General features: G+C 39.3%; 2 protein-coding genes across 2 annotated transcripts in view; both read right to left on the reverse strand.

Annotated features, from left to right (window-relative positions):
* Positions 1 to 1608: 1608 nt before the first annotated feature.
* smad3a (SMAD family member 3a) lies at positions 1609 to 37538 on the reverse strand. The gene is made up of 8 exons (XM_061739883.1): positions 37121 to 37538; positions 12837 to 13030; positions 12585 to 12719; positions 11703 to 11828; positions 10570 to 10782; positions 10306 to 10443; positions 8399 to 8543; positions 1609 to 4314 (listed from the first exon to the last, which is right to left on the reverse strand). Exons 1-8 carry the CDS (start codon positions 37321 to 37323, stop codon positions 4191 to 4193), a joined length of 1278 nt encoding a protein of 425 aa, XP_061595867.1. The 5' UTR covers positions 37324 to 37538; the 3' UTR covers positions 1609 to 4190.
* A 33837-nt stretch (positions 37539 to 71375) lies between these two features.
* Positions 71376 to 72089, reverse strand: part of smad6a (SMAD family member 6a) — a 21777-nt gene continuing 21063 nt past the window's right edge. Inside the window, exon 4 of the mRNA XM_061739896.1 lies at positions 71376 to 72089. This exon is cut by the window's right edge and continues 278 nt beyond it. Coding sequence (XP_061595880.1) covers positions 71730 to 72089 — 360 coding nt within the window. The 3' untranslated portion in view covers positions 71376 to 71729.

The raw sequence follows: 72089 nt of genomic DNA on the forward strand, positions 1-72089 counted from the left end.
TAATCCTTTGTCCATATAGTGTTTATCAGTTATTGATAAATGACGGCTCTTGATGCAGTGCCGTCTGAAGGCTTGAGAATAACTATTATCCAGCTTGGACTCACTCCTTGGCATTTACACTTAAAATTCCTCCACATTCCTTCAATTGTTCATTGGCTCTGTAAACAGGGATAACGTTTTTTTTCCTAATCTTTGTTGTTGTATATGGTTTCTAACTTTATCTGTAGATTGTGTCTTATTTGTTTATTAATATTACCCCTGCCACTACGTTAATACGAAATATCTGCGTATAAATAATATTTATTTTGCTTTGACTCGAATGAGACTTGAATCTAATGTTTCCTGTAAGATAATTGTCAGCCAAGAGCATTAAAACCCCTCCGAGTCTGCTCCGTCGTGACCGTCTCCGGTCGACAGATGGCGCTAACAAGCTGCTATTGTTGAGCAATGAACATGACGTTACACTAACTGACAGCAGACGTCTCATCTGATATATCAGGTCAAATAATCATCATTCTCATTCATCTTTGCAAGTGTGCAAGTCTTTCAGAGACGAGTGCTTTCATAATACTAGTTTGGCAACAAAAGCAGGATGAAGTGTGTCATGATTTTTTTTAAGATGATGACCTGGAGCTATTCCCATACATTTCTACACACACTAAATCCACAAATGGCCTGTGTTTGGATGTGTGTGTGTGTAACTGAAGCTTATCTGGCCATAATTGAAAAACAATTTCCTGGGTTTACACAGAAAAACTGATGTCAAGATAAAAGAACAGTTATGAGTAGATGAAATACTATTTTTTTTACAGAGGATTTGGGAAATTGGTTACAAAAATCCACAAAAATTAAAGTTGTCCCATTTATCTTGATGGTGCATGCTTTCATAATCATTAGACTAAAGGACATACAGGCCAGACTGCTTCAAACCAATTCAAACAGATACTTGGTAAATGGTGAAAAATACCTCACCCCTCAGAAAAAAAGTGCTTCCTTTCCATTCTTGTTGAGGCTGCTCTGGATCGCACGCTTGCAGTCTCAGTCAATGATTCATTTTTGCCCTGCGTTTGACTCTCCTGCAGACCAGAGTTAATTATTGAAGGCTTGTCTGGAGCGAAGTTCAGGCAGAAGTTCTCAGGAGGCTGACAGTGCACAGGCTGTTGATCCAGCTTTGGATTAAAGGGATACAAAAGAAAAAAGACACAACTTCTGTTGCTTTTATTTCAGTGCACCCATACTCCTGGACCCCTGCTTTTCCGTGTCTTTCCTCAGCAGCTACTCGTCTCATGAACAGACTGTGTCACCATAGTGATGCTGTGTCTGCTGAGTCTAGCAACATGCTCGGCCTTTTCTAACCTGAAGGGCATCACGACAAAGCCTGCATTTATGTTCAGAGCCATCTTATGTCTCTGTGACAGCAGCAATGTTTAGTTTGATTAGCTTGTACAATAGAGGCGAGTATAGAAACAATAGTGTCTCCTGTGGCCTGTAATTACCGTTTCTGTTTTTGAGCATGAAATTATCCACCAGTCCAGGAAATACTCAAATTCTCAGGAAAAAGGCCTGAATTATCTCCGCAGGCACCGGCAAAAATCTGTTTTCGATTGCATTTATTGCCAAGAAAGAGCTTTATTAACTGTAAAATCAAGTTAACAGTTGCAAATTCTAATGTTGAATCAATTCATATTCAATCTGAGGCTGGAGAAAGCCCCAAAAAATCTGAACACAGACAAAGATAAAGCTTGCCAGCTAAGTTTGGTTCTAAAGTTTTCTCTTTACAAGGCGCGTCGGCTCCCATTTCACCACAAGTTGTGTATTTTATTTGTAGAACAGTAATACACAAAAATATAAAGCATCACATCCACTTTTTATAGGCAGAGAAAAATAAGAGGTATAATTTTAGACAAGAAATCTAAAGAGACAAAATTCGGATCAGAGGAGTGTAAATCACAACTAATGATTACAGTGAACAAATTTAAACAAAGAAAAAAGAAACAGATGCGCTACAACTTGCAGTGTATAAAAATGACAAATTTGCTTTCAAAATAACCCCTACAGGGTAATTACAATAACCACGGGGTTAAAGATCCCATCAGAATCAAGACTGCTGCGTTCAAGGACACCAGAAGCTCTGCAGAGCTAGTTTTGTCTCAGACTGGTAGATGCTACTGTTTCCGAGACAACTCAACATTTTAGTTTGCAAGTTTTAAAGATATAAGCATTTAGAAGAAATCAAAATCCCCCAACTTCAATGCTGAGTTCTTATGACTTTGCTGCATGTTTGAGTCCCTAAAATGTTTCAGCTTAGTGCTGGGGGGCTGGCATCAGCCTCAAGAGCCAGGTTAACGTAAATAAGCATCGATGACATATCCCAAATATTGTTGGAGCTCACCTGCTGAGTCTTTGTCTCACATGGAACCAGAGGGAAGTCAGTCCACTTCCACCACAGCGGGTGGTTGAAAGGAAAAGGAACTGCAGCTGTGACTTTGCTTTTCTATTTCAGAATTAGATACATTTTTTTTCTTTTTGCCTCATTTTTTGTTCTCCTGCTTCCCAAACCATCAACGTTATAAAGGTCAATGGTCACATTAAAACACGTGTATACTATACGTACATAGACCTAAACAAAAGAAGGAAAAATTTAATTTTAAGACACTACTGTTTTTTTTTTTGTTTTTTTTTACACGCCTCTTTCTATCTAAACATTTCCCTTTGTAAAAATCTGTGCTTTGTACCCAAACGGCCTCACAAGTAGAAAAATACAACCCAGACCTGCCAGCAGTGTGCTGCCGTGTCATGCACGGCGTAGGTTTGGGGCGGACGAAGTCAGACAACGTTATAACCTCATTGTCCTACAAAAATACTCAATATTAAAATAGACTTGCGTCAAGTGTCATTTGTCTTTTTCACTGGTTCCTGTTTATATTTCAGAGATTTTTTTCTTTTTCTTTTTTCAGTCCTGAGTGTGTGAAAAGTCAGTATAGCTGAAAGTAAGACCAACGTGTTAGACTGCAGGGACGGTACTTAGAAAAAAAGCCGCCTTCTTCCTGCTGTCTTTTCAGCTTCTCCTTCTGAAGATTATCCACAAAACACGCAAGCGTGCTCAGGCTGTCATTTAACTCAAAGTCTGCTAAAGAGTACAGTATGCGAGACAGTATGCGTTCAAGTCCTGTGCAGATTCAGAATTTCATATACTACAACATAAAATGATGCAAAATGATTTTTGTAAATTGCAAAAGCTTCTGATATTAATACAGGGTGTATTTCACATAAACCTCCCCCACCGGTCAATATACAGGAATATCATATTTGTACAAGAATGCATCCACCTCTTTCTGAAGTACTTGTGTAAAGTGTTACAGAGAATCACCTCCTGTGTGCTCTCCAGATGTCCTCCATCATCAACCCCACCCGTCAGTGACTGACAGTTTAATCTGGTTTCATTCTGAATTTGACTGATGCTTTTAGATATATTTGTTTCTGTTTCTGTTTGAAGCTCCAAAGTGTAACAACGTGCTACATTCCTTGTGTGAACACAACTGCATGAAAACCCCAAATTCCTCCTGCTGGACTTACAGTAACATTTCCTTCACACAATGTATAGATCCATATTGATCAGATCAATGTGGTACATTTGAAAGTGTCTTCATAACTTATCAAAAGTCCAAATACAGAAACAAAATTAAGTGAAACAATTTAAAACATCTGAAGCAATTTGACATGTTTTGGAAATTTGGGACTAATGCGTAAAAAAATTAATTCCTGTTTTTTTTCTTCTTTTTTTAAAAAAGTTTGCTGTTCAATTAAAGATCTGTACAAAAAACAGAACAAAAAAAACAACACACAAATATTAAACAAAAGATTTGAACAAAAGAGAAAACAAATTCCAGCATCTCTGGTCCTGAGATGCCAAAGGAAGTGATTACCAAAAATGACAAATTTTGAATAATATGTTGCGAGCCCACTGACATCACTACCACGTTACTGCATTAATGCATGTGTCCCCTTCCACAACAAACAACATGTATATGAAAAAGTGCAACTGACAGCTGGTCGGGAGGAGGGACTGACAGAGGGGAAGTGGGAGGGTTTTGTCTTCTTTCAGTACTCGTGTTGCTCTTCTTATCTCTGTGTTTTAAGTCTCAGACGGTGGACGTGGTGCACGGGAAACAAGTGGATGACGGATCTCCCTAAGAGACGCTGGAGCAGCGGATGCTTGGCGAGCCCATCTGTGTGAGCACCTTGTCGAGCCACTGCAGCGGGCCGTTCAGGTGCAGCTCGATCCAGCAGGGGGTGCTGGTCACCGTCTGCCGCCTGTCACAAACATAAAGACGGCACAAACAGATGTTAACAATACTAAAACCAGCTGTCTGAAGAGTGAGTAAACTTGCCAAGTCAGTTTTCAGCAGAGTATATTTGTTCTATTTCTATTTTCGTCCCAACATCTGGCAGAAACAAGAAACTGCCTCAAAGAAACAAATGCACAGTACTTTAAGTAACAGTTCAGCGTCTTTAACACACTGACGTTAAAGGGGCTTCAGTCTTTTCCCCATCGCAGCGTAGCGTTCAGCCTCACTGGGATAAGGTGATTATGATAGCAGCGCTGTGTGAAACTGCTGCGAGGCAGGACGTCGCATTTTCGCTGTGTGTACAGGGTCATTACACTGAAGATGTTTAGCAATAGCACCGTTACACAGTTTAATACATTTTGAGGGTAAACATAACTGTCTGCAACAGAACTGACCACAGAAGTCCAGGTGTATAAAACTGTACTCATGATCTACAAACCACACTGCTGGATTTGAAATCCATCCACATGCACAAACCGTCCAAAACACAGTCCAGAAAAATGGAATTGAAACAACAGACCTCTTGTGATTTTGTGTATCATCTTGTTTAAATGATGTAATTCTGTGGTGCAGGAATACAAGATTTCCATAATGTCCATGTGATGGACACATCCTGACTTTAAATAATAAACACAATGCCCATTTAAAGGCATAATACTGCACCTTAGAGCAAAAAAACAAAAACCTTGAGTTGGATGAAGTTGGACTTGAGTTGGAAGTGTCCAGAGGATTTCTGGAGCAGCTCCTGCTTTTTCTCCCTCACTTCTGAAGAGCAGCTGCAGCCTGAGTGCGGCTGTAAGCTGCACATGCAAACTAACTTTTCCAGTCAATTCAAATGACCGTCACCACGAAATCATTAAGAGATAAAACAGCTGGGAGACGCAGCTCAGATATCCCATTAGTATCAAACAGGCTCCCAGATATCCTCTCTGTCTTTCAGATCAGGCTTAAAATGTTTTGGATGAGTCCTGTAGTTGTGCAGATCAGTTGTCCTGAACCATCCCTGTAGTGGTGCTGCTGCTAGTCTGCACCTCCCATGATAGACTGGCTCTTCCCTAACTTATTTTATGTTTATGTCATTATTATTACAATTAACATTTTTTCCCTTTTGTGTCTAACGGGCAGATATCCCCTGACTAATCTCCACCCCCTTCACGAGTCTGGTTCTGACATTCTTTTTTTTTTTTAATCCCTGTTAATTAGTTTTTTTCACCCTCCACTCTTGCCTCATGCTTCTTCCGATTGAAGGATTGCACCAAATTAAAGATCTGTCGCAATCTGTTGGGTTTCATAGTCAGGCTGTTTTTTTCTACTCGAACTTTGAATGTGGACACTATTGGAAGGAACTGGGCTTACAGAATTACAATGAAGGGTATTGAATTAAAATATGACTGGACTGAATTGTCTTTGGCTGCCTGTGCTGAACTTGACTTCTGTGTAAAGCAGGGGTGTCAAATGTGCGGCCCGCGGGCCACATGCGGCCCGAGAGAGGTTTTCATGCGGCCCACGAGAAGTTTCCAACGCAAAAAAACGAAATGTTAATTTACTAAAAAGGAAGGCACAAATAATTGCCATGAATTGCAGCATATCCGATGATATATTTCTTCTACAAATCCATCGTTATTCCACAAATAGAGCACTTTATGACATTTTTTTAGTTTTCTATAATGCATTTGCCGATTTTATTTCTTTGTAGACGGTCGTTTATTTTTATTAACTGACTACTATTATATATTTTCGCAAGAAAAATATCACTGCTAAAAAAGATGATAGAAGATATTTATTCAGAGAATTTCAGTTTTGAATACGAGGATAGTGACAAAGTAAAACAGTTAAAAGAAAAGTGCTGACTTTTTCGGCACACTAGCGTAAATATCCACGCAAATTTTTAAAAATAAATACACTTAATTGTACTGGAAACATCTCTAAATCACAAAGAAACACTCTCAGATGTAATAAGAAAGATTTTGCTTTTAATTAAATTTCCTATAAAAAGGTGAAATATAAAAAAAAACATACTTGTTTCTGTTTATCTTTGTAAAATTATATTAAAAGTATCTTACCTAATTTGAAAAAAAAACTAGAAATTTCAAGAAAAGATCCTGAAGAAATATATTTTACATAATTAGAGTGTAAACAAAGTGCATATTTCCTTTAAAGTAGAGTATGACACCCCTGGTGTAAAGCATTTATTCTCAACAGGTTTGTCTCAGGTAATGTCTTTTTGGAAGTATTTCTCACTTGTCTCACTTTTTTAGGTCATGTTTGCGTGTTAAATAACGATGAATTCTGTAAAATCTGCCCCCTCTTTTCTTTAAATGCAGTTTAGAAGTTAGAGATTGTCCACAGCTTGTAATTAAGGGATGATTATGGGTCCTGAAGCCAGCTCAGTTAAGAACCACTGGTGTGAAGTGTCTTCATATCTTGTTTAATATGAATGTACATTATACAAATAAAGGCAAATGGAACTGAATTAAAGTGTATGACTGACTGTTGCTAAAACAACGTTCATGATGTATCTATGATCCTCGTAAATCTTTCTGCCTGTCAAAACATGCAACACTAAGATGCGTTCAAGTAAACCACATAAAATGGTCACAAGCGATATTTAAAACAGTAAAAAAATGACTTTAATTACTTTGTTTTCTGGAAAATACACACATCTGTTATTCATGTCTTATTCCTTCACTCACAAACACCACATACCTTTTGACATTAATAGGTTTTGACTTATTTACAGTGGAAATTGTTTTGTTTTTCAACAACAGTAAAGTATCCATTTTTTTCTTTTGAAAAAGGTGAGTGGCAAAAGGAGATTTATTTTTTGGCCATGTTGCTCAGTATTAGAAAAGTATTTCCAGGCATCTAAACCTTTCTGTTATTTCCCAAAGTTCTCATAGAAAAAATGTTTTTCTCTTTAAGAGAAAACATGAGGCAAGTATCTAAACTATTAAAGTTGTCAGCCTTCCTTAACATTTAAGTACCTGGTGAAAGTCAAATTTCAGCTGCAGTTACAAAACAGGATATAAAAAATCCACAAGTTGGTTCAAGAAGAGAAAAAAGAAATTAACGTGATATCTGAAAGTGGACATGAGCTTTATTGTCTTCACGCAACTTGAATTTTTCCATTGCATAAAACAAATGTACGTGGAAAGGTTCTGCACCATATCAAACTCTTATTAGTGTGATTATTATCTGTCCTTTCAGCAGCTCTGCTTTAAGCATCGTTTCCTTTTCCTGTTATTTCTATTTTTCCCTGTTAGAGCCTGTGTAAGATTTCTATTTCCTTCTGCTATTTTTATCTTTCTCCAGTTTAATATTCTATTCTTTTGTTATGTTAAACACTTTGCAACTATGTCGAAAAAAGATATGAACCACTGTTTTGTTTTTAATTAAAAATTAGTTTTTTTCTATTTCAAAATAAAAGCAGATTTAGAAGAAACAGACTATTTAAATCCGTGCTGCAAACAAAGAGGTTTAGGTGGAGGTTGAGGGTGAGGAGGCTTGCCAGATCACGTCACCTGCATCCCATTTTTAAGTGTCTGCACATGTCAGCATTTAGTCTGGACATGGGCAACGAGCAGCCGCTCGCAGCGCGAGAAGTCTCTCCCCTGTGGAAACCTCGTGTTCCGAGCCAACTTTCAGCCAATCACCTTCTCTGTTTGAACTCCGTCTCCTCCTTTCCTACTATCAGTGAGTCAGATGGTGTGGAAAACAGAGGAATGGGAGAGGGAAAGTCTGACATCTCACTTTGACACAGCACATGCATCTGTTTAAAAACAGTCTGTCCTGCCAACTGGGGCCTGCCTACTGACGAGAGCTCTCCTACGTCACACACCGGATTCACCAGAGTGCGAGCAGATGCCTGTGAGCGGGGGCTGATTGTGGATTGTGGGATGTGATTCACAGTCTCTTTCCGTTGTCTGCTTTTACTTGCAGACCTGCTGTTTGGGGGACTTGAAGCCCGCACAGCCACACTTACAGTGCTGAAATAAGAAATAAGTGGGTGGTTCTAGACGGATCTAAGAATGGATTATTACTGCAGTTACCTGTATTCTGCTCCCCAGCCCTTAACAAAGCTCATGCGGATGGTGCACATCCTGGTCAGCTGATACACGGCCTCAAACCCCTGGTTGACTGACTGGGCCAGAAGGGCAGCAAACTCCTGGTTGTTGAAGATCTTCAGGTTACATCCTGCAGTGAAAGAAGAGAGTGTTGGAATAAATATGAGAGTTCTCACTTTGTTCAGCTTCTTGAGGATTTGTATAGCTTATTATAGAAAAAAAATCTACCGTCTGATCTAGCTGAATTATAGGCTGTACAAAAGTGACTGAGGAGCTCAATCGAAGGCCAACATGTGAAAATGGCTGTCCTTTGTGAATAACAGTGTAAAAGAGCTTGCTTTTGACGACAGTTAAGAATTGAAATGTAAAAAAAGACCCCAAAAAAAGTATGGTCAAATTAAACGAGCCAGTGTGGAAAGGAAAAACTTTTATTTTTAACCAGAGGACATGTTAATGAGAGCCGAGTTTCCGGGGGTGGTGGTGAGCTAAGCGATGTGATATGTCCTCTCACGGTCACAGTCGTGATGATACAGCCACAGCACATCTGTTTTGAATCATCCATTTTAAATAATCAACTTGCATTAATCACTGTTTGGGGAAAAAGGCTGTTCCGGTGTTAGAAGTTCAGCCACAGATTTTAAAAGTACTCAAAAAGGAGTGGTTTTACCAGCAGAAGCAGGGTTGTCTGTGATAGCCGCTCCTGCAAACTGCATCTAGCTGTTTTCAGAGGGATATTCCCGCTCCAGAAACTACACCCATCCGTTCCAGTCGGGGATGACACAACCCGACTCCTGTATTTCCTCAAGTAAAATCAGAAGCCTTTTTTGACTTCAACTGTTTAATATTCCAAGTTTTTATCTCAGTAATTTATAAGCTTTATAAGAATCATGTCTTTAATTCGAACTCTCATATCTAACAAAACCTGTAACTCAGCTTGTGCCTTGACTCTACTCATCCGTGTTGATTAGAGTCAACCAGAAATCTTTTTTATTTCTCAGTGCTTTGAATAAGTTTTACTTTGTGGTTGAATTTCACAGAAAGACTGTACTGTGTCCCAGGAAACTGGATGAAAAAAAGCAATTAACACGTTAATAAGGTGATCAGCTATTTCAACACACTGGATACTTAATGCATGTAATGCACCATATCTAATTAAAACCCCTTCATAGTTTAACTGGCTCCTATGTTATCAGTAGAGTTTTGTTAAGAAAGTTGTGCATCTATACCAAACACCTAACCCTGCAGGACAATAAATCGCTTTGATAAAGCCTTCTGACTAAATAATGATATAACTCTCTTTGTTTAGAAGCAGAGCAGCATTACAACCACCCACCTTAATATTCCAAATAAGTCTCTTCCGTAAATCTGTTTCCATGTGTTTGACTGGAGGAAGTGTTTATCTAAACTCAACCTGGTCTGTACTGACTCATCTGAAGCCTCGGGCATGTGTTGTAAAGCATCATTGTGTGTTGGGAAATGCAGTGAAAACTCTGGCATGAATCATCAGTGTGTTTGAGGTGTATACATGTTTATATAATGAAACTAAGAGCAACAAATTCAGTTAGTGCCTGTTCGAAAGATGACTCAGTTTGGATTAAGGTGATCAGATGACGTCGTCTGTTAGGTACGGCCTTATTCAGAATAAGTGGGTTAACATCTGAATGTTGCTGTGCATTTAAACTAACTGACTCAAGGACATCTACATATGTAGACAGAAATAGATGGAGATCAAACTGCTAATCATGTGATGAAAAGAATCTAAATCTCTCTCGCTCTCCCCCTCCTCATCCCTTTCACCCCATTCATCACGTCCTTTGGTGTCCTCTCTTTTTCCGTCTACGCCCCTCCTTTCCCCCAGATTTTCTGCAGTCCGTGTCCATCTTGACATGTACCTGGAGGGATCTTGCAGACTGTGGCCGGGTGCCAACCATAACGCTGATTACAGTTGGGGCTCTGGACAAAGATGGCGCTGTCGCTGAGACACTCCGCAAACACCTCTCCTCCGATGTAGTACAGTCGCACACCACGGCCTTAAAGCGAACAAAGACAGAACAGCGCATGCTGTAAATGAAACTGGCACACCAACCCCAGTAGAAGTGATTATATGTCTCATTTAACTTGTAAGACAGAGTTATGATTGGACTAATGAGCCCTACCAATGTGTCTGCGCGTTAACTCCACTGCTGCGTTGCGGTTGACATTGGAGAGCAGTCCGAGGCAGAAACGCTCTGAGTTGGAGGGGTCCGTGAAGCCGTCCACGGTCAGCGACGGCTGTGAGGCGTGGAAGGTCTCTCCAACTCTCTGGTTCAGCTCGTAGTATGAAATAGAGCACCAGAAGGCCGGCTCACAGTACGTCACTGGCTGCAGGTCTGAGACAAAGCGAGATGCAGCTGGTTTACATCAAACCAAAATGGAAAAGAGACAGAAAAAAGCCAGAGAATGGAGCACAGTACTGTGACTTGTTAATTCCCCGAAGAGGCTGAAATGGGCAGCTCTACATTTCAGTGTTTAAAATATGAGAGAAGTTGTTAAAAAACACTAAAGTCAAGACTGGGAGTTTAAGAAGCTGTAATCATCAACTAAATAGCTAGGGGGGTGTACATTGGGGAAAAAAAAGCAGTGTGAACCCTGTGAAGGCGAAACTAACAAAGAAATTGGCAGAAAGGAGGCTGAAACGACTGCGGAGGAGGAAGAAAAAACACTCCCCAAAGAACACGTCACAAAATGTTCAACCCATACACTTTTTCCCAGAAGCTTTCACCAGACAAAATGTGGAAACTTAACTCTCACTGAAGGAGCGACAGACTCAAAGCGGTCAAATTATAAAGCCATCCGTGGTTGTTTTCAGTAATTTCAACTGGTTCTGGTAATTTGCTCTTTTCCCGCTCGACTTGGAACGCTGTCTAACAACTTCAACAGTTTGTCTTTGAAGTTCAGGGAAGAAGTGGAGGCTGCCAAATGAAACTGGTGTCATTTTTGTTATTTCATCAGTAGCGCTGCAGCTGATCCCCCCCGGCGTCTTCCCTTCCTGATATAATAAACATAGGATATTGTTATTGATGTTAGTGTGGGCTGAATGGTGTCTTGGCCGGTTTAACAACTCACAGGGTGAGCGGGGAGGACAAAGACTTCTTTCATCACTTCGTTTCCTCTTACAAAAATGGAGTTAAACCAAACAGAGAATTCCCTTTGGGAAGATACACTACAGAAACATTTGCCTGGAAGTGAAGGCAGACAGACAAGCACACGAACAGACACTTAAACACACTCGCAGACACACAGTTCTTACCTAAATTACTGTGTGTGGGTGATACTGGGTTTGGTGATAGATTTGGGGAACTTGTGTCCATGCTGTTGGTCATCTGGTGATCGCTGGTCTCTCCATCCTCACTGAGGTACCCCGGCGGTGGCGTTTCTGATAGACACACAAACGCAAATGGCATCAAGACCCACAAACGCAAAGATGAGAACTTATCACATCTCAGCTCTGTATCAAGTTTTTGCAGGGACCTAATTTAAAATTAACTTTGGTCTTGAGTGAGATGTGTGTTTAACCCTGGAAGGTCTGTCTTTCGCCCATATCTGACAGCTCAAATGATACAAAATCGGATTTTTTCACATCAAACCTGGGTCAGTTTCACATGGTGCTAAATCGGATATGTATCTGATGTTGTCCAATGCGACTTCAGTCTGAAATGTCGGGCTGCAGCTCATCTGTCTTTGACGTCATGGTTGTACGATTAATGTCACAATTCTGCGCTGGCAGGATTCTTTTGGATGAAATCTGATTCAGTGAAGCCGGTCATGTCACTGTCCACCAGTTCTGGCTCCGATCCCTCATTCACACAGTACAGATGTTGAAGCCAATGCTTCATATTTTGCTCTTCTTTTCCTCAGGCTTCTTCTGATAAGAAGTTTATGAATTTGTCAACTTCCACTCCAAAACAACTTCATAATGAAATCAAACATTCTCACTACTGCTCCATCTTTGTTTACATCCGTGCACCTGATGTACTGTGTTTGACATCACTTCATCTTACTGAGCATGCAGGAGACTTTAAAACAGAAGCCTACTCACAATGAAATCTGATATAAAATACAATTAAAACACTAACGAGAACAACCACCAAATGTCAAAGAGTCTTGGCAAAAACTCCGATCATGCTTGTACCTGGTATGTAATTGCTTTGGGGCTCAATGCCAGCGGGGAAGTTGGTGTTTTCAGGGATTGAGTGGCTGTAGTCATCCAGAGGTGGGAACTCACTGGGGATTTCCGTGTGTCGTGGCACCAGCACCGGTGGGAGAACTATGACATGGACATGAAGACAGACTCATGTAACAAACAAGCGTAGCTCCTCAGGATATAGAGGCAGGATCAAGGCTTTGTAAGAAGAAATGATGAACTGTCTCCAAACGATCATACCTGGTGTTTCTACTCTCTGGTAGTGGTATGGGTTGACGCACACTTCATCTTTCTTTGTGTGGAAGGCATACTCGCACAGCTCCACCGCTCGCAGCTCATGGTGAGACTGCAGGTCGGGCCAGCGCCACAGCCGGCAGTAGATGACGTGGGGCAGACCCTTTCTGTGGGAGACCTGCAGGCGGCCATCCAATGACCTGCAAAGATGAGAAGAAGAACAAGGAAAAGTTGATTCATAATTTATATTTTGTCTAAATCCGTGACCTGACGTTGTCAACAACTCTCAATCCTTAAAATCCTGATATAATACATATACATAAGAACATAAGAACATGGGAATTTTTGCATTTATCACCAAGGTGCGTCACCAGTGACAAGTTTAAGACACGTTGGTGCACATTCAGCACAAGTTTGTACTAACATAAAAATTCCAGTGGCTCCTGAAAGCTGAAGAATTGCACTTCAGGGGTTACCAACATGTGGTTATTGTGACCATTCACACCCACTGTGCAGGGAGCTGCCTAATCAGCCTTTTTGCCCCCCCATGCCACACACAGGTGTGAAAGGGTTCATTTTAGTTTTGCTGTTCCCACTTTTTTTTAACCTCAATGGTACTTCTTCCAAACCTTTACCAACTAGTTTTGGTGTCAAGCATGAGTTTGACACTAAAATTGCTTCAAAAAGTTGCAATGCCAATCTTAACTAAAGAGTAACTGAGGCAGTAAGTTAAAAATCTGTGAATGAAAATGCTGTTAAAAACCAGTCCCAACCTCAGTGGTGAATTTAAAGCTTCTGTAAATGTCTCCCGTCACCCTGCAGCCCCATACAGAGTTTAGCTTGATCATAACTAAGCACTTCTGAACAGAGCTTGTGAGGTTATCAGGACGCCTGTGCCTGACGAGTTACGAATAAAAGTTTTCTTTTGTTAATTATATTATAATGTAACATAGATTTGGCATTTACTAAGACTGGAAGCCTGAATAAACTTCTTGCTGATGAAAGTACCAGCTGTAAGCAAACTGGTTATGATGTGTTTTCTAATAATAGACTACTGGAATTTGGATTACAGTGTATATAAGAGGAATTTCATGGAGTTGTATAACATCTGCACTCATCTGGTATGAAATACTCCAAGGCAAGATGATCTAGGTCAGCAGATAGCAATAAGCTCTCGTTTGACTTTGCAGGTTGACACAATGGGGTTTTTGCCTCTAATCCCAGAACACAACGAACCATGACATAAAAACATTTAAAAAAACACACACACACACACACACACACACACACACACACACACACACACACACACACACACACACACACACACACACACACACACACACACACACACACACACACACACACACACACACACATTCGACTCAGCATCTTACACAAGAGTCAACAACCACATTTCCTTTCTATTTTTTTTTTCATCTCACCCACCCATCCTGCACACACACACAGTGTCACAGTGTCAAAGGCTTAAACATTTAGAAGGAAAAATGGCAAAAGCTTTCACTCAAAGCATTTCTGCTTTATTCGCGGTAAGATGTATGTAAATTTGAGTGTCGGGTACTGCAATTTACAAATGATGTCTAGGCAAGTATTGTGCATGTAAGCACATAAGAAGCATGTTGGTATTCAAAACATCACTGGATAAAAGCTGATGAAGCTCAAGATTCTGAAAAACACATCCCGTAACCATGCACATGAAAACTGGTATTGAATACCATGTAGAAATTTATAGAAATATGTAGAAAAGCATGCAAATTTTTCATCATAATTAATTGGAAAGGCCTTCAGCTACCATATCGTATGAGTCAAGTTGCTAGCACAGTGCAAGATTAAAAGGAATTTTCTGGGCAAGATTATATTTTTTCAAATTAATGAAATATATGTATGGGCATTATAGAAAATAAAACAATATGAACATAAATATTAAGAAGTACTCTATCCGGGTATGACAGCTTACTTTGCTGTCAGTCCAGTAACAACTGATGATGAATGTCAGAAGCTTCCACCATCTACCGTAGGGTAGACATGGCAGTAACAGATGACTGATCAGAGAAGCTCAACTCGGCCCGGTGCGTCGCTTTTGATAAGTGCTTATATCAAACATTCAACAACAGTGCCAGATGTGGCTGAACCAAGACAAGTGCAATCTGCATACTTACACAGCGTTTATAAATAATCATAAACTTCATGAGCTATTAAAATACTATCTGCAAGGCTGATAATGTTAATTGTGCAAACATTTTAAAGCTATATTTTACATACAAAAAAAAGAAGAAAACATTTTCTTGAAAGCATCTTGGACTGTGTTTGTGCAGGTGGACTTGTGAAAAAGTTTTGCTGTGGTTGTCATGACCAATTGTGGCTATTTCCTTTCACCAGATTTCCTCATTTTGGACAACTGATGGTGAAAGTAATTCTGACCTTCTCTACCACTGCAAATTACAACAAAATGTCTTATTGTTCACGATCTACAACCTTTCCTGATGAAATAAAAACCACAGAATATGTGTCAGAAAGAGTTTGTATAACATTAGTCAGAGAGTGTAAGTTGCTCATCCATTTCTTTTTTAGATCGGAAAAAATAGTCAGATCTGATGTCTCTTTGATGTGTGCTAGGACTTCCCTGAGGAGTGAGCGTGAGGTCTTACAGAGATGCACAAACTACAGGAACTGAGCTGTGTGGGGTCCCACTATGTGTAAGGCCTGACCTCAGAAATGGTTTGAGTCACACTTGTGAGTTTGATAGATGAACTGCACAAAAAAAGAAAAAAAAGTTACAAGAAAATCTAGGCTTAAGCTACAAAAGAAAATACATTTGCTTCTCATAACTGATACATTAAGATTCCATCGTTTGTAATCAATGTTTTGATAAATGTTTACAGTGCAGTTTCATTATGTGCAATCAAGAACAGAAATCCCTTTGTCAGACTGTATATTTGAGGGGCTGTGTGTCACAAGGTGAAAAACTGCACAGCTTTTCGAGACATAAAAGCAGAGATCCCGTGGCCTGAGGAAAATTAACTCATCACTAAATTATGCTATTAATGGAATTTGCATGTACTCTGATGCCCAGTTTTCTGCTGCCCAGCTGCTTCAACTCTTATTGTCCCATGTATTTCACATTCTAATAGTTAACATACGAACGCATAGTTCATCAAACCATTCAAGCATTGTTTAATGGTCAACATCTGCTTAGATGTGGATTCTAAAAACAATCACAAATCAGACAGTCCGTTTCAGACCACCCAGAGCAATGGCATGTTGGTTTTGGCAGTAAAAGAAAAAGTCCTTTCAACATCCTGTTGATCCAAAACAACTTATAAAACCTAGGATAAACATGCTTTAGAAAGTGTTACTGGTTGGTTTGGCTGATACCTCCAGAGATCATGAATTCATTGATGTGCTGCTCTGTATCTGTTGCCTGGGAAAGACTGGGCTGATGATGTCATGTACAGCATTAACAGGTAATGCAGGTGAACTCTCAGTAGAAAGCAGGGACGGAAACTTGCAGCCACTAATTTAACATCTGGCATTTGGAGGTGCTTCTTCACAGTAACTCTTGAAAGCACTCCTGCCCCATTTCTGTTGGTCTGTTTGAAATCTTTTGTGCCTGTATCATTCAAAGGTTTTAATTAATGGTTCACTTTAGGGTTGGTTACGGTCAAGACAAGGGTTAGGGTTTGGATTAAATGTACAAATTAATAAACGTCAATGAAATTTCCCAATGATAACTGTGTGAACCTGTATTTGTGCGTGAGACTTAAGACATGACTCAGAAGACTTTCAATAATTTAACCAATCAGTTTTCATCCCTCAGTCACTCTCTGCAGCCGCTGCTAACTACATAACAAAGATTGTTATTATTGCCAAAGCTTATTTACTTACCCAAAATTCTCAATGTTGGTTTGACTTGTTAAAAACTCAGTTTTAATACCTGAGGAAAAGCAGCAAACTCTAAAGACCTTAAAGTAGTGGATGGATGGAAACATACTTCTGATCACACAGAGCTGAAACCAACTGAGTCAGTTTACCACTGACTTTCGCCTCATCGTGAAAACACAGAGGCAGGTGTTTATCTCCTGTCTTTATTCTACGTTTACAGGGACCTGTAAACTTCCAAGACTCATTCAAGTGGGGTGAGCCGGAAGAGATGACCTCTAACTGTTTGTCCAACAGAACCTAGTACCGTCATGTTTGGGGGGATTTAATTTATTTATAACTTAGACAAACAATGTGATTTTTGTTCAGTTGAACATTTATATATGTGTGTGTGTTTGGGATATGCATTGAAATAAAAAAAAAAAAAAGTCCATCTAATCTTTCATCATTCTGTTTATATCCATCTTGGCGATATCATGGAATAAAATGCAGCCAGCAAGTGGACAGCCAGACCGGCACAGACCAAAACTTCCCATTTACTCCCTGATAGGATCGTTACAGTGATGCATGGTCCTATTTTACTGGTTATGGTGATTATGCTAAATTAAAGTGATCAACTGCTGACGTGAGTTACTCAGTATCATCAGGAGTGTATTTCTGCAACGTAAAACAAGCTCACACCCAAACAAAAAGTGCCATCAACATTCGACTGGCAAATTGATTTTAGTCACATCCTTTTCTGTTTTTTCTAGGGGGGGTCCATTGTACATAGAAACACAACAGAAGCGTAATCCAAATGCAAAACATTCTTTAAAGGCACAGAATAAGCTTAAATGTAAGAAGGGAGTATAGGATATTTGTATGAGCAACACTGAAGCAGAGTTTATCTGCAATCAAATAGGGATGTTTGTTGTTTGCGCATGTAGGCAGTGGTTTGAGGGAGAGCACTATAATATGAGCGCTACAACAAGGAGGCCTGCTCTTAGTTTAAAAAATTAAAGAAAATACTCCCTTGACTAACGATAGTACCACACCCCCATGACAGTACTGGTATTTCTGTCATGAAACGGTCAGAAGTGAAATTGATAATAAAAGGAAAAAAGGACAAATTGATTTTTTTTTTTACATAAGGGAATCTGTGTCATTGTTATTGGCATCGTGTTCAATGACCCGAAGCAGAGGCTAAACCTGACCTTACAACCAAACATCATGTATGCCAGTGGAGATGGTAGCTAATGCAGTCTGTGCAAGAACACACACACATACAAAAATGTGAGAAATAATATATATATAACTATAACATAACTATACTTCACAAGGTATTAGAAAAAAATATTTATCTGAATGAAGGAATGATTTCAATGAATAAAAAAATAAGATGTGGATAATGGTGATTGTAAAGATAAGTAGATATCTACAAATTGTAGATAAGTGTGTTTATGGCTGACACACTAAACAGACAGACGGAGCAGATTGTGCTTCACTAAGCTGGGGAGGAGGGGGCCAAAGCAAACACTCTGAGGCATGCCCAGCTACGCTCAGAGACACAAACATATACACTGTGTGTGTGTTCATGCTGGAAATAGTCTGAGCAGTGCTGAACACACACACACTCCTTCCCTGTGGGCTTGGACCTTTTGACATAGATTCATTTTTACAACTCTCTGCCAAGCTTCACGGGCAAATAACACTTAAAACTCACTAAAAGGATGCCAGAACTCAGACTTCTGAGACACTTTTTACCTACTGTGTTTTTGTTATTACCCATCCTTGCTACTTAAGAAGCTTCATTTACATTTTTAACTGAAAATAAACAATTTTGAACTTTAAAATGTCCCTTAATACGCAGTAACATTGGTCACAATCAGTTTTTTCTGTGTAAAAAGGGAGAGGATGCTGACTGATGGACAAAGAAAGGAGGGAGTTGCAAGACAATGAGTCTGAACAGTCCAGGGTAACTCAGAGCCTGGGATGAAACCCTTAAACCCATCCACCCACCCCCTTCCTCCGTCTGTCCCCCCATCCCTCCACCCTCAAGGACAAGCCTCTGGTACTGCGTGTGGGGTGAAGGGGGTGACAGAGTGGAGGTTGAGAAGGTTGAAATATCCTTTGTGCTGTTTATAAAGTCTGTGGCCTCTCGGTCAAACCATGACTAGTAGGGCTGCAATCCAATAAGATTTTGCAAAAGAAAACTGCTACCCCGCTAACGTCACTAGAGAAAACATGCTGGATAAGGAATTGCTTTAACTATGAAGGTCTGACGCACAGCTACTCAACAAATATTTGAGATTCACATCATTGCTGAGGTTATTTTTAGGTATGTGCAATATTGACAATCAAGCCAAAATAGATAACCAATATCTGACTGCTTCTGAATGGCTGATACAATACCAATAATCAATAGCTATTGCATCCATTCTCAGTTTGGAATATTTTCAAATACTACATATTCTCATCTACTTCTCCTTGTCTTTGCATGCGAGACAAGTGAGTTAGATTTTAAGGAACAGAAATGTGAAACTGTATGAACTTTAAAACAATTTAATCTGTGGTTGTGCCTAGGGGTGGGCGGTACACCGGTGTCATAGTCATCACCGGTGTGAAACTGCGCCACGACATGGATTTTGCAATACCGTCAATACCGTAATAAATCAATTATAAAATAATAAGCCTAAATAAGGAATTAAAAACGTCGGTGATATGCAAGGTTTGCTGCCGTGTTGTGACAGCAAGAGGTGGAAACACAAGCAAGCTGTTTCATCACTTAAAAAACACGCACGCCCGTGAATATGAAGAGGCAACCCGGGCCAAAACGAGCGCAAGTGGGACCAGCAGCTGGTCCCACTGGGACCGCCTGGACCGCTGGTGCTGCTGCAGAACCAGCGGAGCAGCGGTCCCAAGACTACAGCTTTCACTGCAGGCATCCTTTACTGCTACACCTTACGACAAGAGTAGTAAGAAATGCAGGGCTTAAAGTATTCCGGCACCGTGCCGGATCTCCGGCGTACGGAGTTTTTTTCTCGGCGTGCGAGTTTGAGTGCTTTAAAAAAAAAAAAAAAAAAAAAAAGGTTTGAGAGAAAAAAAAAGGTTGAGTCAACCGAGTTCGTCTACCAATGGAATGAGAGGAAAGCAGCTCTGGCGCTCAACCAAACTAACACTAGCCAATCAGAAGTGGAGCTGGGCGGGTCTTTGACGGCAGCGGAGCGCAGAGCGCTGTTTCAACCTGCCGACTTCAAGGTGGAGAAAAAATTAATGAATGTCTGTTTAAAATAATCTTTTTGCCCAAAAGAAAAAAATACCCATAACCATGTTCTTCTCTCGAAAAAACACACCTGTACCGCGGGCTTTAGAAGAAAATTAGAGAATAAGAGAATAAAATTAAGGGAAATTTTCCACCACCCGCTGTCCAACCAGCCCAACCGAGGTCCAGTATTACATTTTAAGACAGGTTTACAAAATATTTAAAATATAATATAATAAAAATAAATATAATAAATAAATAAATATATATATATATATATATATATATATATATATATATATATATATATATATATATATATATATATATATATATATATTTATATTTATATTTATATATATATATGTAAGATCTTTAGGTTTTTTGCCAAATAAATATGTTGAGAATGCATAATACTCTCCCATGTCTCTTTTTGATAAGGATACAACCATTTACTTATTATATTATAAAAATATTAACCTTATTCACATAAAGGGACAGGACAGGCTACTCCTCCCAAAACGTACCAAAAAATACCGTGATATTATACCGTCACCGTTCAAAAGATGAAAAATACCGTGATATTAATTTTAGGTCATATCGCCCACCCCTAGTTGTGCCATAATTCAAAAGAACCTGTTACTTACTGTTAGCAAGATATTCATATAATTAGCTACATGACATGACATTATCTTTTTATTTTCTTTTTTTTTAATATGACATCAACCAGTGTCTTATCTGCACTCAGCCTTTCTGAAAGTCACATTTATTTTGCTTTTATTTCAAAAATGACACAAAGAACTAACCTGGGTAGTGGGTATCACCACAGTATCTGTTAGATATTCCATTGAGAATATTTTTTAGTCTTTTTTGAGTTCTTAAGTTATCAATATAGCTACCTTAAAAATATATTGGCATCATGCGAACTTGAGTAGGTTTTGTTCTTTGGGAGTGATAATTGTTCATGTTTATCATGTTAAGTGTCAAGATGCGAGTACTAAGTTAAAGGGGACCTATTATGGCATCTAATACCCATTTTAAACAGGCCTTGAATGTCTTTAAAACAAGCTTTTGATTGTTTTTGCTAAATAAATTAGAAATTCAGCCTCTGAGCCATGTCTTTATCTTCCCCGTTTCTAACCTCATTCTCTATCTGGGATTCTGAGTGGGCAGGGCGGCTATGATAATGAGGCACCGTGCTGATTGGCTGCCTGAAGTGACGACGCGAATGACGCGATACACCGCTACAAAAAAATGCTCCGGCCGGCGGAGTTAGTTGTGGGCGTGGTTTCATGCATCGCTCCTGTCGTGACGTCACGACAGGAGCAGAATCTGAACGGCTCGTAGAAGCCACATCACACTGGACGGCTCATCCGGGCGGCTGTACAGACACTGCAGAATTTGGTTGCTTTCCTCCTTCTCTAAGTTGGCAGGCTGAGGGGAGACCACTTTATATGTTAAAGCAAGAAAAAATGTGTTTTTCATAATAGCTCCCCTTTAAAATAAAAAATGACACAGTTTGATACAGAAGAAGTGGACAGTGACCGGTGTGAAGATGTAAACGGACCTATAGTGCAGTAAATACGAAATAAATATAAATATACATTTTAGGGCTGGGCGATTTTGGACAAAAATAAAATCCAGATTTTTTTCTCTGAAAACGCGATTTTCGATTCCAATTTTTTTGGTAAAACTACAAAAGACAATGGAATAAATTGTTTCAAATATTTTATCTTTATTTTTAAAGAAAAATAGCAAACAAATTTCCCTATTGGGAATGAAGTGCAATTGAAAGATACTGTAAATCCTCCTTGAGTTTAGTAAAGTGACAACATTTACAATTTTCTTGACCAAACAAAGATGACTAGACGGGCTGTCTGTAATGCAGCCAGTTGCAAAAAAGGAAAATCGATTTTCCGATTTTCCTTTTTTAACATCGATTGTGATTAATAAATCCGATTTAGATTTAAAATCGATTAATCGCACAGCCCTAATACATTTATACATACAGAGCTATGTGCAAGTTATGCTAAATGTCTAAAAGTTTAAATACCAACAATACTTTTAGCTTAATCGCATGATGCAATGATATTAAATAATAAATTATTCTACTCTGATCCTGAGTGACGGAAGAAAAAAATATATAAATTAACAGAAGTCAACCTTCTTGGTATTTTATTAACATTTCTCAAAAAAGTATTTCCATACATTTCTTCCCCAGCTCCAATCCTATTCACATCTATACCTCTTTATACTGATAGTGACTCTACTATCAAAACTGTTTTTTTTTTTTTTGTTTTACCATCAAGCTACCATCCCTTAGAGCTCATTAAAGCTGCCCAAAAGTGATGGGGAGCCAATCAAACCAGTCTATCTATGTAGACAGTCTCTGGGAGAACATGATGACAGCAGAGCAGTGATTTGATCTGGATGGTAAACAGCACTGGTGGCTGCAGATGAAGAACATTTGATTTAACTTTGGCATTGACTTTGTCTTCCATTATTGAACAGATGGCACTCAAATCATTCCTTTGTAAGGTAGGTGTATTTGCTGTTTTGCCAACAGGCTGCAGCAAAAGTTTAATTTACTGTTCTACGCAACACACTCTCCCATTAATTTGTTTTCGGCGCTCGAAATATGTCACCTTGTCCGTTGCTCTGATTGGTTGTAGTGTGTACTAACAATAATAAGCAACTGGTGGTGCCACCGCTTGGACTGGGAGGAGTTATGGTTCATTTTCAGACCCAATATCTTTCTAGATAGATAGTGGGTCTGATTTATCAGGCTACAGAAACTAAAATTACCCCTTGGCATCAGCTAAATACAACAGTGCTCCAGCTGGTTAGGATAAATCAGGCAATGCTATTTCAACAGCAAAACTTAAATGCTTGAACTGTAATTGAATATTTGTGATCTAAGTTGTCGTTCCGATAACCAATCAGGGAATTACGTCAGTATCGGCTTCCTTTTGGATCTAGTGAGATTGGACTGGTCCCATCACTATTCTACACATTTCTTCTTTGCTTTTTTTGCTTTGTTTTTTTTTTTACTAATAATTTAATAAACATTCATTATCATGGACCCAGAGCCATAGACTTCATTGCAGAAAGAAAGCATACCAATGTTGGCTGGAGAACACATTCCAGCAGAGCGAGGCTCATGCGGAGAATCATATTCCACACACACATCTCCTTCTCACTCTGGAAAAGCCATCAGACTTCTTTTTTTCTTTCAACCAAAGGTGGAGTTTGGGGAGAGGGAGACCAACCATAGAGTGCGAGGGAAAAGAAAATCTGACTTCTGCATATAGGCAATATCTTACATTACTGGGACCAGTGAAGGAGGCCCTAATGTGAAATAGGAAACCGGGAGACACATGATCAGCCAGGCCAGACGACAAATAACAGTCTGGACTAAAAAATTGGGAAGTAAATGGAGGACTGGGAACTATTAGTTATAATAGTTAAAACGGAGCTGTATGTCTCTCTTTGAAAAAATAATTGACAAAGGAAAGTCAAGATACTAGTCATCAATACAAGCCTTATTTTGGGTGCAATCCAACTAAGTTTTATTCCTATGGTCAAATGTGCAGCCAGAAGCGCAGTCAGGTCTATCAGCTAAGTGAAATGAATGAATGATCTTTCAGGTGAATAGATCTGTCACCTCACTAGACTATCAACCAACAATGCGCAACATAGTTACTTTGTATTTATTTGTATGCAATTGCACAATGGCATCCTTTGCTTGGTGTTTTGGGTAGGTCCCTCAAACATGTCCCAGTAGGAGGACTGGGGTCAGACTTGCTACTGCTACTGAGATGATATCTCTTAGCGGGCTTTTCCAAGCCCCAATGTGACTCTGGTTGAGCTACAGGAGGTGGCTATGAAGAGGGAGGTCTGCACAGGCCCAGGCCATGCGGCCCCAGATAAGATGCAGAAAGATGGATGGATTACAAATTCCATAAAGGCCTAGTCAGTCCATTTCTATTTTCTTTTCAAAAAGAGTAATTACCTGAATACAGTAATATAGTCAACCAGTTGAAGGTAACATAGGCTGCCAGCTGTGCGTGTGCTGTGAGTAGACTGATGCTCTTTAAAGTGCGGGATCAAGTTTACTGTCACCAATATTTTGAATGTTGTTTCTCTATGGGTTTATTTTCACCTTTCATGATGATGAAAACAAGCCAGTTCCAATCACCACTGATCAATTGGAACATCACTATTTGATAGGTTGACATATGTGCCTTTAAGTGCTCAGAGTAACGATGGAGACTGACTATCTGACTGCAATCTGTAAATGGGAAAGAGACTAACATAGTGTAAATAACAATACCTGAAACTATGAACTATGCTCCAAGCAGTGCAAAAGTAGAGCAAGTTTCATAGTACAGCACTAAAGCCTTAAGGACTACTACTCTTTTTTTAATCAAGGATTCTTCAAAGATTCTTCAAATCCCATCTAAAAACCCAAATTGGTCTAGTCACTTTAATTTCTCCCCCTCTCAGCTACTGGTGATTTCTGATTTCATTTCTTATTTTATTGCATTTAAATTGTTATCCTGTTATCAATGTTGTGTGCACTGTAAAAGTGACCTTGAGTGCCCTGAAAGGTGCCTTAAATAAATTAAATGTATTATTATTATTATTATTATTATTATTGTTATTATTATTATTATTATTATTATTATTATTATTATTATTATTATTATTATTGTTAATAAATCACAATCTATGTTTATTAACAATAGATAATATTAACCAATCTATATTTCGGTCAATTACTGGCCTTTTTTTTTTTTGAGTTTACTACAAGCAACCATCAGTATTCCATGTGACCTTCAAGTCAACTCACAGATGTAATGTTTTTTAAGGACTGTCCCAGATGTTATAAATATATAAATTATTGTATTTAGTTTAATAGAGCCATATTCCTGTATTCTCTGTTTGTGCTTCAAAGAGACTAGAAATATCGATGCAAAACCTTTAACAACAAAATTAGGGTTGCCTTTTGCACCGCAATGAATATTATGTAAAATGGCACATTGATTAAGGAAAAGAAATTAATTGTTACATTTAAATTAAATTAAATTGGGAGCACAAAAATTACAATTTCTTCAGGAATTCTGCATTTATATATACACACACACACACACACACACACACACACACACACACACACACACACATATATATATATATATATATATATATATATATATATATATATATATATATATATATATATATATATATATTTTTTTTTTTTTTTTAAACCAATTCCCATAATTAATTAACCTTAATTAACCTTAATTAACTAATCTAGTGATATTTTTAGGAAGCTCTAGACCTCAGTTTTTTTTTTCACTTTTACAAACCTCTTCAGCCATCTGTTGCCTCTGCATTTCTGCATTAAGACTTTCACTTATTTTCATTTGTAAAAAATAACTCCTTTTATAATCTCTGCATCTCCACAGCAAGTTGTTTACCTATACACATCCAGCTGTAATCCAGCAACTGCAACAGCAGCTGAAGCAGTAGCAGGCAGAGGAGCACAAAGGAGCATTTGTTGTCTGGTGTCACTATGTGTGTGTGTGTGTGTGTGTGTGTGTGTGTGTGTGTGTGTGTGTGTGTGTGTGTGTGTGTGTGTGTGTGTGTGTGTGTGTGTGTGTGTGTGTGTGTGTGTGTGTGTGTGTGTGTGTGTGTGTGTGTGTGTGTGTGTGTGTGTGTGTGACTGCCTTGTGCATGAGCACTCCCCCGCAGATAGTGAGACAGCCAGGGCCAAGTCGAGGCAGAGCTGTCTCTAACCCCTCCACCCGTGGTGCAAACCACAATCCAAACAACAGCCCACGCCCTCCCCAAAGTCCCAGAGGGCAGAAAGAGCATTCCTCTGAGCTGACTAACCACATGCATCTATACACAGACACAGAAACCAGTACAATTACATACATATTCATAAATTGTTGTCTTTTTAGCTGAGCACGATATTTCATACAGCCTAAATAGAGCACCACTTGTGCATATGCTGCTTCATATAAGTTACACAGTTTAAGTAACATATTTCAACAAGAGAAAAAAAACATTATGTTCCCTGTGTGACTTGTGAAACAAAAAAAAACAACAATTCTGTTGCATTGTAGTGATAAGTCTGACTCATTCAGTTTGTCACTCTTAGATTAGAGGGAAATAAACACTGCGAGACAGATACTACGGCCCTAAAACACACAAGGGCTCACAGACAGCACGTTCATCTGTCTTGACTCACAGTTGTATTCCCAGTCTTTCAAACAAATCAAACAATGGCTGGAATCCTGAACAGCCCTGAAGAGGGCAACTGAGTGCCGTCATAAGATCAGCAAGCCACACAGAAAAAGACCATACACGTAAACTCTCTATGACCCGCCTTGTACCGAGTCCCCTCTGAGCAACACCGTCTAGGATGATTCAGGTGTGATTTGAAATTTAGTCTGCCTAAGTGAACAAGAGTGCATGTGTGCTTGTCTAAAAACGACATGACGAACTTGAAACACACCTAAGTATATAATCGTTTTTAAAAAAAGGGGTGAGAAAAAACAAAGAGCGACTCATTATTTCCCTGTTTCTATTTCTAGAGTCAGGTTAATTTATATAATATAATCATTTTCAGTGCATCTGATATTGTCAGAAATATCTTTTCAAGAAAATATGTTCTGTCCTCTAAATCACACCTGTTACAGCTCGGCATACTGTTTTTTAGTTTTCTGTATAATGCAGGGCTGCAGCAAATCATTGATGTAGTTAACAAAAATCTACGACAAATTAATTACCAACAAATGTAATAATCGAATATTAGTTGGGTACATCATCACACATGTATCATCTATCTGTGTATTGGAACTTGCAACACTTCTTAAAGGAATATTGATTTTTCTAGATATCTTAAACGGTCTGGGAGATGTGGTTATGAAAAGCACTTTGCCCATCCTTTTTTATTTTTATATTGTTATATAAGCAGCAAATTTTGTTCATCACACAAGTTAATAAATCAGATATTTTTGACAGAGGAAGTCATCGTCGCCCAAAAAGAAAAGGAAAGAAGAACAAACGTAAATCACGGATCGCTCTAGTTCAGAGTTCTGAACAGAGCCCGTTGTCATCAGACAGTGTTTTCACTTCTGATAGAGGTCGAGAAGAATCAAAAATACAATGGATAATAATGAAAATACTGGCGTTCACAACACAGTCAAACACAATCCAAATCCAAACCGAAGCCATGATAGAGTGTAGAGTAGCGTCTGTGTCATCACTGTTTATCTAGTATGTTTACTGTACCATTGTCATTTCCAATTAACTCTGATTCGCTAGGCAAGGGCTACCACTCCACCAATCAGATGTTCATAGGGGCCGACGGCTCGTGGCCGATTCTACATGTCGAATCAGCCAAAATGAACGCTGATGCAGACGTCGACGGACGACTGCACGGGACACACCAACCGCTCTCCAGTCACAGACCTTGCCCGACTGCCCGACGGCCGATTATCGGGTTTTTACACTGTTCACACAAAAATGACTCATACTACTGGACTTATGTTATACATACACAACAGAGCTATTTTTCAACAATCATGTACCCTGAATAGCATATCAGGGTTCAGCGGCATGGTTAGGAATCAAACCACTAGACTTCTGGTTGGTACTTTGCGACCCTTGTACCCCTTGGCACTGCATCTCGTCCCACAACATAACAGATCAAAATCGCAAGCAATGGTCTGTAAATGTACGTGGCAAAATAAAAGTTAAAAGTAATTCCATAGGATCTTTTTTTCTACATTAATCCTGCTAAAACAATAGAAATGCTCACACAAATAATATAATCCTTCAAATGTTGAATAATCTTAAACTGAAGTGTGATGTTGGCTGATTGTTATTATTAAAGCTAAAATGAAATACACTTAATGGTCCAGCTTCTTGGCTGTAATAACGGAAGAAAAGCTAGCATATTTGGTTATTAAAGACAATAAATGGAGAGCTTCGAAAAATAGCATTTTAGGACATGCCTAAAAATCCTTCAACACATCCCTCATGGTACTAACCATTAATATGTATGCAGACAGATGTAAAAAAGAAAAGAGGAAAAAATCATTTTACAACCCCTAGTTGTACCAAAGCATTGTATCTTATAAGACAACTAAAAACGGATTACACAAAATGAAAATAAAAGTCTCAAAGAAACATTTTGAACACATTAGATACACACATACAGACAAGAAAATCAGACCTCTAAGTGGTACAACATGTACAGTAAGAGTAAGACCACTGAAAAAACAGCTTAAATATGTGTACTAAATAAGTATTTGGAGTATGGAGCAGTACATGTGTTGGTAATGTGTACTTGACACAGTAGCTGTAACGCCGTGTCTAAGTGTGTTTAATGTCGTCTGTCATCCAGATACACGTAACACACCTCTTTTAAGTATTGGCCTACCGTGCAGTGGAAAAACAAACTAGCTCTAGCCCAGCTATTACTTTCTTTTTATCCTTTCTTTTTTTGACTCAAACCACACAAACCACAGTCTCTATCTGATAAGCTTGGAAATCCAAGAGACTTTCCTAACAAACTTGTTTTGTTCCTTTCCCTCATAAAGCCATGGCTCTCAGGTTTACCATTTTCTTTCATAACTCTATTTCAGTGTGTATCTCATGTATTTAGATTTTTTCCCCCAGTATTTTATTTACATCTGTCAAACATTAATACGTCCTCCCCCTCCCAATATAAAGACATGCAGTCCCTGACAGCACCAGACACAATACTGGGAATCCCCAGCTCCTGTTCAGCACATTATACTCTCCGTTTATCTCTTGAACACTTGCTCTCATTCCACCCTCAAAGCTCCTAAAAGCACACAATGAACGTGACAGATAAAACTTGGTTTGGTTTAAGGAGTAAAGCTTCATTTAAATACTTTTAATAAAAATATGATTTCCCAAAATTTTGCATGAGAAGTATAATAAGCACAAATTTGACACAAAATCTTGTAATAAGCTGACGATCTTATATAACTTTCAAACTTATACCAAACAGTGGGCAAATGCCTCCACATATCAATGAATGTGGAAATCTCTGAAATACAGCTGACTTTTAAAGAAAAACAGCTGTGGACATGTCTTTTCTCGTGAAAAAAATGTGTTTTTTTCCCAGTGTTTTCTGCGTTAAGTGTACTAGTCACTCAGCCCTCTTTTCTACTTTTATCCTTCTTAATTGGTACTTTTACTCTCACTCTTTGGCTTTTATTTTTATTTTTCCTTCCTTACTCATTCCATCCATTCTCCCTCTCCCTTTCCTGCCCTAACACGCAGAAGTGTGAATCAGGCTGTACACTTGCCTGGAGGGAAATCTGTTCCCAAGCACTGGCCCAAACCCAGAGTAAGTTAAGGTGGGTAAGTGTGAGGAATCCACTCCCACAGGCTCTGTGAAAAGACACAACTAACATACCACATAAATGCATCACACACCTTGAATAATTTATTTCAACATACCACCAGTGTTACCTTGATAAACTACTGGTAAAATTCTCACCTATTGTTAACTTTCTCGGAAGACAGAATCAGCTAAATTAACAGGTTTCTAATTATCCTACAGAGTCGCCTCCATACATAGGTTTCTATTAATCACTTCTCTATGTTATATATTGCTACAAAAAAGGTACACGATGCTTCTGAAATAATAATCGATTGACATGAAAAACTTGACTAAATGACTGTCTAATATTATCTGTATTATTTTCAATAACAGACTAAAATCTATTAATTGCTATAGAAGTAAATTGAAACCCAGAAACTGCTGATCTGTTTATTGTGAGGAAAAAAAAGGGGAAAAACCTTCAATAATTCGTAGTTTCACTATTACTACCGACACACGTCAGTAACAATGTTGGGACTCATGAAAGTCACTTCAGCTTCAAATCTGGGTATGAAGACTCCGAATCAGGATTCATTTTTTTTAAAAGTGGGCACTATGCAAACTCAATTTAATTGAAAAATACTTTATTGATCCCGAGCGGAAAATGTATTATTGCAGTAGTTTTCATGGTTTCAGTTTCCTCAGGGAGTCATTGTATAGGTTTATTCCTGTGGGCAGGAAGGATCTCCTATAGCGCTGCAGTGGATCTGAAGAAGTCTCTGAAGACTGAAGACACCCTGTTGCTGAATCACTGTGCTGTGAAGAGGATGCTCTTTGCACAGTCGGCTATGGCACGTGTCTAACTTCAATGCATTGTACCAAACCAATTGTCCCTGCCATGAAACATTAAATTTGTCTACTTCACAGAATGTATAAGTGAGAAAAAATTGCACCTGGGTGCAGCTGCTTTGTCTTTGACTGAAATGACTTAATTTTTCTTCCTGTCAAAATAATCATGTTCATGTGTGCTTGTGTGCATATGTGTCAGTGTCAGCGCTGGAAAATGATATTCCAATTTAAATTAAAGCATACTCAAAGGTGTGTGCTTCACTTATCTCTTGTGCACAACAATACAAAAATAGTCCAATAATTCAAACTTGTGAAGTAGGAAGTGGTGATGCCTCTTTTAATTAAACTGAAAAAATAGATATGCTAATAGTAATTAAATCCTTATTTGTTGGCAATATAACATCAAATGTTTGTTACAAATCACTTCTGTAAATATGGAAATCACCATGGTGAAATCGTGGGCATGTTTAGTCACAGAATGGGTTAGTTAGTCAGAAGAAAACATATGTGGTTTAGTTCAATGTGGGAAGTGACCGTAAAGGAGAAAGTAAAAGTTAAGTAATTATACAAACTTTATAAGAAAACAATAGTTTAACTCCTCAAACTTGTGTGTTTTATGAAAATAAAATAAACCACTCCTCTGGTTCATCTTTTGAAAGAAAAACTGCTGGAATCTGCCGAAGTCTGGGATAATTCTTTACCCATCCAATCAACCTCGCCTTTAGTTGCTACTAAATTTGTATCTACTTTCCACTTTTCTTTAGTTTTACCAACATACAATACATTTGGGTTTGTTCACAAATGGGTATCTTGACTGTTAAAGCAGAAGGGAAAAAAAAATGCATACTCGTCGCGTTGATTTTCTTCAAAGTGCCACACTTTAAATCCACCCTTAAATCAACAGAAACCAGTAGATTCCAATTTACTGGTGCACTTTACACACTAATGTTTGTGACTAACCCAATTTTACAGCTCGCAGGAAATCAGTCCTTTAAAAGCAGAAACAGAGGAAAGACTCGGTTAATACCACAATGTCAGAATTTTAAAAGAAGAAACTGAGGAGAGAGGGAGGCAGAGTCGGTCAATACCACAATACCAAAATTACTTTTTGTTGAGTGACTAAGACTTGAACTTGACCAGGAGCTCCAGTTTTCACTTTGACTAGTGTCTAGGAAAACTGATCATTGTCAGAACCATCATGACTTGATAAGCAAGTAAAGCGACTGTCTAGTCAAAGTCATAGTCAAAACCTGGCATAGTTTTCCTCAAGCGCAAGGGGTACTAAGAATCAAAGCACTTGTGACTAACGTTTTCTTCATCAGATGAAGGCTTTATCTCTAGTGTAAACCTATTGGGACATACACTCACGTGCCAACTTCCTGCTACTGCGAAAACAACAACCACTCTCGGCCAAAAATAACTGTTCAAAAAGGAAAAAAAATCACCACAGTATGATACATTACATTTTTTAGCCAGAAAGAGTCCAATTATTCTACCAGGTCTAAGACCTTTAAGAACAGCTGACGTTTCCAATGATCTTGTTAAACTCAATGTAGTAACTTTAGGCCGATTTGACGGATAAAAAATGACAAGCGGGAAGAGCAGTTAACAATAGCAACTTTTTTTAGTACAACACAATAAAATACTCCCTGAGATCAGTTTTCTTACCCTGGTATTTGGCCTTTTGAAACTCTTGTTTTTGTTTTGTTTTTCTTTTCTTTTCCGAGTACTCTACAATTTAGAGTCTAAATTGATACATGATGACAGGTTTCTGCTATTCCACTAGGAGACGGAACCATCAACGCAATCAATACACAAGTGCCTTCTTCCTTTTGCTCTCAGCATCATTGCAAAGCATCATCAAGGGCAGCAGCAATGAGCCTCATCTGAAAGTTCATATGTCGAAGCGTCCCCCACACCCCCACCACCCAGTAGACAAGCCTGAACATGCAGGCAGCTGCTGTCAGCAAGGAAAAGCACATGGGAATTAATAGAAATAGCAGCTCTCAAGGGACTCTGTTAGCCCACACTGACAGCCAGTTCGGATCTCGGGTCATCTTAACGCACTCTGCCTCTTCCCTTCTGCATTAGTGGTGGGAAATACGAACCCTAGATCATGACAAACGTTATTTAACTTTCCGGCTTGGCTTAGTCCTAAACATTAGCCCATGCTTCTGAAAGCTGTGATATGCACACTTGCAGCAAACAAGAATGTGGGAGTGTCTATTACGGTTTCAACTTTCATCTGACACGTTATGCTGTACACATCTGAGTAACACACACATGCCAGTGGAGTTTTGAGGGTGCAAGCGAAGGTTTGGGGCTTTTGTTGGCCATTCACGGCAACATATAAAAATAAATGTTGCAGGGTTTACAAAGAATTATAAATAGCTGTGAGTCGTACATGCACGCTTACATGGTCTGAGTTACACTGGACAGACATTGTAGAAATTGCTTTCTTGATACATAAATGTCATGTCAGATTAATTGGAGATCTAAATTATTACCCATAGGAGTTTGAGTGTGTGTAGATGTTTGTCTGTGTGGTCCTGTGAAGGACAGGTGGTCCAGCCAGGTTGTAGCTCTGCTTTTTGCCATAAAAGTAGGCTCCAGCAGACCCCTGTGACCCTACATTTTAAAATGAATGAATGAAAGAAATGAATGAAAAGTTTTTTTTTAATTCTTCACAAAGTTAATCAATCGACAGAAGAGGATTTATACGAAAGGAAGTCAATTATTTGTCCATAAGTGGTTCAATGTGACATGCTATGGAGATGGGAGAAAAAGGAGCTACCAGAAAAAAGATTAACACACAGATGTACGGTATGTAGCTTAGATAACCTATGTAGTAAATTCAGTGAAAAGGGAAGAACAGGGTAGTGCAACACCTTTAGGTGAACTCTCAAGTAGAAACACACCAGTGTTTGTACCGTAACTGTACAAGATGCAGGAAGGCCATCCCACGGCATTGCAGAACCCCTGCTACTGTGAGTAGGTAGTTTTCCTCCTTATGGGCTTCATCTAGTCATATATAAACTGCTGCACAGCGTTCTTAAACCACTCATATTTTGTTTCATGTGTGCATGAAACAGTGCACAGAGACTACAGTCTTTCCCCATGCATTTGTCAGCAACAAAATGAGTTGCTGGCTTAATTGCTGCTCAACTTTGTGACTTGATCTACATATTTTAACAAACAACAAAACCCAGCACAGTGTATGACCAACTGAGGATGAATTCTGTTAAAGAAATCAACATCAGCGCTTGTTTTTCATTTTTCACCTGTATGCCCTGCAGAACAGCGGCTTGACTGTGAGATATGTACGTGAAACAATATTCTCAGATCCATTCAAAATTTGAATCAAAGCGGAGACACAGGTTATTTTATCAAACAACACTGCCATTGTAAAATCAGTGACTATTGGTTAAGATGGCTGTTATTTTGGAAACCGTGTCTGACTCATTGTGGTATCTGATAACAGAAGAAAAAAAATAGAAGTAGTAAGAACAACTTTAACAGCATGTCCATATATGACAGCAGAGGTAAAAGAGGAGAAGTACCTGAGAGCTGACAATACTTTTACATTAGCATTTCCATAACATGCCATTGGAAATTTTGTGTTGTCCATACACTGCAAAAACTCAAAATCTTAACATTTGTCTTATTTCTAGTTAAAATGTCTCATTTTTAGTCAAAAAAATCTCATTACACTTAAAACAAGACTCTGGAAAAAACAACAATTTTCACCTGTTTCAAGTAGATTTTCAATTAAAATAAGTAGAAAAATCTGCCAGTGGAACAAAAATGTTTTGCTTGTAATGAGAAGATAAATCTTGTCCCACTGGCAGATTTGTCTACTTATTTCAAGTGAAAATTTACTTGAAACAGGTGGAAATTGTCAAATAACAAGTTATATTTATGGTAACGACTCTTGTTTTAAGTGTAATGAGATTTTTTGACTAAAAATGAGACATTTTAACTAGAAATAAGACAAATATTCCTGGTAAGATTTTGAGTTTTTGCAGTGTAATGACATTCTTATGCTTTCCCTTCACCACTGTCGGGAAAAATGAAAGCTGAAAACAATAAGGCTCCTTTTAATGCAGTAAAACCATGGTATAACAGGTCATCTGACCACTGAAAATGAAGGTCATATACTTTCAAAATGTAATGAAAACATCCTTATTATAAGTAAAAAAGTGTAACAACCTGTGGGTAATCATCTGTATATGCCAGTCATTCACTGTGCTTGCTGCAGCTTTTTATCAGGTTGAGAATGATTGTAAATGACTGAAGCCTCCAACAGTAATTTGATGTCAATCATTAGAGACAGGGGCGTCAATTGGGTATGGCAAGGTATGGCAGCCGCCACACCTTGGCTTCAAGGGAAAATGTAAATGTTTGTTTTTTTAAATACATTTATGGAATTACTCTGTCTATTTGTATTGATTATTCTATTACTTAAAGCAGCACAACGTAACTTTCAGCTTTTCTGAGTTTGGCGGCATCTTGTGGACAAAATCGGTAGTGTTTTACCAGAAAGAACACTACGTTTCCCATGAGCACCAGCGCGTACTGCCGGAAAACTCCTGTCCCGTCGCTGCATTTGTTTTGATGAGAGGAGACAGGACGCTTTTCTGTTTCACCAAGTGAACAGAAGGAACGCAAAAAAAGATGTTAAACTGCTGGAAAGGAACTGGAATTTACCGGGATACCTTAAACAAGGAAGCCAGGGAGCGGTATATGGAGAAAATAATGATTATTAACGGTCTGGATCCATATGAAATCCCTAAGAGATCCCTGAATCCCTGAAGAGCCATGTGTTTCAATAAATTTGTATAATAGTACAACATACAGTACATGTTTTGTAACTTCTCTTTTCTTTTTTTTTGACTGCTATATTATGTTGAAGAGGCGTGAGCAATATTTTTGTTTTCCTCGTGAGATTATTTTTTTCCTCTGCAGCTACAAATAGAGTTAATATTTTTTCCTCAACAAACTAGTTTTATCTGAAGATTGGGGTTAATTGCTCCGCAGAGAGCTGGCCAGCAACTGCGTTTAGCTGGCGAAGTGGGGAATAAAACCCGTGTTTTGATCCGACGCCCGTCTGTGTGAGTGTTTGTGGTTTAAGGCTGTTTATGGTTCTGCGTTAAATCGACGCAGAGCCTACGGCGTAGGGTACGCGGCGACATGCACCGTACGTTGCGCGTCGCCACGTACCCTACGCCGTGGGTCTGCGTCGATTTAACGCAGAACCATAATTCAGGCTTTACTGTGTGGAAGCCGGTGTTTGGTCGTTACAGCTGCGATCCAAAGCGAGCCGACGGCTCTTTCACTCTTTTACTTTGTTATATCAGATACTTGGCCTGCGTGGTTCTGCCTCCGAGCAGGAAACCGTTGAAAAGTTAAACCATTAGGGTCTTTTCCCCACGTCTGTTATGTGGAGCTGCTGCAGCCTTAACACAGCAACAGCTTCTGCTGAGCTCTGCGCTCCACGCCCCGCCCATTTTCGTCTCGACTGCGAATCGGGAAGGAGGGGGAAGTGACGTATGCCGTAAAGCAGTCAAAGTCGTAACGTTTTGTAGTTTTTTAGTGTGGCAGGGTTCCTACCATGCTCCTCAAAGTTACATAGTGCCAGTGAAGGTGATACAGACCCCTCAGACCATGACAGAGGTGTCATTAAACCTGTTGGAAGTTGATGTACCATCACAATGACTCTGGAAATATGATATTAAGTTGGAAAAGTTACGTAGTGTCGCTTTAATACATATAGAATAACTACAAATGCAAATCAGAACAACTTGATCGATTTCACTAGTTATTATACACTGCAAAAACTCAAAATCTTAACAAGAATATTTGTCTTATTTCTAGTTAAAATGTCTAATTTTTAGTAAAAAAAAACTCATTACATTTAAGACAAGACCCAAAAAACTCAAAAAACAACAATTTTCACCTGTTTCAAGTAGATTTTCACTTAAAATATTTTTTTTTGTGCTTGTAATGAGAAGATAAATCTTGTCCCACTGGCAGATTTTTCTACTTATTTCAATTGAAAATTTACTTGAAACAGGTGAAAATGGTCAAATAAGTTATTTTTCTGGCGATGACTCTTGTTTTAAGTGTAATGAGACTAAAAATGACTAAAAATGAGACATTTTAACAAGAAATAAGACAAATATTCCTGGTAAAATTTTGAGTTTTTGCAGTGAGTGAGACTGCATTTGAAAAAGTTCCAATTTTCTCGACCACACAGATAAACTCCATAGCAGACTTGTGTGATGAGTATTTGCTGGACGTGTTGATTGATACTCTAGTTACGTTCTGTGACTCGAAACCTTGCCATACCTTAGTAAGACTGAATTGACGCCACTGATTAGAGATGATAATTTCTCTAAATGATGCATTGATACACAAATGTCTGTGTGGGGACACAGAGAGAGTCTGGCTGTACGAGGCTCGCCTACGCACCCACACCGGTATAAAGCGTCCTAGATTAAGGCCAAGTTATATAACTTGGACTACATTGCCGTGTTGCTGCACATGCACCGGCCCGTTAATACACGGCTTATAACGCTGTTTCCGCGGCGATGGTTCGGTCCCTAACGACACGCTGGGCGGTGTTTCAGCGCACTGAAAGTGCATTTTGCATATATGTTTCCAACAATACGACCCCGGTTGAAGCCACAACTCGACATTAGCTCAGAGGCGGTGATGCAAAAATAAAACGACAGGAAATCAGAGTTTGAAACCTTCATGCCGGAAAGCAACTGGGAAACGTCAACTTCTCAAGGCTGATTTATGGTTCCGCGTTACACCGACGCAGACCCTACGGCGTAAGGTACGCGGCGACGCGCACCCTACGCCGTCGATTTAACGCAGCACCATAATTCAGGTTTTCACGGCCAAAAACACCTCCGTCACCTCGGTATCGTGATGCATTTGGTGTTGATGTTCTGGGTGGTGATGGCTTTCTCCAGCTCGTCCAGCTGGCCGGTCTTCTTGAGCTTCTTGACCAGGCTTTTGACGGCTTTCTCGCACCACTTCTCCTCCTGGCCGTTCTGCTCGCCCTTCTTCCAGCCCAGCAGCCTCTTCACGATGGGGGGAGTGAAGGGCAGGATTGACATCTTTCACTTGGGGTTAAGTCCGTCCAGGGTCGAAAAGTACGCTGGTTTTTTGGACGAAACGCCAATATAAACGTCCAAAAGCAAGGAAGGCGAGGGCGTTGTGTGGCTGTAGTTGTTTATTAGACGCCACGCAGGGGCATCCCGGGGTCAGACGGTCCGGTCTGAGCGACTCTCGCTCGGCTCTGGCTCGAGCTAAAGCGGCGCAACTGTGCACCGGTAGTCTGCTCGCGCTGTGATTACTCCGCCAGGAAAACTAGTCCCGTCTGCTGTCGTTGAATCTTGGTCTTTTTCGTTATTTATTTCCCACACGAATCGGATCCAAACAACGTCTATACCTCGAATGCTATATCCGAAGTAGCGTTTGTCGGTGTGGTATTTCGCCGTGTATTCTAATATCCACAAGGCAAAGTTTTGTGAAGTTCAGAATCATCCGCCGTGTAGTGGTGCGCCGACTGAAATCTGCTGGAAGTCTGCATCAAATGCAAATGCAGGAGCTGCTGCTGAGACTCCATTCAGACTTCAGACTACACAGCAGTCCAACTCTGAGCAGCTGGCCAAATGGACTGACTGCGCTGATGTTGCACAATCACTGCCTTTTATTCTCGTGGATAAACTTGCATGTGGCTGTGCCCTAATAAGCTGTCACAATAGCACACATGCCTGATCACTTGATTTAGTTATGTAACAATGAGGAGTTTATTGTGTGTGCCAGGGCTCTTACAAAAGTTTGCTGAAACTGCTTTCTTTGGGGATTTTTTTTTAAAGCACATACCATATATGTCAGTGAGGTCTTTTTTTAAAAAACTTGGAAAACTTACAATTCTAAAATAAATGAGCGTTTTAAAAAGTTTGAGAATTGTCCCTAAATGGGTACGTTTATCTTTGTTGGATAATTATGTCAGAAGGCTTTTCAGTTGGTTTTGAATTAGAATACATCAATGCATGCCGAATAAAAACTTGAGCTTTGACGCCATCATCAGCATTTCCAGCAAGACTTTTCAGTAATTTCTGTTGAGGTTTCTTTGTTCTTTTGTGTCCATCTGGGTACATAGCTTTGGAGCTTCTGGAAGATGGAAGGTGATAGAAGTCATTCCTTGCATGCAGAAGATTGTTGGCTAACTTGCCCCAGCTTGTTAGAGGAACAAATAGAAGATTGCTACTTAGCAAAGTGGCAATTTAGTTTGGGGATCTGTTTTTCCCTCAAACAACATATATAGCCAGACCACACACACACACACACACACACACACACACACACACACACACACACACACACACACACACACACACACACACACACACACACACACACACACGCACGCACACACTTTGATATGCATGAACACACCCACTTCACACACAAGTTCATACACACACTGTGTCAAAGAGTCAAGTGCCAGATGTACAATAGACCGTGCAGCAGTGCTGAGCTCTTACCACAGAGAGTGTGATAGTGGGATGGTTTAGGGTGTGAAGTTGCTTTTGTTCTTCAGACTTCAAAAGCAAGAATTTATTGTGTTCAGAAGTACTTTCCAAATATGGGTGTCTTATTAGCAGGCTCCTTAAAGAGTTGTAAAAGTTGCAAATGCATGGTTGGGGAGGGAGGGAGGGAGCTGGGGGACTCTCTTTTTTTGTTTCATTACTTTCATTTGTTTCAATAAATAACTCTCGAAAGAGGAATAACTTTCATTCTAAGGCGGGGAAAGGGGGCCACAGTCATCAGATACCTGATGGCAGTTGAGTGAAAAGCCTCTATCAGTTGCCACAAATGACAGTTCATAGTCATATTAGAATAGCTGTGACTTGTGGTTACCATTTTGGTATGTGTGTACAGGCACGTTGACCTGTGTCCAGCAGTTCCCTTTGCAGTGTACAGAGTTTGTGCTAAAAATACATCTGGCTTTAGGCTCAGCAGGACAAACGGCTGTCCTTTTATCTATTCTGGTTACACAAGAGGGGATATTTTTGTATTTGCTGCAAGCATAGCAAGGTTCTTTCTTCATATGTCCTTTAATAAGTAACACTTAAATATCAGTGTGTTAAATATTTTGATTCCTTTCTTATTAATAAGATAATCTAATTACAAACAGATGTTTTTCACTTAGTTCTGTCTCCCTCTGGCAAGTGTTACTTAATGGTCTCAGGCAATTTAAATGAACTATAAATCCTGAATAGCTCCTTGCCTGTAATAACAATCAAGCCTCCAGCTGTAAAATACACCACTCTCCTCCTCTCTGGTGTGTGATGACAGGTTGGAGGAGAAGGCTGGAGGAGCGTGCTGCCATGTGTCACATGCTGAGGGCCTGCGGCCCTCTCGGCCCTCTCGGCACCTGTTTAGGCCCTTGGGGACACGACCGGCCAAGACAGCTGGTTTGTTTTGGAGAAGTATAGAGCGAGACTGGGCGGATATAGGGGTGCAGGATGGGGGAAGGGATTACAGATGGGCTGCAGTAGACGGGGGCGGATGGATTGGGGGTAGGACATGGTTTAAAGGGAGTGTGTTGTGTGCATGTGTGTGTGGTGGTGGTGGAGGTGGTGGTGAGGGCATCTGTGAGAAGAATTACTGCGCACAAAAGGCACGTCAGCAAGACTGAATAGGCAGTGACCATGTACAATCCGATGGATGATAATGACATTGTGCTGGCTTGAACCTCAGGGGACTTTGCCCAAAGTGTGTGTGTGTGTGCGTGTGTGTGTGTGTGTGTGTGCATGCATTTAATGTCAGCTGGTGTCCCGAAGAAGGGGATGGGTCACAAAAAGCAGAAACTCTGGGTCTAGATGGATGAGATAAGATGGCAGATACCAATATTTGACCAACTCAAAAAAGAAATAATTCTGATGAATATAGAAGTGTAAAACTTAATTTATGCACTGGCAAAAGTGTATATATTTTTTATAAATACGTATATATTTGCACAAATGCATTCTTAATACTACGTAGGGCACTTAATGAAATATTTGAAATTTACACATTTTAAATCCAGGAGTGTAATAGAATATTACAAAGCCTTTTCATTTTTGCAAAATATTTCAGAAAATTTCTAGTGTATGTTGTGCACCTGAAGTTAACAAATATGCAACGTTTAATTGGAAAAGAGTTAAGGAAAGCAGCCTCTTAATCTCTTTGTACTAACTTTAATGGCAATAAAGGTATTCTATTCTATTAAATTTTCTTCATTTGATGATTTATTATGATGTATTAGTAGCCTTCATGAAGGAAAATGTAGCACAAGTAAATGCTTACCATTCAGAATTTTAGTTGTGTTTTCAACAAAATGTTCTTTATATATACTGTAGAAAGAAAATGTTCCATACCTTTTCTTACAGGTTCTTAATATTGAGCAAGTATCTTATTTGTAAAGGGTTTAACTGTCTAACTTAGAGTGATGCATTGGTTTTTCTTTTTAATTCCAAAGAATTAATGAGAAAATACACTTGTTATTGGCATATTTATATCTGTAAAGCTATTTTAAGGGTCTTTGGTGGATTTGCTTCATCACTACACAGCGTTAATGTAGATACTAGCTGGCAGTTTGCATCATTCTGTAATTACACCACCAAACACCAGTGCTGATTCTTTTGATCAGCGCTGTAGCTTGCAGTGCTAAGTTTCCTTTTGCCTTTTTTCTCTTTTGTTCTCAAACATAGTGACTGCAATTTGGAGTAGTAGTAGGTGGAAATACAATGCAGGAAATAGCCTACAACACTATGAAGTGGACCAACCATAGCTGTTGCTGACTGACATGAACCAACCAGTTACAGCAATGGTACAGGTGTATATGGTCCCAGCTACGGTATCCATTCAGTGAAGAAACAAACAACGGGATTTCTTTGATGCAAGCCAACTGTCACATTAGCCAATTAGCACTGATCATTTTCACCAGGAATGTTAACAGAAATAATGGTTGCACAGAGAACCATCTTAGCACTAGCTGACTGATATGGCTTTTGATTAGTTGGAAAGATATGACAAAGGTCATTTTTGAAACTGTTTACTATACTAATAGTACATAAAATGTAGTGCATAATGCAGTATTAAAACTGTTGGATACTCTACAGTAGGGGTGTCCAAAGTCGGTCCTCGAGGGCCGGTGTCCTGCATGTTTTAGATGTGTTCCTTTTTTTATCAAACCGTGATACAAGGAGCTTGGTCATCAACAGAACTATCCAGACTTTGATGACAAGATAGTGACGGCCGTTAATTAGAATCACGTGTGTTGAGTAGTTATTATTTTTATGGTGGCATGCTACATAACAATAAGCTGGGGACCACTATGCAGTACATACTGTATGTACTGCATACAACAATGTTCTGTAAGTGCATATGTTTGTACTCTAGGAAATAAAGAAATAAAAATGTATTAATAAGTGCAGTGCACTTTGAAAGTAAAAAATATTAGATTCTTTAACGTAATTAAATTCTTTGGAATTTTGGAACAAATGAAACAAAATTTAAGCACGCTCAGTCTTGTGAAATCACCCATGCGTTTTAAGTTTTGAAATATATTTTCACACCTCGTAAAATACAACCTGTGACAAAATATTGGCATAATTTCAAGAATACAAATATTTCCACACCAACAACTCAATGAAAGAAGTTGTTTTGCTCATATTTGATGGATGATATAAAAGTTGCTAAGGTGTGTGATATATGAACCTGCTCCTCTTTTCTGAAGCGCAAATCTTTACTTGTTGAGAAATTATTAAAAATCACCCAAGGGGCCTAATATGCATGAGAAATTAAACATTTTTTTAAACAAATCATAATTTCTGTTGTTCCCAGTTCTTCAAAGAGGCTGAGGGATAAAGAGCAATCATGTGCTCGTGCACAAAGTTGGGGAACCATGGAGAAACTTGGGAGACTTCATGATGGGGTGTGTTTTCTCAGGGACACCCGTAAGGAGTGGGAGAGAGAACCTCCCTATAGCCTCTTTTACATTGCCACATATCCCGAGTTTATTACCCCAAATGAGAAGATTCAAGATTCAAGATTCTCTTTATTGTCATTGTAACAAGTGCAACGAAAAGTAGGGTGCAGGCCTTCAGTACAACAAAAAACAGAGTGCAATATTAACAATAAATATATAAAACAATATGAAAACAATATAAAAACAACAATATAAAAACAATATACAGACTTACAGAATGTTTGAGGCATTTATGGCTCTGACAGCGGTTGGGAAAAAAATGTTTTTCAGTCTGTTAGTCCTGGATTTGATGGCCCTGTACCGTCTTCCTGACGCCAGTGGCTCAAACAGATAGTGGCCCGGGTGGGATAAGTCCTTCATGACGGCTCTCCTGGCAGTAAGAGTCGTGAAGGTCCACAAGTGTGGGTAGAGGGCACCCTATGACCTTCTCAGCCATTCTGGTGACCCTCTGGAGCGCTTTCCTGTTTGCCACTGTGCAGCTGGCAAACCATGTGCAGAGGCAGTAGGTGAGGATGCTCTCCATGGTGGAGCGGTCTCTGGCTGATGTTGTTCTTCCTGAAGATTCTCAGGAAGTGGAGTCTCTGTTGTGCCTTTTTTACCACCTGTGTGGTGTTCTTGTTCCAGGTCAGTTTATCCTCTATGTGGACCCCGAGGAAGCGGAAGTCACTGACCCTTTCCACACAGGTCTCACCAATGTGAATGGGCTGAAAATGTTACATACGGAATATAAAACATATATTGATTGCATGCAGTGACTTGTTTGTGTGTGATTTTTGAATTCAACTTGTTCAGAGCTGAACAGAGCTCAGGGCAAACTTCTGAACCATGTAAAAGTGTTTTTACAGAGCTGCTTGGTAATAACAAGACACCGTGTTTTCTTTCAGAAAAAACAATCAATCACTCAACAGCTCCTGACAGCTCCTCCAGAGATATTGGAGCACATAGTGTACCAGAGCTCATCTTAACTCCCTCTCTCTCTCTCTCTCTCTCTCTCTCTCTCTCTCTCTCTCTCTCTCTCTCTCTCTCTCTCTCTCTCTCTCTCTCTCTCTCTCTCACACACACACACACACACACACACACACACACACACACACACACACGCACACACACACACACACATACACACACACACTTCTTTCCTATAAGCAGCTGTCTCTCAATTCTTTATTGGGGCTCTTCACAAACAACCCTCTTTTTTAAATATTCAAACTCATTTCTTTAACTTAGTTTGTATTTGTAGCAATTGCTCCTGTGAGATCATCCACTTGAGCACAGGAAATAGTTCTCAGTTCAAGTCCTCAGTAACACACATCTTTTGAAACTTCAAGCCGTTGCACAACTCACTATACTATGAATAACAGGAAGACGGCTATTTTTCTTCTCCATGTAATTGCCAGTCATTCAACAGAATTCACAAAGGCAGTCTCCACAAATACAAACTGTAAAAACAGTGGACTTTGTTAAATTTATGCACAATTAACCTTGATATCTCAATAATAAATTCAAAAGCTGACTTGAGACTTGCGCTACTTTTATAAACTAGAAATGGAAAATATCAACAAATGTTTTCCTGTAACATAGAAGCATTATCAAGAATTATTTTACAGTTTCCGACAATATTGATATTAGCTATGACGATGCAATTATCTCGTTATTTGTTGGGTTTGAATCAGACAAGAACTTAGTTGTGGGAATAAAGCGCCTCATTGACAAGCAAACACATTCTCAGGTGTCAATCTGCTTCAATGAGAGATAATCAGAGAAGTGCTTTCAGTTATAAAATGGCACACAGGTGGTTAGCTTAGTTAAATTCAAATAACTTTGAATTATATTGCACCATGTCACAGAAAAAGCTATCTCAGGGCCAATTACTTATAGATAAAACTATCGACTCTCCTGGAGTGAGCACTTGGCAACAGAAAGTTAAAGGAGCATGAGGCAGGATTGAGGCAGGATTTATGAAAAGAATTCGTATACGTTTTAAGTTTTCTAGTAATAATGTCAGATGAAGCGTTCTAAACCAAAAAGAATGAGCCCTCTAGCGTATCTCTCCGTTGCCTTGAACAGGCTGTGTGCTGCAAAATGTGCTGCAATTGTGGGGCCGAATTTCCCGCGCTGTCCTGCGGATGTGACGTCACATGACGCTGCATGCACGTTCTCCCCGTTCTCCCGTGCCGGCTTCACTGTTGACTGCAGTACCCCCGACGGCCGTTGTGGTGAAGGGTGGCGCTAGAGAGTCTCATTTCTTAAAAGGAGCCTCATGCTCCTTTAAAAAGATTCATTCCTACTTCAAATTTAAAGAAAGGACATTGTTTAAAAAATTAAACAATTTTCCAGATTATCAACCAAAGTCTCTCGAAAAACAGAAAATGAATTTGAATATGTATTAATCAAGGGGGATGATGGGCCATGTTGTTGGACTGCATTTCACACTCGGGACATTTCCTAACCATGTCCCCTGAAAACTGTTGTAAATAAAACAGCAGCATCTAACTTTATAGTAATCTATAAGTACATTTTTTGTTGACACATTTTTGCAAGGAGTTTTACTCTAGATTCAATGTGTATACGATGCAATACACATTGATTGACAAACCCCATTCCAAGAAACATTAAAAAGTTTTCTACAACACAACTTAAAACTGTCATTTATAAATTGGAAATTGTATTTATTTACCTGATCAAACAGTTATTTAACCTTGGCCTAAAACTGGGGGAGTACTCCATCCCATCGATGGACCAGCTGCAGTTTGCCCACCAGCCTGGAGGATAGTAAATGGTAAATGGCTTACACTTGTATAGCGTTTTCCAGCTGTACTCCTACAGCCCCAAAGCGCTTTACACTGTAGAGTCTACAGTGTAAAGCGCTTTGTCTACAGTGTAGACATTCACACACCGGTCGTCCACGGAGCTGCCATACAGCGGTGCTGGCCTGGCTATTTCAGTATAAAACAAAACAAGCACATTATTGCACCGTAAACATTCAGCACTTTCATGCTCCTTCTTTAAGACAAGTAAGAGCTTGTCTTAAAGAACCTGACAACCGGGAGAACTGGGGATTCAGTGTCTTGCTCAAGCACACTTTGGTGGACACAGGAGGAACTAGGGCTCAAACCACTGACCTTCAGGTTCATGAGTGAACGCTCTACCAACTGAGCCACCTACCCACGATAGTGTCGTCTACCTCCTGATCCCGGCCTGGGAGCACTGTGAGGATCATCCCACCCCGGCTCAGATGGAAAACACAGGGATGGACCATGACGTCGTAGCTTGTATACGCGATTACCTCACCAGCCGCCCACAGTATGTGAGAATCCAGGGCTTTGAGTCAGACCGAGTTTTCTACAGTATGGGGCCCCCTTCCTCTTCACCTTCTACACTGCACACTTATCATGCAACACACCCAGCTGTTATTTACAGAAGTTCTCAGCTGACTCTGCTCTCTGATTCAGGACTATGTGGACTGGTTTAAGTTGAACCACCTCCAGCTCAACATGGGGATATGGGGTTAGGGTAATAAAACAATCTTCCATGCTGGAGAACCCATCCCACCTCATCCAGGATGTTCTTTGTGCAGCACCTGCAGTAACCAGCTGCTGCACCTGCGGTGTGTGAACGAGACATACCGTGGGTCCTAGATTCCCGCTGCTGTCAGTGTCCTGTGTCAAGGAACGTAAGACCCAAATGCAGGAGACTATTTCAGTGTTAAGAGTAGGAGTGTAACAATATATTGTGTCACGAAATTTTGCGGTACAAAAACGTCACGATACGTGTCGTGGAGGTGACAAACTGTACCGCGATATTGGGTTATTAATATTAATATATTGTGTTTACTAGTAACGCGCATGCTATTGGTGCAGCGGGATCACGTGACGACCGCGCCTCGACCCACGGACGAAAATCTTACTACGCTCAGAAGAAACAAGTACTGTTTTGCGGTCCCGATTGTTAGGTTTTGACATTTCCCCCAGTTTGTGTTTTCAGTTCTGCCCCTCCTGTTTCCCATCTGCCCTGATTGTCCGCACCTGTGTCTCGTTATCCCCTGTGTATATCTGGTCTTGTCTTTCCCTGCTCCCTTTAGGTCCGTACTGTTTGCTCCCTCTATGTCTCCTCGCCTAGTTTGGATTCCTGTTTTTTGTTCAGACTTTTTGATCCTGCACAGCAGCGCTTTTGGTTTTGGTTCAATAAATCCTGTTTTTGCGAACTCCTGCCTCCTGCTCTCCTGCATTTGGTTCCTCAACAAACCACACCTGTGACACCGATCACGAGACTCTTGCGGGGTTTTGAGCTCCGAACTTTAACTTATAAGGTGAGCATGAATCAATCTTTTTTATGATGTAACGATTGTGTCGTCCCCAAAGGTGGGAGCGGGATGAAACAATAACAGGGTTCACCTTACGACCTCAGGCTGGGAGCATGTGGCTGAAGCTCTTAGCTCTGGCATAAGCTAAATATCAGTCATGTTGCATTTTGAATTTGGGACTTTTCATAGTTTATTTATTTACTTTTATTTATTTAATTTTAGTAGTTACATTTCTGGAAAAGAAAAAATCCAGTCATACATGAGAGAAACTATTCAGTTTGTGGCAAAATATTTGTACTTGTATGAAACTGAAGATGCTTAATGCAAACCTGACATTTACTTTTAGTTCAGTTTGTGGAAAATGGTTGGCCTGGCTTTCTCTTTAAAAATTAAACAGTTATAAAGCATTACAAACTGTAACAATAGGGCAAATGCACAGCATTGTTTTGTATTTTGTGTCTTTCAAATAAAAGACAATTTTTTCCAGTCATATGTTCCTCATTCAAGGTTGTTAAAAAAATACTGCTAAAATATTGTATCGTTATCGTGACCTCAATATCGTGTATCGTACCGTATCGTGAGATTAGTGTATCGTTACACCCCTAATTAAGAGTGTTTGTTTTTATAATCAATTAAAGTGTGAACGTTATGTGTACAGTAATAGGTCTTAGCCTTTTAGCTCAGATCTGACATCTCCAAGAACACAAGTAGACCGCTGGTCCAATTGTAGAAAGAGAGGGATGCGTTATCCTGACTCGTACTTACAAGTATGGACTTCTATATATAGATGGGCTGATGAGACACAAAATTGGGCAAGGGAAGCAAAACAGGTGAAGGCAAACCAAAGACAGACTTTCAAAATAAAACGGGAACTAATCAAAATCGAAACCATGACAGTCAGACTGTAGAACATCCACTGCACCTTACAGACGTTCCCTTCTACTCCGATGTGCAATAAACTCTGTGTGCAATCTGTTCAGTTTACTCTTTACAGTAGGTTTGTATGTATGTTGTATGTGCAATATTATGAATGGATTAATGAAATTCCCCATTGTTGGACAATAAAGGAATTTCTCTTCTCTTCTCTTCTCTTCTCTTCTCTTCTCTTCTCTTCTCTTCTCTTCTCTTCTCTTCTCTTCTCTTCTCTTCTCTTCTCTTCTCTTCTCTTCTCTTCTCTTCTCTTCTCTTCTCATTTCATCTGACACAAGTGCAAAAAGAAATGACTTTGAATGTCTTCAGTGACACACTTTATTCTACTGAGAATGTTGACCAGTGTGTAATGTCACATTTCCTTTCATTGGCCCTTTGTCATCTTTTGGGAACTGAGGATAACATTTGTTGCGGTCACGCAAGAGGAATCTGCAGTCTGCAGATAAAGATTTCCCATTATTCTTAATCATTTTTTTAAAAAAGGAGACACATCTTGGCTGCAGCCAGGCAACCCATGGACCTATACCAGTACTCTGTGTCTGTAAGGCCAAGCTATTGTAAGTTATGCAGAATGAAGAGTGACCTTGTCCTGCTGAAAAAGCTGTGTAGCTCAGGAAAACACATCCACCTGACAGTACTGTATGCTTCTATATATTCCATTATATGCATCCACAATAATGATACTCTCACATATGTAAGTCACACATGCCATGGGTCTGCATGCAACCCCAACCGTCATAACACTGACTTTTGCACCATTTGCATCTTAAGCACATAAAACAAGTTTCTTTTTTTTTTTTTTTGCAGACACATCAAAGGTGAAATTTGCACTCATCTGACTGCATAACACATAACCTTCTGTCGCTTTGAGATGAGCGCCAGAAAACACTGAGAGGTTTCTGCAGATGTAATATTTGACTTCCTTCCTGGTTTCTGAGCTCAGCTTTTATGGACTGAGTTCATATGACTTTGTCACAGTATTATGCATGTTGATGAAAGACCTAAGTTCTTTGCAGTTTTGCGTTGACAAGTGTGTCTGTAAACAATTAAATGATTCACTGATGGATTTCAGTAGACTTAGCCTTTGATGGATGCTCATATTAGACTTAATTCTGACACTTTCATCTGTCACCATTTAATTTGATCATGGAATCTTCCACAACATATGTATTCATTATATACATATACTATATGTTTATATATAATATATGTTGGAATATGTTTAGTGTATAAACTTGTCATCTTTTTTGTTTCTCTCCCAACTTTGTATTTATTCATATACTATTCTATACTATTCATTTATGTTGGAATTTAGATTTATTTCCCAATTCACATCATAAATCACGCTTTTTTTGAAATGCCAGGTGAAGTGACAAGATTCTATTATATACACCCGTGTAGAATCTTATTCATTATAAGCATTCCTACTCACAGATATTTCTACACACATTAAAGCATACATGGACACATATAGGCTACTTGTTACTGTCCATATATGTATATATACACCTACATATATACACCTACAACCATACGTGTCCTACAGTCCCCCCAGGTAGCAGAGACATGTCAGCAGTGACGGAGTGCGATGGGGAACGTGCATGTTCTAATAGTTCACATTACTGTTTAATTACAGTTCTACAATTTGATACAAAGTCTCAGGACTCCTTTAATTTATTTGCATTGTAGTCTAAAAAGAAAATGATGGAGGAGGAGCTTCATGTCCTTGATGGAGGCTAAGACCCTAGATCTGTCACAATAAGTTAAGTAAAATTCGCTTTTTGTTTTTGAGGAAGGGTTTGTTGATTCGTGTTGTAACCGACTGGCACAACAGAGTCATATGGTTGCTGTTCATCAGCCCTGCGTGACACTGCTGATGCTACTTCTCCCACAGTGCACGAGTACAGCCAAACACATGACCCACACTCACCTCAGGTAATTTTTCTCTCTTCCCATATTCATGGTGAAATTATTCTCAGTAGCTGCTGTAAAAATGTTATTTCAAGTTTATTTCCACGCTAGAAGTGACTCATCACATGAAATGGCAATCCCGGTGATAACCTCCTGTTCCCACGGGGGGTGATTATAAACTCCAAGTTTATCTCTCAGCGCGGTCTGAAGCAGTGCTGCCATGAGTTACCTCTGACTCACGCGTCACTTTAAATGACTGTTGGTCAATCCCTGTGAGACCAAATTTCCTGTTGTTAGCATGCCTGCTTAATCTCATTGATAGGAGACAGGATATTGAGTTGAGGTCATTCACTATGAGACAGTGTGCAAATGCATGTTGTACAGAGCACCGTGCCACTGGGGAGACTGTCATTTGGTATCATTTAACACATGCTCTGCATTAAATTGATTGGGGATGTTTCTGAACCTGATGCAAACTAGATTAACTGGTTAAATAGTTTTCAAACGCCAGCGTTACATGCGTTACATACATACCCACATGCAGACAATCAACCACATCCATTCCTATCCAGTGTAGAATTATCAATTAACCTATGTATGTTTTTGGATGGTGAGAAAAAGCTGGAGAACCACTCCACAAAGAAGAATTGGAATTAGAACCTGTAAAATGTCTGGGTCTCCTTAACTGAATATATTCATTTACAGCTGGTGATCATTTTACTGATTCAGTATGGTTTCTATGGAAACATGACTGTCATGCTGGCAGATCTACCAGCTGAGAGAGAATAGGAGAGTTATGTAGTTATATAGAGAAAAACACCATTCAATGGAAACAGCGACCCCTCGCACCGCTACCTCTATAGCCGTTTCGCTTTTCTTTTGTGAAAAAGTGTAATGGAAATGTGACTTCTATTAAATGGCTCAAACTTCTCAGAAATCCCACCTCACCCCTGACCCACACGCAATTACAAAAAGTTAACACAGTCAAACAGTATAGATTGAATAGACAGACATTATTAGACACAGAAGGACACATATTGAGCATTTCTTTTCTTGACACGTAGACTTTCAACATCATTTGTTGAGTTGAGTTTTTCTTGCTTCTTCTTCTTTTTGGCTGCAAACATTTCTTGTTTCATTGTAGAAAAAGCAGATGTTGTCTGCTGCAAATCATGACGTTTTCATGACCTGAATCAAGTTGTTTTTATTGGATAAATTTAGATAAAGAGAACTGGTCTTCTGGATATCAGTCAAGCGTGAAACTCCACTTCCCAGTCACCCAATGCTTTTTCACACCAATAAAACCAGTTGACACTAATATGTGGGAATTTCTGTGTGATTGTGCAGTTATTTTCATGCCTGTATACAGTAAACAAGGAGAGTAAAATAAGGGGAGTAGTTATAATATGCAATGAGAAAACAATTGCTGATGATGTGTTGCATTCAGTTCGTTCAACACAGTTTGTTCTAAGTAAAAGAAAAAGTGGAGTCAGACATTTATTCAGTCACTTCACATTGTAGAGAAGGCTTAAGAGTGTTATGGTACTGCAGTCGACAATAACAGCTGCATCCATCATCAGTCATTGATGGTTCTGAATTTACTCCTGTGTTTCCCAGAAATGCCAAGTGAGACTGTTGACTGCACGGTGAATTCAAAACTGATGTAATATCCTCTCTGCTTCTTGTCAAGCACGAGGTGCAGTACATACTACTATGGAGGATATCACAAGTACAAAAGTCCTCCCAACAAAACTTTTGAATTCATGGAAAACATCAGATTAGTCCATGTTTTGTTAAGTATTTTTTTTAAATGCGTTTCAGTGAAAAAGAAAGAAAAAAGCAGTTAAATTGCACCACCCAGTGGAAATGTTGACATATTACAAGTTTTAGGGATTTTGAGCAGAAGCGAAACCAAATGGGAAAAGAGACTAAAAATGCATGTACCAGGCAAACATGAATCTGTGTATTTACTAAACATCATGTATGCATTGTGTTCAAGGTTAAAGTGAGGTAGCATCCTGCCACCACCCTCATCAGCCAGGAGGTGGGATCCACCCTTGGGAGGTCACAGTCCATCACAGGGCCTTCACAGCAAAACAAATAACCATTCACTCTCACACTCGCAGGCAATTAAGAATCCTCATCTGACCCCACATGCATGTTTTCTGTGAGAGGAAACTGGAGCACCCAGAGGAAACCCACACATCCAAACACCACACAGGAAGACCCCTGAAATCTCAAACAAACGTTTGAACCAGGAACCTTCTTGCTGTGAGGCTTTTGTTAAGTTTACACATCTAAATGTTTGCTGGGTTTTTGTTCTTTTTTTTCTGAAGGAGATGAACCAGTACATCAAGTTCTCAGTTAGCAATTACATGCTTTGCTCATCGAGTCATATTCCACTGTGGTATTTCTATGATCCCATCTGCTGAACATCATGCCTCACAGATCACTAAAGTGGAGTGAAATGAGTAAATTTGCCTTTTTTAATGATAATCGCACATTATGTCTGAGATGCCCGTGTTGCATTTGCATTTATATGACAACAAAACCCCTTGATCTTAGATAGCATATGCATAGAAGATGGAGCATTCGGTCACAGACCATTGCTTTTCTTTGTGGCTGATATAATTTCTCAATCTCCTAAACCGCAATCGCACACCCTTTGACAATATGCAAATAATGTCCCTGGGCTATCATTGTATTGGTGTGCTTGAACAATGTGACTGGGAGGCACATTTTTGTTGTTGTTGTAGTTGTTATCAGATTCCATGAGCCTTTACAGCGGGCGGCTGCTGATCATGATGGCGGGGCACAGACAAAGAGATCTGACTGATCTGCCTAATTGAGGGTCATGTGTTATGAATATTCATATTTGCACATCACAAGACAATTTAACTTTCTTTTTTATTGTATTCTGCAGTGGCCTTAAGTCATTTTGTAATAGAGGGAAATGGTCACTACTGACATCTGAAAATCATCTTCTTGCTATGGCGGCAGAATAAAAACATGCAAAGATCATAATAATCACCTTAATTTTGTTGTACTGATGTACTGATGTTCTGGTGATGCTCCTTATATAAAAGCGAATGACACTACACCTCTACACTTTTATAAAAAATTACAGGATAACCTTAAAACGTTGTTTTATATTGTTAAACTGTTAAACTATACCCAAAAGCTCTTGTTTATCCGGATCTCCAAGCTGGTAATGATCCGACTGCAGCTCATTTCTCCTTGTGGTTGCTTTTTACAAACCATCTGCATCCCTATCAGTCTTGAAGCTGTGAATTACCTCCCTTTGCAGCTTATGACTGCATTGCATTACATGGCACAGACCACACTGGAGAGCTGCCCTACTGTCGTTTCTCATTTCCACATTGCTGTGGTGTCACTGGGTGGGGTTTGGTGGTGGACTGCATCTTCAGTTTGCTACAGGTTTTCTGCTGGGTACGTTGACACCAGTAGGATTCTGTCACCTGTCCAGCATGTTTGTATTGTTAGCAGCTTGTGTTCGGCCTGAACTTGGAACTATTTTGACATCATTAGATAATTTGACTATCAGTGCAGGCTGCTCGTAATGTTTATGTGGTGAGCTGGCATTTATATGATCTGCTGGAACTCCTCACTCAGATCAGGATTCACAGTGTTGAGTGCTTTGATTATTTCTGGCACCACAACTGAATTCACTGTCAACATTGATAGTGTTGCTGGTGTCCCAACAAATAATGGTTCAAATCTCACACAGGGAAAACCAGTAGTAACCTACTTTGGACTCTACATAAGCGAGAGACAGATAACTGGCTTGGACTCTGCCCTGATTGCTGATGATTTGTGATAATGTGAGCGAAACCTTGTTGTCTGACCTATAATGTCGACTTATTTTAAAAGAAGAATCAAAACATTCTGCTCTTATTCCACAGCCAAGACTAATGGATTAATTGGAAGACTAACAAGAAGAGGAAAAAGAAAAGACCAAACAAACTTTCTCCATTTTTTTAATCTCCTGCCACATGATGGCAGCAAAGAACCGTGGATGTGTCAGCCAAGCCTTCAACACCCTGCTCAGCAAAGTTCATCACACCCCCAAACATGGACGTTGTTATTTCTTTAAAGCTTGAAGCCTGATGTTTGTAGATTATTTATTAAATAGTCATGTCTGGTATGCGTTCTGACCTGCCTCATGATGTGATACCAACTGTGTTTCTTATTCACCTTTTTTCATGTAAATATGCACTGAGAACAAGATATAGATTCAAATATGTGTACTGTATATTCTGTTGCTCATGGTGGTAATTTCGTATATGTTATTGTGTTTCTGAAGAGAAAGGAATGATATGGTTCAAAGCCTTTATGCTTTTTGACATTATGGTGATGTTGGTTCCAGTTTTGGTCAATATTTCTAAATCTCATAAGTCTGTTTGCTTGCTTGGTATTAAAAAACAATAAAGTTAGTATTTAAGGTTACCTGACAGGATGATGATGATGATGATGATGATGATGATGATGATGATGATGATGATGATGATGATGATGATGACGATGATGATGTCTTAAGCTCAGAGATGAGCAGATGTGTTGCTAACTCACTGCTCAGGGATGTTGTATACCAGGTGTGGGGAACTCTGGTCCTTGAGGGCTGCAGCCCTGCATGTTTTAGATGTCTCCTTGCGTCAAAATACCTGATTAAAATGGTTTGTTATCAGCTTGTCATCAAGGTCTGTACAAGACTGTTTATGATACAGCCACTTGTATCAGGATGTGTTGAAGTAGGCAAACATCTAAAACATGCAGGACACCGGCTCTTGAGCAACAAGGTATTTGACAAATATGTGCCCTTTCAAAAGGAAAATAAGATGTTTATTTTGAGGAATTGACAAACACATAATGCATGGTGGTGCATTGGTTACTAATACCACCTCACAGCAAGAAGGTGTTGAACCTAGTGGTTGGCTGGTGATTTTCTCTGTGCACTTTGCTTGTTCTTCCTGCACAAATATAATTTCCTTATTAAAAGACATACAGGTTGATTGATGACATTTTTAAATGCCCTAAGCCTGAATGCTCTCACTCTCCAATATCAGGTTTTAGGTCTACGCCTGCTCCTCTTACCCTCAGCTAGTGATAGGACTCTAGATTTTGTCCAATTTTTTAATGTTGGGAAGTGTCAACAGTTGGGAAGTGACAACATTTGTCAGAGGGTGCGGGCTTCACATAACTTCTAAAACAGCTTATGTATAATAACTACAGTTATAACTACTGATTTTAAAAAGCTTGGCCACTGTGTAAAGTAATAGTAAAAAAAAGAGAAGGAAAGTATTTCCAAATCTCATTAACCCATATTTTATTCACCATAGAACATAGAGAATGTATGGGTGGGGGGTGTTCCTGTTTCGTGATGTGTCAAATATGTTCAGTTCCCAAAAGGCAGGTCAGTATCAGTACCCCGAGGTCTCTACTATGAAGCCAGGCTTTTGTAATGAATGTATTGTCGTGCTGAACGATGCAAGTCCTATCCTGATAAGGACATCTGGATGGGAGTATATGTTGCTGTAAGACCTGAGTAACTTTCAGCACTGATGCTTCCTTTCCAGACAGGGAAGCTGCCCGTTCCGTAGGTAGCAAAGTACCTCGATACCATAAGAGATGCCGGCTTTTGAACTGAGTACTTCATTTCATTTCATTTATTGATTCATTCCAAACATGTCAAAAACATTGTATAACAACGTTAACTCTGGTATGAATCTATGCATCTATATATGAATAGATATACATATATACACATGCATATACACACACATTTCAAACATACAGAATCCCCAGAAACCCCTTGTAAATAAATTAACTTATTTTAACTGAATGCACACAAAATAGATAAATCTATACTCAGTGTGCACACACCTATCTGTATATACATGCACACGCATAACAATACACATACATCCTGTTTAACATGTCTGAAAGGGGGTAGGAAGAAGTAAAACTTATTTAATCCCACCCCTTCTCCAATATTCCACAAATACACCTGATGTTTATGCAACTTTCAGAGTCTTGTGAATTAATATACAATCATACTACAATCCTATTTACAGCGTTAGAGACACCCATTCAACTTCATCTCAGATCATCATCCCTGTACTTGTTGAAAATCATCAATCTGAGCCTTTTCTTAAACAAACTGGAGTACTGATAACAAGCTGGACAGTTTTATGTCCTCTTTAGTCTAAAAGCAGCAGTGTCTGCAGTTTCCAAGAAGAATTTCCGATTAAGATATATCTAAACACAGGCCAGCTATCCACGGTGCCTTAGTGCATTTTAAATGAGCGTTGGCCCTCAGAAGACATCTCCACATATGGATTCTTCTCTACATGCCGGAGCTTTAACCTGCATTTGCAGATGACACAGCAAGCTGTGTTCTTAAACTGTCATTTCTGGACGGGTTCCCAAACCAATACAAAGATTTCCACTACAGACCCCATCCTGTTTTTACTGCAGTGTCACCTGGGGACCCACGGATCACAGCATCCGATACTGACTCTCAGCCCTGGTCCGTCCAAACCCATCATCTTCATCTGTTATGGAGTTGTAGAAGGAAACCGAAACCAGAAGCCAGACACCAAAGAGCAAACCCAACAACCAAGCCACCGGGCAACGCGGGGAGAAAGCAATGGGGATAAATCTCAAGAAGAATGACAGAGACTGGCATAAAGACAACAAACTAGCAGGAAAGCAGGGACAGATGGACAATATCTAGACTCACACGATGACGGCTGCTTTGAGGGTAACAAGACACAATCAGGATCAAGAGCCAGCAGAGGAAGTTGAACAAGAAGTCACACAGAAGAACAAAGCATTTTCAAGATAAAACAGGAAGTAAGGATACAAAAAAAAAGTCAGAAAAAGCCAGAGAAACAACTAAAACTTAACAAAACAGGTGAAGACAACAAATAAACCCAAACAAACCAAACCGTTACATCGTCACAGTATCCTTTGTTGATATTATGAACTGTGAATGTTGCAATACTACTTTGAGAACATGTTTCTAACCTTATATTAATCAAACTAATAAGTTGCTAATTGTTCATCCAGGTTTTTCTTTTTAACCCCATTTACTTTTCCAGCCTTCACTTGCCCTTATTCCAACAATGCTGCCATTAAATTCAAAACAAATTAATTGGTTTTTTTTTCTTTTTTTCAAATGAAATCACAAACTATTAAACATTCAGCATTTGATATGTATCTTGTGTTATATCGTGTCCAAAATATAGGTTTTCCAGATTTGCAAACCATTGAATTCTGTTTTTATTTACGATTTTGTCAGCACCCAAACTTTTTCAGAATCCAAGTTGAATTGAATTACTAATTTTTAAAATATATTACATTACATTATATACACACAGCATATATCAGAATCTATTGTTATTTAATACAACTGCTGTCACAGACATGTAAAAGTGACATGCATTACAAATACCTCGTGTCAGTAAATGTATTTTCCCTGCGGTTATGAGAAAAGTTGGAGTCAGTTCCTGCTTGATGAAATGAGGAAACAGACTCAGCAAATGTAAACTCAAACAGCACAGTGATCACGACATGCATGTGCCATGGTTCGTAACAAGAACATGCAAATAGCTTATAAATTAGTCTTAGATAACCATATTAAACACATTAACACCTGCAATGTACATGTAAAAGATGCCAAGTGCGTAATAATACCTGTCAAATGCTTTCCTTATTCTTAACGTGCAATGCAAACCATAGCGCACCAACATTTTTGTGGTTTGCATGTTATTTCTCAAAAAATCTTGGCTGGGTTTTCAGGATGTCTTGATTTCCAGGACTTTCCATCATACCAAAATTAAAATCTCCAGTATGAGCAAAAGGCACGATGCAGAGACAGAAAAAAACAAATATGAAAGCAGAAGCGAAGGGGCAACAGCAACACTGCGGGGCTCGTGTCGAAAACTCTGTCAGTCATCTCTAAAAACATCAGTAGTTGCAGTAATGTTACCTTCGGGGCTTAGGCTAGTACCAGCAACACCGACACAAAGACAGCTCGACATTTTTCTCACCTGTACCTCAACTTGACTGACAGCTAATCTCTCCTTAAAAAAAAAAAAATCATATGTTGCAGTTCAACAGAGCCGGGGTTTGATTTGATTTAACGGTGGACTCACTGAACCTCTTTGTTCAACACCCAAACTGGATACTGCTGCTGGGAAACAAGGGAGTTTTATCTCCACTTGTCAATGTGACGAGCCCTCAGACCTCTGGTCTACAAAATGTTGCTCTTGTGCTATGGCAACAAAACCTCTCACTTTCAATCTTTTATTTTTGTTTTTAACAGCTTTCCTGAGACAAAGGGTGAGAAACGAAAACTGGCTGTGAGCTTCCGACTGGTTCAAGAGGAGGTCAGACAATGAGGCTTTGTGGCTTTAGTTAGGTTCAATAAAATGCTTTGATATGAGGAATAACGTCCGTGTGTGTGTGTGTGTGGCAAAGGGAGACAAATGAAGAAAGAGGGATGAAAGAGTCATGTTTAATGCCTCCAACAATTTGGGCTTGTCTAATGACGGCCTAGACGTTTTGTGTTGGATAACATTTCGTCATTTTTAGAATAGAAGCAGTCAGTTACAGCATTATATATAATCACACGCCATACACAGATGAAATGAGTCATGGTCAATCCATTGTGGGTTCGTTTTTTAATGCATTTGAGCAAACATAGGTGTGCAAGAATAAATGTGGTGAAAGTAAAGGGTAAAAAGTCAAATGTAGTGAATTTGGTCGAGTTTAATTTTTTCGTATTGCGGTAGATCAAAGAATGGTCATGTTTGTACTCTGTGAACAAACTCAACAATCAACAATCGGATGAATGTCAGCAAGTTTATATCAGATCGGATCGCTAGCAAAGCTCGTGATGAACTAGATAGGCCCTCAGAGAATTACAACCACCACCTGTAAATCTCAGTTTTATTGGGACAAGTTTTCCTGTCACGTCTAACCCCAGAATGTGTAATAGCTAGGTTGTCGACAACACAAAATAACACAGTACTGACACAATAATGGCAAGGTTTTATTTTGCCTTTTGTCTTGTGGAGGGCGACGTTCGCGTGACATGATGGTGAACCCCAAACATTTATTTTTATTGGCTAACTGACTATGTATCGTTTCATTTCTAAACCAAAACCCGGCATTTTCTTTTAAATGTGGAGTCATTTTGGTTTTGAATTCTGCTCTTTCGTGTGATTGTCATTGAGACATTTGTTTTGGACGTTCAATGGGCGATCAAGTTAGTGGAAACGTCTCAGCGGTATCCACAAATTGATAGATGCAAGAAGCTTGTTCTGATTCCCTAGTTGCTCCCAGTAACAGCAGTAAATTAGGAAAAAACTAAATCAATTAATTCACAGGTAACTTGTGTACTCTGTTCACCACATCTGCCCCTAAAAGAATGGTCCAGATATTACTTCAGATAGATTCCCCCAAAAAACTTAAATGTGCTATTGGAAATCATAATTATTAACGTGGTTAGATCATTTTAGAGAAGCAAGCAGTTTTCAACCTTGAGCCTATAGCTAGCTGAACTAGTAACTGTAATGGAGCATATGATTCTGGCCCAAAAATGTACTTAAGATGTTGAGATCATTGACAGGTGATGTTGAAAACATATCATTGACAATGTGTTGATACGTTAAGAAAAAAGTGTGTTTGCATGGCAACAAGAATTGTTCAGATTCAAGATTCGTTAGCTCCGCCCATCAGCAAGCCTCCAGGAAATGCACCAATCAAAAACACTTGATTGTCCCTTTGTGATTTTTCTTTTTACAAGTGGAGAAATAATAACAGGCTTTTGTAATTATGTTAGATACAAAGCTGCTCTAGAGGAAGCAGAGATTTAAATTAGGTGGCCAGAAATGAGCGCAACGTGTCAACTTAACGTTGAATTTCAGCGGTCTTAGGTTTCTGAGACCACTTCATTGTTGTCAGGGCAGTGGATGGGGGAAGTGTTGTCTGCATTTGTGGCACTGCAAGGTGTTGTGAATGAAGGTATTTCATCAAAGGAGGTTCCCACAGCTGACATTCCTGGGGAAGGGATCAGGCTCCACTGTTTATCTTCACTTGGGGATGGAATGCAGCTACGATTGTGCTCGCGGAGCCTCTGATGATGCATTTATGTCGTACAGAACTCAGACAATCTCCTGTTATCTACTTTCAAAACAGGAGATACTCTCAAAAGGATGTTGCTTTAATGACTTGACAATGAACAATTTTACCAAGTTCATCTGCATCCCCAATCAGTTTAAAATGTTCAACGTTTAATTTCCAATTGTGGGATTTCTGAAAGGCCCCACCCAGTGCTAAAGAAGTTGCCCTTACCTAGCGTAAAAACTCTGAGCGGACTAAAACTGATATTATTGGCTTGATTTCTTTACTCTGATTGTGTTTGAGTGTTTTCACTGTTTTATGTTTCGCCTCCTTTCCTCTGTGCTTTGAACATTTGTTTGTATTCTGCAGTGTGTTTGCAGAGCCACCTCAGGCATCTCTCTCTGCAGTCAAAGCTCTGTCAGCTTTTATTATACACACGTTGACACTCAGTTGAAAGAAGATCTGGTTTTCGGAGGGAAAAATGGTCAACATCTATTTAAGGATGCCTTTGCTTCAGCTCGGAAGCATGCAGTGACCACCCAGAAAAAAAACAACTGTGTGCGCACTCTGAGCAAACAGATTACTACGAGATATAAAATGAGCTGAATGGACAGCGAGGGGGAAAATACAGCATTCATCTGAGGCCAGAGACTCCAGAGGGCGGAGAGTCCTGAAGTCTCCCCCAGGGAGAGAAACCTGAGCAGGGTCGGTCCTGTGCTGGAATCGACCGCACTGGCATCTACCAGCGCCAAAACCTCATTCTGGAAGTTTGGAAAGCAGAGCGGAGTGACAGCATTTCCTGCATCCATTTAGAGTCCCACAATATGGAAAACATTTCAAACCTCTTAAAGGGGAAAAGTCAAATAGTACATTGGTTGAGTTGTAATTTTTTTTTTTTTTTTGGGGGGGTATTTTGAGTAAACACAAACTCTGTAAAGGAAATCTTTTATCTGTGAACAATAACTAATTGAAAGCAGGAGAAGTGTTGGTTTCAAACTTGATTGTGTGGTCTCAGTAGAATTGCTCTTTGTTCTGCGTTTGGGAAGTAAATCGAATTTAAATTTTGTCAAATGTATTCAAACATTCTTTGTGTCTGTGGAAAATGTGCTGCAGCTATTGTCTGGGTGGCGTGGCTCTGCTCCAGCATAACCAGCCATGATATTAACACCGACCACGGCTGAACCACTGCTCAATTACCATATGTTCTACACATTTTCATTGTTTTCAAAGCTCTGGATAAACCCATTTCAAACTATACGGAGAACACAATAATGACATGTTCAGTCAGCTTATATTTGACCTCTTATTTGCTGTTCATACCTTTGAGCAGGCTTCAGATTTTAGGAACAGTTTTTAAGTCAGCCCTTTACATCCAACAAGGGTCAAATAAATCCCAGCCTTTCTTAATATTTTTTTTTAACAAAGTGGAAACTGGATGCACCACACCAGGCTGTCACCGGGCTGCTATTTAATGGCTGATTTGTTATTTTTGTGCTGTTACCACAGCAACCCTCAATTAAACCCCAATTTCATACTTGCCCGACAAGAGAAACAGAAAAATGTCCGTTTATGTGTTGTGTGAGTGACTCAGCAGCAATTAGCTTGCTTTTGCTGTCTGCTGGCCGGTTCGGTTAAAAGTTTGTCACAATGATATGTAAAACCCACTTTTCCATGGTGATAAATTCCTCCTTTCAACACGCAGTAAAATTTTAAGGAAATTGTTGGTTTTTAGATTTATTTCCATCAGTAGAGACAGAATGGCGATACACTGTTCAATCAAAGTCATAAACACTTTACGTGCAATTCAGCCAACTACGCATATAGTTTCAATCATACATGTCTTTGTGACCTGAATGTTGTTGAGGATGAACTTCATTTTTTGTTTTATTGTCCATTGTATGATGAAGCCAGGAAGTTTTTATTTCAGAGAATGCAAGATTGTAAACCTGAGTTGTTTTGGACTGAGGATGATGTTAAATTGGAATGTTTTTTTAAAGAGGAGGTTTTCTCTATAGCTACTTTTATAAAGAGAGCCTGGAAACAGAGAAAGGACAAATTATATGAAAATTGAGAAAGGATCTGATCTGTAATGTATAAGTGGATATCATAATTTTGTGTTTGTGTTTTTGTTTGTACACAGTTGATGTTCGTTTGCTGGCGTAGGGTATCTGTGTCTTGTAAGCCTTTATAGGCTGGGCACCTTAAAGGTGTATGACAAATAAATAAACAATTAATTCAATTCAATTCAATTCATACACACTAATATAGCTATATCTCTTCTGAATTTTGCTAAGTTACTCTGCAACAGCATTTCTTTGTAAGACGCAAACTCCTAATGTGTAATTTCTAGATTGATTTATATTACAAAAGACAACATTCACTATGACAAAGTCACCAGTAGTCAGGAATCTGAGCAGCCTCCATACCTGAAGCTCCACCCGACACACCCGAGCAGAGCGGCTGATCCATGAAGGGAGTAATTATCAAAAGCTGTGTAATGTTAGAGTCACATGATCGCTCGTCTCTGTGGTGGGGCGTAATTCTAAATTGGCAGTGTGCAAGGGCTGGATTGGACCAATATGTCTGAAGGCGGTTCTGTATAATCGCAAAAAATGTGAGCAAATGTTTCATGACATATTAAAAAACTCAAGTGATGAGCAATTTGAGACATGACAGATAATTATGAAGGTAATTTTCATTAACTGTGTGACTGCTTTCACAAAAAAAAATTAATAAAATGTCTTGTAGCAGGTTTTAATGACATTTCCCAGTTTGCTTCTGCCACTTAGATCTTTTTATTATTTGTATTTTCTTTAACAAAACTGGCAGGCCATTTTGAAGGGGGAAAAAAAACCTCTTTGGGTGATATAAGGGGTTAAACAGGAACTGAATAGTCTCTTGGCTGCTATTCAAGAGGCGAACAGCTTCAGGCAGTACTGGTTGTGGCTCACAGCAGTTGAAAGAGAATGCTGTCTCCATCTCCCCCTCCCCTCCTGTGTCTCTGTCTCCATATAATTACACTATGGCTGACAGACATGGTGCTTAAAGTAACAAAACAAAGACGGACTGGAAAATAAACAGCACCTCAGTCATTCACTGAAAGGGCGAGCCTTAGATGTGTACATAGCTGAGTTTTATACTAATGGCTTAATGGAGACAGGAAATAGTTTAGAGTGAAAGCAAATCCATGTGCTTGGAAGCCATAAAGATGACAGTAAGTCATGATATTCATTTGCATGCATTAATGAGATAACAAGACGCCACACCAAACCTGTTTTCCAGTGACATAAATGAGTCGTGCTCGCCTCAGTTTGTGACTTGTTAATAGTTTTAGAAATAAAAAAGATGAATTCCTAAATAAATGAGTGCGTCTGTGATTGCAGTTAAGTTATTTTGGGGAAAAGCGATAGAAAAATAGAGAGTTGACAGTGTAATTTGACATTCGTGAACAGCAACATTGCTGATACATTGACAGATTGAAGGCTCAACAAACCAGTCATCCTCCCATATCAAGAGAAGACAAGAAAAACACTGGCCATGTGTCAAAAATGGAAGAAAAACTGATCAGTAGACAAGTTAGAGTAAAAGCTCTTTATAGGTTGGAATGACTTGAATGTGGTTTGTGCCGCCTTGACTACAGGTCTGCATACACCTGAACAGCCCAGATTTTTATTTTTCTTTCGCTACCGTGACTAACAAAAACCTCTAAAACTAACATGTCCAGCAGACACGATCATTTGTAGGCAAAAAAGGTTGAACGCAAGCTTAACTAAACAGTAAAACAAGGGAAACTGTAATGGAGCATGTTTGAATTGAACTGAAATTTAATGAATATTTAATTTATCATATATTATTACTACCAAAGGAAAATTATAATATTTCAATGTAACCTAAGAGTAAATAAAAGGAAAAACAGATGGAGAGTTGGAAGGGCATCAGAGACGGGTCTCTGAATGCATTGAGGTTTTGATTTTGTTACGTGGCAACAACTCAGTTAATGAGATTGCATGAAGCGTCAACAGGTAACATGGATGAAGCCTCTCTGTAGAAAACATTAATGCAAACTTGTTGCCAGTACCATGCTGTATATAATTCAGTTCAGTATCCAGGACACAGAGATGCCCCTGCAGATGAATGAGCCACCGTCAGCTGGTCACCAAGGAGGCAATCATAAAAGATGAACGACAGAACTCTGGGACCAGAACTGAGAAACACTCAACTAAATGCTGATTCTGAAGTAACATTGGGATTGGTTGTTTATTTCACTGAGGCTCTTCACTGACTGGTGACCTGCCCAGGGGTACACCCACCTTTCGTGGTTGACTGCAGAAATGGATTAAACCAGACTCCTCAGAACAGACGATATAGATAATGGATGGATGGATGGATGGATGGATGGATGAAGTTCAAAGAAATTTAATTAATTAAAGAAAGAAAAACAAAACTTAAAGGAGCTTGAGGCCGGATTGTGGCAAGATTTATGAAAAAAATCCGTATAAATTTTAAGTTTTCTAGTAATAATGTCAGATGAAGCGTTCCAAACCCAAAAGAATGAGCCCTCTAGCGTATCTCTCCTTTGCCTTGAACAGGCTGTGTGCTGCAAAATGTGCTGCAATTCGGGCCCAAATTTCCCGCGCTGTCCTGCGGATGTGACGTCACATGACGCTGCATGCGCGTTCTCCCCGTTCTCCCGTGCCGGCTTCACTGTTGGCTGCAGTACCCCCAACGGCCGTCGTGGTGAAGGGTGGCGCTAATGAGTCTCATTTCTTAAAAGGAGCCTCAAGCTCCTTTAAAAATAACCCAAAATATATTAAAAAAAGAAAAATACAGAAAAATAATAATGGGCTGGACGAAATCGCAGACAGAAAAAATGCTACCCAGACCAGTCCACAAAAGGCTGAAACTAATGGAACAAAAGCAGCAATAATGAGACTGCCAGTCCCAACACAAGAACGGCTAAAGAAACAACACAGTAAAAAGTAAACCGCAAGTCATCCCCAAACTGCTGAGAGGCTGGAAAAAGAAACACCCAACCCGATCCTCTTTACTGGCTCCAGGTAATCAGGCCTGACTAGTTTCACCTGGGGAGAAAACGCAGAACAGGCGACAACGTCATCATCAGCATGAAACCTGTAACAGGCAGAAGCAGCAACAAGCAGACACACCGCTACACCTGCTGGAGCTGTGTTTGCCAAGCTGTGTGAAGAGAATGTTGCTGGGGTCCTAAAGCTGCCCGAGGGGAACAGCCAGTACTGGAGTTGAGGGGGGATGAGGGGGGATGAGGGGGGATGGCATCCCCCCCTGAAATAAAAACGGTCAAAATCATCCCCCCTATAAAACTGCCATCCCCCCTTTACATCCCTTATGTCATTTCATCAATGAATGTGGTTTTACTACTATTTCAACATTTATTCATCACCAGAAAAACAATTTATTTGACAATTTTCACCTGTTTCAAGTACATTTTCACTTGAAATAAGTAGGAAAATCTGCCAGTGGGACAAGATTTATCTTCTTATTACAAGCAAAAAAATTTTGTTCCACTGGCAGACTTTTCTACTTAGGCTATTTCAAGTGAAAATCTACTTGAAACAGGTGAAAACATTTTTGTTTTTTCCAGTGATGAGTCTTGTTTTCAGTGTAATGAGATTTTTTTTATTTTTTTATTTTATTTTTTTTTATTTAACTAGAAATAAGACAAATATTCTTGTTAAGATTTTGAGTTTTTGCAGTGATCCATGTTACTTATCCTGTGAAGGACAGAGGCATATTGATAAGTTCAGAAAAGTGTTTTTTATTGTTGTGTTTTCATGTATTTGATGTAAGCCCAGTGGATATTTAAAGCTTACAGAAGGCTGCATTTAAATGCTGCTATGTCATTCCTGCAGTATTTCTGCAGGTGTTTTGGTCACTGCTATTATTTGTAATATATTATATTATTTGTAATCAGCACAAATTATCTGTCCCCATATTACAAAATCCACCATCCCCCCCTGATTTTTTTTTACAACTCGAATACTGGGAACAGCACAGAAGTTAACATGCTGTCGATCCATTTTCACATTTCATTTCAGTTCAGTTCAATTCAATTCAATTCAAAGCCACTCATAAAAATCAATAACAGACACTGTATTTTTTTCAGCAAAAGGTTGTTGATTTGAATGTTGACTTTGAGTCTGAAAGCTATAGTCATGTTTCTCTGAAAATAGTGCCAGAAATCATGAGAAATGTGCTGCATATCAATTCCCCCGCGGACAGTTGTTTCTTGACTGCTTTTAAACGGCTGCGAGGCTGTGAGGCTGCTTTGTACTTGTCTATCATTATTGCTCGGCTGTGAGGATGACAATAATAACTGCTGACATGAAATCAACCACAAAGCAGTGAGCAGACGTCTGAGCTGTCTGCGGTTTCACAGACGGCTCGCTAACAGTGGAGGTATTGATCCACATCCACTCTGTAAAGTGACAAAACACTGTCAAGGATAAGATGGTGATGATGATAGGAGAAGCGAGCGTGGAGTGTTTCGCTCCTGTTATCATTTACCCTGCATCAAATGTCTGTACTCTCCTGTGATTTAGAGCTGCTGGTCGTCAGGAGACTTTTACTGACAGGCTTGATTTAAGCATCCATCAATAACTGGATTTAAAGCATTACCTTACACGCAGACAAGAAGGTATCAAAAGTCAAATATTGCAGCCTTGAAATTCCTTTGCTAAGCTTTTCCTTTTTTTGCTGGCAGGCAGCATCAACTACAAGGAACAGGCTCCTTCTGAATAATCGTATTAAATCCAAGCACTGTGCGATGATTAGTGAGGTAGAAAAGAAGAAAAAACTAAGTTCTGAAGAAAACAGTTTTTTCACACAGTTTTATATCCTTGGGTGATAAACTGTTTCCATGTTTTATTAAACCTGAGAAGATTAAATGAGAAATTGGGTTGAATAGCAAACAACAAGAGTGAAATTGATTTGAAATATATGTAAATGGTTGAAATTTTTAAGCAATGTCTCTAACTTAAGTTTTTCCTCACCCTCATCAAGATGCTGCTGACATTATTTGGTCCACTCAACGCCTTCAGTTAGCATGTTCAGATCTAAGTCTGTGAGATTCTACTGAACACAAAACTGCTTTTAAAAGAAAGAAATGTATTTTTTTCTCTCCAAATATTTTAGTTTCAGTCCTAAAGTAGGACCGATGTGGAACAGGTTTTGAATCTTGAACATTCAAATATATTTTTCCATTCAAGATATGCATTTATTTCATTTTATTGAAATGGTATACATTCATTTATTTTGATAATTGTAGAATGGCACCCTTAAGATGCAGTCTGTTGCTTTGTCAAATTATGTTTCTTCACAATTGCTTGAGATGTTTTTTTGCTTGTTTTTTCTTTGGTTTTTGTTTTTTGGAATTAACTTTTATCTGTTTAAATGATGATTTTTGAAACATTTTTCCATGAATTCCTGCAGGATTTCTACTGCTCCTTCTGGCAGTTTTTAATATTTGTTATTATGAGCATCCATGACAACACAAAGCTGTTTACATGTGTAAGCAGCAGAGTGAGCTTTCCAAAGACCCGCTAATAATCAGAAAAAGATCTTGATACAAATGTGTTGAAGAGGTCAAGGATGTAACAAAAATAGCTTTTGACCATTTTCCTACTTCTATTATTATGGGGCAGTTTGAGGATCCTTGGATGAACTGATGAGCATGAAGATGGTATGACTATTTTTTACAGACATGGCTTCAGGAGACCACCAACATCATTTTACATTTCAGATGATATACGTGGAAAGGAGACGTCAGACCCTCTCCCTAAACCAACAGACATGGGCAAGGAGACCTTGTAGTGCTTATTTACAAGCCAAAGTGTGATCTTGGACATGTTACTGTGAAGGAGCACCTCTGATGCCCCAGATGTTAAACTGCTGGGTGTATGTTTCTGCTCTTGCTTTCTACTGAGGGAGTTCACCTGTATTACCTGCCAACTCTCCATATGATCTCATCATCAGCTGTTGCCAGGCAACAAACACAACACTCCAAGGCATTGAGGATGAACTCTGGAGATGACAACCACACCCACTTATCCGACAGTTTTACGCCTTATATTTATTTCAATTTACACTGCAATAAAATTTGCCTTTGGGGAATAATAAAGTATTTTCAAATCCAACAAGCTCAAAACTGCTTCAATTACACAAATCTGCATCATCTTCATCATGTCCTGCTAAACTGCCATTAATCTGTGCAACAAAGATCCAAAACTGACGAGACCTGATGCAGACTTGATGCTCACTGCAATCAGTTCCTTAGTTTTAGATGATTACAAGAATCCTTTCAGACTTAATGGAAATGAAACAATGATTTCCTGAACGGTAATTTTGAAAGTCTAAATTTTAACATCAGCCAGTGGCTTCTAAACTTATTGGCCCGTCGTCTCTTATGCAGCATTGCAAACATGTGACATCCTGCTCTACGTCTGCCAGCAGCATCCATTCCAACAACAGATGAACGTCTGAAGATTTACCATAGTTTAATCTGCTTCTTTTTAGTGTTGAGTTTGCCATCTGTCAAATTTAAATGCCTTATGTTATGCTCAGTTACAAGTTTGTGATTTGTATGTTTTTAAGCCTTCTGGAATATGCTTACTTTCCAAGAAAAAACAAAAAACACATTGTTTCCATCATTTTCTCAGAATGTTTTATCATCACTGCAGCCTGTGTCTTCACCTTCTGCCTTAAATACAATTTTACTATTTTTCCTTTTAAGATCTACCTGTCAAACAGCCAGGTCTTCTCTGATTGACTTAAAAAGGTAAGTGGATAAAATAAGTTAAATTAGCATTGAACAAATGCGCCATATGAAGGGATTCCTGGATGTCTACACTAGAAATAAGCACAATAATCAAGAAACTAGACAAAATTGTCTTATTTTCAGCCAGAATGCTTTGGTCCATGTGATAAAAAAAATGTCAGACTATGATTCTTAAAACTAGCGAAACAGCAAAATATTTCTTAAATTTTCTTGAAACAAGCTTTTTTCTTGAATTTTTGCAACTAGAAATTTCAGCTGACTCCTTTTTGTGTAGAAAAGCTTTTGCATAATATGACTTCTGTTAACTTGCAGCTCTTTACATAAGTTTCAACCCTCAGGGCAGGAGCTTCTTATCTAGACCATTCATCTGAAAATTATCCATTTTCGATAAAAATTGCACATTACTTTGCATTAATAGTCATACCAAGGCGTGAACACCTTAGTATGGTACTTTAAGTAATCATTCATCTTTATTGTAGCACAAAACCTCTTCCATTGATTAATTAAGGCTTCTTACTCATTAAGATAATTACATCATCTGTGCAAAGATAATTATACAGTGACGGGGTGGAGCACAAGAACCAGTGACAGAATTAACCCGTTTTCCTTCAGTTCACAGTGAGGTCAGTGGCCACAGCAGCTCTGGAAACGGGGGCCAACAAACCTCCTCCACCGCTCGCCGCCTGGGATCGTCGTCTTCATGACTCTGACTCCTCACAAAGCAAAACAATTAAGACAGAAGACTGGGCCTGGGTGTTCTCACATGCGAGAAGGAGGAGAAAAAAAGAATTGATGGAATAGAAACATAGTAGGTTTTGGGACAAGTCCCTGCCAACAGCAACTCTCCCACCCCAGCCCCTCCTCTGAATCCTTCCATTGTATCCAAACCACAAATCCCACACTTTGCCTGGAAAAGCAGAGAGAAGACTCGACTAAATATACTTTGGAATTTTTTGGAGGGGGGTGGGACTGCCCAGCGCTTTTGGAAGATGTTATACAAGTAGGAGTTTAAATCTAGGATCCTTGGTCTTCCAGTAAACAAATTTCACCACTTTTGTTTGCTGGTGCTGTGAGCTCTATTTTAAGCGTCGGCTGCAAGCACGCTGGAGCTGTGGAGAGATTTTTAAACACCATAATGCTTAATTCTTTTTTCTATTCTTCAGGAGTGCTGCAACTTTGTAATCAACCAGTCTTTACTTTTCAGGCTAAAGCTAATTAGAGGTTTCAGCAAGCCGCCTGCAGAGGTTCAGGGTCAAAACAAAAATGACTGCCTGCCTGAGCCAAGCGAGCTCGAGCTCTTTCTTCTCTTTTCACATTCATCTTTCTGGATCTTCTAGTTTTATTATCGTATTTTTTTACTGCAGCAATGCTTTTTCATCTTCCCGTTCCCGCTCAAAAATAATTTTCCATAAATAATGGTGTTGTCAGGATGGCATTATGCTATAAACACTGACTGAACTTTCAACTTCCAAAGTCGGTTTGCGCCTCAGCGCCCTGCTGTGGTTTGTTGAGTAATCTCTCAGTTATGCATTTTATTTTCTTGCCACTGACACTGTGACGCCTTTCACCGTTCCAGTGCTACTAGAGGAAAAACACTTGATTTTAGAGTGTGAAGTCTAAGCCTGAAGACACGTTTTGAATGACTACAGGACAGAAAAAGAAGCAGTTCCCTCGTGAACTTCAGAAACAGCGTAATCAAATTAATCTGAGCTCGAAGGTCCACTTCCTCGCTTCTCGGGGCTGTTTCTTGTGTTATTGCTGTTTATTGGTTGCACTGTGAGGCTCTGCTTGCTGGGACTGTGCTGATTCATACTCCACACAGAAAATGAGTTTACATTCCTTCATTTACATCGTGTGCGTGGAGGTGAACTGAGACACTCCAGCTTGACTACATTTGAACCAACCAATCCATTTATCTGTATCTGTATTAATCTTATGTCCAAAGTACATCATATTTATAAAAAGAAGCTCACAACTTTCAACTGCAGAAAAGCATCTTGTAGTAATTTTCCCTCACTGCTCATTTTCTTAAGGAGCTGCATGTAAGGTGCTACTGGCTACACTGACTTAAAGCTTTGGCATACATTTATTCAACACTAAATACATCTAAATACATCTTGCATTTGTAATATTTTTTAACAGATGACAACAGGTTACAGCCCAAACTGGCAATCCTTCCATGCAAGGGTTTAATTGGCACCATTAAACATGCCACCACCTGTGATCAGACAACTCTTCACCCCTGTGAAGGGCCATGAAAAGGCATAAATACTTTTTAACGTCAGATTATTTTGTGACAAAGCCAACGTTTGCCTTGTGCAACCAAGTACAGGCTTTTGAGTTGTATAGTTTATAGCACAGCTCTTTTGAGGCGCATTTGGAGTCAATTTGAGGATCATTAGCATTTTTCCTCCCGAAACTCCTTCCAGGCCAGAACATTTCAGTTTGCGTGTGGTGTTTTTTTCAGCACGGAAAACATTTTAACTCTCGACTAAAATCAGTGCTGTTCTCTTATTTACCAAATTGAAGACCAAGCTCTACATCTAGGTCAACTAAGCCTGGTGTGAAGAACGAAGACCTGGTTCGGTCTCATAAACACTGAAATCTGAGCGTAAACAGAAGAATATACACATGAATGACGAATCTGAGGGACAAAACAAACCCCTTGACCCCTTCACGTCAGGGAATCCAACAGCTCCGTGATGTGGAGTGGGACATTTTCCTGGCTTGAATTGGACTCATTTATCTTCTTATTGGAAAATGTCACTGCTAATCAATGCATCGTTTGTTCCTGAGTAACGACCTTTATCCTGACGCAACATTTCTACACTAATGGTAGAAATTATCTCAATGACTGGTTTAAATTGATATAAAAATGATGTCAATCCTTTGCCAGGTGTGATTATCATACATCTTTATCAAATATGGCAATAAAGTCTTTAACGGATATAGTCAGTATTGAAATGTTTATAGTTCATCAATAGCTCGGTCAATACCACTTGAGACCACCACACAAACCTTAATTTAATACAAATACTTTATTGACAATGTGTGTGTGTGGAATATGTTTTGATGAATTTGCTAAATTATGAGAACATAAACCAAGTTTGTCTTAATTTTACACTTTATGTTTGCAAAATGACACTGAAAATCTGTAATGCTTATATAGAATCAAAGTGCATATTCTTGTTCCTTTTTATTTTGTCCATATACACATTACACTATACATAAATAATTGCATCGTAAAAATGACTCAAGTATGTACATGTATAATATATTTTATATAATATATAAATTTTATATTAAATCTAGGTAGATTACAATTGGGATAGTGAGCCAGGACACCTCCTGTGAGTCTGTGAGTGTTTGTTTGCTATCTGTGGTTGTTGAGAAGCACCTCCAGCCAGCAGGGGCAGGAGGTGATGAACTGTCTAGAGTAGCAGGGGCCCCATCCTTTAGCGAAACTGATCCGGACACTGTGGGGGTCCCAGGGCCCCTCCTGGGTCTCTGGCTTGACGCCGTGCTCCGTCATCCAGCTCGAGCACTCAAAATCAAACACTTTGAGGGAGAAGCCCGGCATCACCCTCTTCACACTCAGCCCTCGAGCACTGGGCGGGTCCAGAGTGGGCGAGTGGACAAACACTGGATGCTGGCTGCGATTGTAGACCCACACTCCGTCCGGCTCGCGAGTCAGCACGATGCCGAAGCCGATTTTACTGCGTATCTGTTGAAC

Source organism: Cololabis saira, chromosome 2 (assembly GCF_033807715.1).
Source record: "Cololabis saira isolate AMF1-May2022 chromosome 2, fColSai1.1, whole genome shotgun sequence".
NCBI classification, from domain to species: Eukaryota; Metazoa; Chordata; class Actinopteri; order Beloniformes; family Belonidae; genus Cololabis; species Cololabis saira.

Excerpts from the sequence above, each read along its gene's own strand:
- smad3a (XM_061739883.1), bottom strand. The coding sequence starts at position 37,323 with ATGTCAATCCTGCCCTTCACTCCCCCCATCGTGAAGAGGCTGCTGGGC. Across the intron at positions 13,031-37,120 it reads AAATGCATCACGATACCGAG|GTCATTGGATGGCCGCCTGC; the intron begins GTGACGGAGGTG and ends TCATCTTTGCAG. Across the intron at positions 11,829-12,584 it reads CCAAAGCAATTACATACCAG|AAACGCCACCGCCGGGGTAC; the intron begins GTACAAGCATGA and ends TGTGTCTATCAG.